Source organism: Dermacentor silvarum, chromosome 11 (genome assembly GCF_013339745.2).
Source record: "Dermacentor silvarum isolate Dsil-2018 chromosome 11, BIME_Dsil_1.4, whole genome shotgun sequence".
Taxonomy (NCBI): Eukaryota; Metazoa; Arthropoda; class Arachnida; order Ixodida; family Ixodidae; genus Dermacentor; species Dermacentor silvarum.
In genome coordinates, this window is record NC_051164.1 from 23,930,377 (window position 1) to 24,002,465 (window position 72,089).

General features: G+C 46.5%; 1 long non-coding RNA gene across 1 annotated transcript; it reads right to left on the reverse strand.

Annotated features, from left to right (window-relative positions):
- Window positions 1-1,197: 1,197 nt before the first annotated feature.
- LOC125941415 (uncharacterized) lies at window positions 1,198-57,175 on the reverse strand. The gene is made up of 4 exons (XR_007464252.1): window positions 57,119-57,175; window positions 48,414-48,503; window positions 32,379-32,425; window positions 1,198-1,337 (listed from the first exon to the last, which is right to left on the reverse strand). It is a non-coding gene; the product is annotated as an uncharacterized LOC125941415 (long non-coding RNA).
- Between the last annotated feature and the right edge of the window lie 14,914 nt (window positions 57,176-72,089).

The window sequence follows — 72,089 nt, forward strand, 5'->3', positions numbered from 1 at the left end:
ATTCCGGCATAATGTTGACCACCTGGAGTTTTGTAAAGTGCACCCGATGCACGGTACACGGGTGTTTTTGCATTTCGCCGCCATAGAAATGTGGCCGCCGCGGAGATTTTATCCCGCGCCTTGGAGCTTAGCAGCGCAACACCAATGCCACTACGCCACCACGGCTCCGGGTAATGCGTACATATGTCGCTCTTCAACAAACCTCTTTCATGCCTTTGGGCACTGGTTGTGTGTCACTCGGTATGTGCTGGTCTTCAATGAATCTCTCTGATGCAAACTTGGGTCACTGCGTATGTGCCAGTAGGTGCGTTCGGTTCTTGAATGAACGTCTTTGACTCCAAATTGGGTAACTAAGTGTGCCAATGGGGAATGACCCACTCTACAATGGCAAAAAAAAGATCCCTTCAATTTATTCGATGATGAGCCGAATCGAACCCACGTCACAAGTGTTTCTCAAGGACAGCAACCCGACGCTTTAGCGAGCTGCGCCATGAATGCACTGGGTATGTGCCGCTCTTCACGGAACCTCTCTCCACTTGGGTCACTGAGTCTGCGCCACTGAGTGTGGGGCAAGCGGAGAAACAATGCTTACCATTCGCAGGCAGCAGCTCGCCACGCTTCCTGTCTCGAAGGCCATGCGCGGACTTCTCGGCAGTGCCACTAGACGGCGCAGCGGGTCCACGAAGGAGAGAGCAGCCTGGTTGCTGCACGACGCGTTTCTCAGCGTTCGCACGCACTGGCGCGCCATGCATTTCGGAGGCCACGCTAAGACGTCGCGGCGGTGGCGCTGGAAGCCCGGAGATTGCTTAGGGGAGCACGAAAAGAATCACACTGCAGTACACACCTGACACATAGCACACATTGTGTCGCTATATTGATTCAATGCTACACGCATTACAGTCGACAATCATTGTGAGATGGGTTACGCTGAATTTTGTACTCTCTGCTTCACATATTATCACTACTTCCTCTAAACAGTGCAGGTTTCCAACCAAAAGTTGACGTGCGAAAGGATTCTTTCGTGAAAAGTGACGAACTAAGATTTCTGAGTTCAGTCCTAATGGTTGCAGTAGTTTTTTTATTTTTTTAGTTCCTGAGTTATAACGTACAGCTTTGTTAAATTTCATCCATGATGTTTAAGCAACCGTGACAAGTGCGACTTCTTAGAATTAGTATAAGAGCTTACTCACTTGATCAGGTGACCTGGCTTCTACGTTGTGGTGAAAATCAGCTCCGGCACTGCCGATCTTTACGGAAGTAAAGCAGCAGTGTTGCTTCACGCTTTCTGGCATTTGATTTCCGAAGACCAACACGAGAGGCTGGGTATCTCGAAGCATCTGCATGGAAATGGGTTTTTAGAGACCCGTTTGGGAGCCGGTAAAATTTTAAACGTGCTTCGTGCGCTCTATGACTGCATCGGCATTGATTTCTTGTCGTTGATATTATACTCATTACTGCATTACCACAATTACTATTATTTATTATGAAATTACGGTGCACTTCATTAATATGGCAGCTCCTCCTGCATTGCATCTTCATTCTCAAACGCAACATGGAAAGCTAATCTTCTTTAAAATTTTAATGTTATCCTCTTGCGGATACTGGTGTTCTTATTACATGCAGTGCGTTATGTTTATGGCTCTATAAATAAAATAGAAGAAGATAAGAACTAGTCCAATTTGTTTCTTCAGTGCTTGGCCACACAGGACGTGACCATGGGCATGAAAGAGCAGCGGGCATGCGAGCGCATCAACCTTTTCGGCTTTTCTTGGTACAGGTGCTGCCAGCCATCGTGGGATGTACGGCCGTGTCAGCCAGTGGTGCATCACAATTGTTCGAGATCTCTAGCACATGCACATGGCATCACCTATCCACCACTGCGTGGCTACAGTTTCACCTCGTCTTGCAATATTGCGTGTGACGATTCCGCTACAATATTGCCCTGGTCTAAAAAACCAAAGACTGTTTTTTTAGCGTTCTATTCTGCAAGCGCTCGCACAGCTTCCATTGACACTGCCATCAACCTTTTCGCCGAACAAAAGCATGGACCATCGGCGTTGTTCTACACTGCACTTAACAGAGCAGCAGCTATACGGAAGCATCCACTTTTTCTGTTCTTCATACAGCTTAGTCAACTCCCGCAAAGCAACTGATAGTTTCGTTTTCGAATTCCACAACGCCGTCCTGGCAGTGGACGGCTTGCTGTTGCCTTGTTATTACAAATACCGCCAATAATTAAACAAAACAAGTTTTTGCATGCGAGAAACTAAAGCGCTTTCCCTTTCCCTCACATCAGTTTGAATGTCTACCGGTTTCATCTGAAATGGCGAGACGGATCACGGCTGCTTAGCTCAGCTGGGTCAGCGCTCATGCGTGTTGTGAGTATTTTAGAGTATTCTGCGCATCCTGCTAAGCCTTGGCGACAATTTGCGCGTTCGCTGGAAAACCGACCATAGTAACTTCGGAACAATTCGAATGTTCGGGCTGCCAAGGAATGACCGGGGCGGACTAGCTCCGATTAAACAAAAGCTGCCAGGGGTAAAGAGGGTGGGGCGAAAGTAGAAAAGCTTGACGTCACCGCCGTTTTTGTTCTGTTTCTGATTTACTTTCAGGCCGTTCACCGCCAAGGAGGAATTGGCGCTGACTGTAGACCGTAATTGTGACGCGATTTGACCCGGCCAATGGGAGGCATACAGAACTTATCTGTCCTGGTTCAGTCGTATTCCGTCGATGCTCTGTAAACGAACGAGTAATGTGCGCCTGCTGCTTCTCCGATGATTGTATGTGTTCTTTGACATTAGGTGTGATTCTACGATGTTATTAAGTTACTCCCTTTAACTGGGCTGCCGAGAGATCGAAGGCCCGAGCAAGAGAGGCATTGACATAGTAGCATTACTCAAATTGCAAATTTTTCAAAATAAGCGAAACCACGCCGTTGTACCATCACAGCTCAGTGAAGTAAATAAATACAGGTAAATTAAATAAAAGAAAACCACAGACATTAATTATCGTTAATTGCTGTCGAACAAAATGGCTTCTTCGAATGGTGCTCATCCCGCGCTAACCAGGAAACAGGCGGTAGCCTGGCGCCTCCGGCAGACAAACATGTATCCTAATCCGGTGGCGTGCAGCAGATTCTATCCAGGGCAATACAACGATCAATGCAAATTATGTAGGGGTAGGGCGTATCTGCCACACATTCTATGGCATGCTCGAAGGCGGCTCCTTTCGAGAGCAGCAAAATTGAAAACCGGCAGGAGTGAGACCCTGCTGCTCAACTCAGACCAGTGAGACCAGGTCTGGGCCGCCCAGCTAATCGAGGCAGCCGCTGAGAACCCACGGGTTCTCGGCCGTCTGCTGGGCGGAGGGAGGCTGCGTCAGCCCCCGTGATTGCTGACATCAATAAAAGTTGAATCTCTCTCTCCCTCCGAATGGTTGTATTGATAACTGTACAGCATAATCTCGGATTGTGCAAGAGGGACGAAAGAGGAAGAAATACACAGGAGACGGGCAACTTTCAACTAGGATTTGTGTATAATTATGCAGAAGCTAGCCCCGGAAAAAGACGAGAAGAACATACTGTAAGTGCAAGACACACGAAATCGCCAGAGATTAAGCCCACACATGCGAACCCGAATTACATTTTCGTTCACGTGTATCATGTATCCGCGGCATGCGCAGAATGTAAGAACCACAGCTTCTTACTTGACAGCGAAATCAACGGCGCGCTAACCCCTTCAAAGTTCAATGTCGTCAGTCTTAATTTCCGTGGTCTCTACTGTCAGTCGTGTCCGAGTTGCGATGCAACACTATGGTGTTATTCACGTAATTCAAGTGTGGTTAGCAACCGCCCTCGTGGCAGTTGGCTGGCAAATGACCGTACGCACCTTTGATAACTTTCCTATAGTATTCCCTTGACAGGACTTCGATCAGTGCGACCTGCATAGGCTTGGCTACAAGAAAACGTAATTCTGCACTCCACGCTGTCTTAACAAACAAAACTTGTTGCGCTGGTTATTACCCAATTTCTTCTTTAGCCTTGGAACCGTGTCCTTGCGATACATAATATGGACAGCTTCTCTGGTTTTGAAGACAAGGTCTTTTGTGGCTTCCTCCCACGGCTTTGGGGTACGTGGGATCTGGACACCTGGACTCTAAGTAAAAAATGGCCCTTTGCGCCTTCAGAGCGTCGTAGCGACCAACAAAGGGCATCACATTCTACGTGTTGATCGGTTTATGGATTTTTAGAATTTTTATTGGCACAAGAGTATGGCCAAAGAGCGCCAGGCGAAAGATAATGAATATATTCTCGAAAGTAAAACGTGACAAATGTGAGAGTTGTGAATCTGAATGGCGCATGGCAAATGTAACCTTGCTATAGAGAGGCCAAAAAATTAGTCGCTTTAAAGTGCGTAGAATATACAGGTGTTAAAATGATGACAATGACTAGTGATGTATACTACGAGCATAAAAGTGCTATTACAAAGGGATGATGAATTGAACGTATGAGTAACAATAGCACTCATACCTCACCAGTGGGCCCTTGAACGCAAGGGCTGGACGTGCTTTAGAAAAGGCAATCACAGCAGCAGCCTCTAGTGAGAGAATGTGCTACGTATACCTAGGGATGGTAACATGCGGTGTTCTAATTTCTCGTAAAAACGTTAAAGCTAACTTATTGTCAAAAGTGGCTCAACGCCGAGAAACATTGCCGGTGGAAGGGAATGTGATGTCTATATGCAAGGGCAAAGTACTTTATTCTTTGAGCATCCATTCCCCGAAACTCTTAAAAGACGTGAAGGACCGTAAGCGTCTCGCCACATTTATTACAGACAGAAGGATCATGAGTGCCAAAAGTTTGGCCTATTCTGAGAAGGCAGAAAATGACCTCAGTTTGCGGTATTTTCGTTACTGGGGCCCAGTTTTCGACGCTTGGCTTTATAACGTAGAGTTGATTAAGTTCCTCAGTGTCGCACATACGTTGCCAATGTCCCCTCAGTTTCTTGCGAAGGAAGGGCTTTAAATCCACGACAGGGAGAGTTATGGAAGAATTACTTAGTCTTATATTTACTGATGTGGCTATACTGTCGGCAAGCATATTACCCTCGATGCCTCTGTGGCCAGGTACTCAGCATATTATGATATATTTATGAGATGCGTTCAAAGCGCAGACCATTGAACAAAGTTCAGTAAAGACAGAATTTTATTCCTTTGTAGAGAATTTAAGCTTTTGACATCGCTTAATGAATGTGTAAAAATTATTATTTTTGGAGCTTTATTTTCTTGACGTGTCTAACAGCCGACAATAGTGCGTAGGCTTCCGCTGTAAGGATGCTTGTTTCCGGATGCAACTATGGCCGGATTCCGAGAAGGATGAGCCGACTGCAGCATAAGAAACGCCAGCGTGCGACTTTGAAGCATCGGTGTAAAATTCTGTGCACGACTACCTGGACTGGAGTTCCAGGAAATAGAATAGAAAGCTTATTTCTCGTTCACGCAGTACAAAGCAGTACAGGGAAGAGGGGACACTGGGCAAAAGCTGCTGAAGGCAGCTTGAGGAGCACCCAGTGCCTCAGGCACACATTCATTCTAATATGTGCCTCTGGGCGTTTTTTGTAACCTCTGTCACATTTTATGAGCTGCCACAGCCACGGTGCTACTGGCATGGCTGGAGCCATTCGAGGGTTTTCAAAAAGTGGAACAGCCATTGCTTTGCCGAGGTTCCTTACACGCAGTGAAAAAGGCTCTCTAACTATTGGGCGATTGTGGAAAAGTGTGGCACAAGTCCTATCGTTTACGGATTTGTTACAAGGATGTTCACGATTAGAGTGTGCTTTCAGAAAATACATGAAACTGGACAACGACCTTTGTAAATTGAGTGACCACTCACTGGATTCTACATAGAGGATTTGTACTGGGTTGCTTCGGAAAGCTCCTGTGGCCAGGCGTATGCATAAACGATGAACAGGATGAAGAATTTTAAGAGCGAAGCTGTGTAAGCCAGCCGTAATTGTGGTGCGTATCAAGAAACTACCAAGAAAGAAAAGAAACTTTCTGTCGAGGCGGGATTCGAGCCCGCGTTCCCCCGGCCCTAAAGCGAGCCTCGTAACCACTAGGCTACACAGCCACGCTTGCAGAACATGCATTTATGCGAACCATATGATTCGTTCGAGCGTCGTCGTCTTCGTCCACAGCTGACGCGTTCGTACGTTCGTGCTCTGCGAGGTGAAGAGGTTTTGCGCGCTATGAGAGTGAGAGAGAGAGAGACACATTCACGGAGGGGGTCTCCTGGAACGCGGTGTCGGTGTTGCAAGCTGCGCTAAGCAACGCGCAGTGACGGCCGTAAGTCCGAGACGCGCGAAAACAAATTATCATCATCATGAGTATAAGATGAAAAGTTCGAGCGCACTTCCGAAAAATGCTGGGCTACGAACGCCCAGCTTTGCTGTTTCAAGCGTTGCGCGGCCAAGTGCAAGGTTAAACGTTTTTTAAGACACTTGGTGTAGCAGACTGATACACCGCAGCCCCGTAATCTAAACGTGATTGCATAAGACCTTTATAGAGATTAATTAAGCATCTTCTGTCACTAACCCAATTTGTGTGAGAGAAAATTTTCAGTATGTTCATTGTATTCAGGCACTTGGGCTTCATGTATTTGATGCGGGATAAAACTTCGGTTTTAAGTATAAGACGACGCCCAAGAATTTATGTTCTTTGTTTACAGGAATGTGCTGTCCTTGCAGTTCGATAGTAGGATCAGGGAGCAGTCCTCTTTTTGAAAAAACGACACAGAAGCTTTTATATGGATTGACCTTTAACCCATTTTCGTCTGCCCATTTGGATACTTTCTTCAGTCCAAGCTGAACTTGCCTCTCGTAGACTGCAAGGCTACGAGAGGCAATTTAAAACCTATTTGTAGATTGTCTACGTAGACAGAATAGAAAATGGCTGGAGGTAGCGAATAACGAAGCGTGTTAATCTTCACAATAAAAGTGGATGCCTCCCTGGGGCCTCCCTGGGGCACCCCAGTTTCCTTCGTAAATGGACGCGAGAGTGTGTTGCCTGTTTTTCGAGGAAAGTACGTTTTGAGGTAGCTCGCAATAACACACAGCATGCACCACCTGATACGCATTCGTGATAAGTCTCGGAGGATTCCATAGCGCCACGTGGTATGGCATGAAGGACTTTATTTGGGTCCTGTGGAATCAGTCTGGGAATGATGCGGGCCCCTGCCACGTCGGGTAAGAGAGGTCGAGCCCCTCTGCCACCATACGGCCCTCTGGATAGCCCTGAGTTGGTCCGCCAGCACTTCACTGTGCAGCATCCGCTGCCACCACCGTTCACCGTTCACCTCCGGTTCTTGAGAACCATCCCCGGCCAACGCCGAGCAGTGCCAGAGCATTTATTCTATATCGAGCAAACCCCAACACTTACTGCAATAGACTGAAACCCCGCAGTTCGGATTAATGTTATTTATGACTACCGTGTTAGGGTACGTCCGTGTCTGCAGAAGCCTTAATGTAACCGCCTTTGGCCTAGTTTAAATTAGAATGTGGCAGGGGGAATGCCCTGCGCTCTAAGTAATAGTGCTTGGTGATCTCGCTGTAGGTTAACATCTGGTCCCTGAACTCAGGAGCGGGAGATCCAGCCCCCTCAGGGAGGGCACGGCACACTAATCCTCCTGCCTCACTGTGCGCCAGCTCGTTGAGGTTACGCGGGCTCTCTCCACTGACCCCAATGTGCACCGGAAACCAAGTAACTGTATGCGGAGTGATATTCCTACCCTGCAGCAGTCTGTAAGCCGGTTCCGCAGTCCCACCGAGAAGGCTTTAATCGCATATCGCGAGTCACTAAACACCGAAACCCTTCCTGAATCAAGTAGTGCTAAAGCAATAGCCACCTGCTCAGCAACCCCCGGATCCTTTGTATAAATGGAAGCGGCATTTCGCACGCTCCCTTTTCCATCTACCACCACCACCGAATAACATCTTTCCCATTAATCCATGCCGCGTCAACGAACGCAGACTCCTCCTCCTGATCCTTGCTTCTCGCAACAAAGCCCTAGCTCTCGCCATCCGCCTCCCTACATTGTGCACAGGGCGCGCATTCCGCGGCAACGACGAACCATGATATTGGTCCGAAGGTTCACGTTCAACTCGAGTAGCCACGCCCCATCGCGCGACACAGCCACTGATTCTCCAATTGACTCTAAGATATACCTACCCGCTAGTGCACCTAGCAACCGCTCTCTGTGTGCCGTACGCTGAGCCTCGGCAATTTCATCTAAAGTATAATGCAAACCCAGTCGCAACAACATGTCGTTTGTCGTACTCACAGGCAGACCCAGCACCGCCTTCACGGCTTTTCTAATTAAAGCTTCCAACTTATCTTTCTCCCCCTATTCCAATTTAGCATAGCTGCCACACACGAGAAATGACACAGAATAAATGCGTGAACTAGCCGCATCGCACCCTTTTCGCCTGAACCCCTAGGCCTATTAGAGATCCTTCTGATAAGTCTTATGGCCGTCTCCGTCTTCTTGGTAATACGCTGAATGGTTCTGTTATTCGATCCATTCGCTTCAACTACCACACCAAGGACCCTGATAGCCTCAACTTTTGGTATCAACGACCCATCCCCAGTCTGTATTTAATGCAAGTATCAACTTCCGGTACCCAATCCTTCGGCCTACGACCCAGCTTCTTAGATTTGAAGATCAACCACTCCGACTTTTTAGTGGAGCACCTAAGCCCAATAAGGCCCAATACTCTTCCGTAAGTGTTACCACCTCCTGCAACCTAGCCTCAAGCTCTCCATCACTACCACCAACACTCCATATAGTAACGTCATCCGCGTAGATAGTACATCCAATACCCTGGACAGTGTCCAGTATATTAGCCAACTTTGACATCGCAAGATTGAAAACATAGGCGAGAGTACGGATCCCTGCGGCGTACCACGGCAACCCAATTTAAAGACTTACGACCTGATCTCCCCTAACCTAAGACATGTTCTCCTACTCATAAGGAAAGCTTTGACAAACTGGAAAAGCCACTGCCCCTGATTCAAGTCCGATAGCACCCGTAGAGTGAAAGAATGTCGGATATTATCGAAAGCTTTTTCTACATCAAGTCCAAATAGTACCTTAGTATCCCTTGTCCGCCGACCAAGTAGCTGATGTTTAATCCTGATTATAGCATCCTGAGTCGAGAAGCCGGGCCGAAATTCTATCGAGTGCGGAAAGACCCCATTGCCCTCAACATAGCACGTTAGCCTAAAAATGACATGCTCAGCGACTTTCCCCAAACACGATGTCAGCGAAATGGGTCTGACATGTTCAAGCCCTATAACTTTCCGCGGTATGGGTATCAGAACAGTAGTTGCCAGTTTCCACTCTTTGGGAAAGAGCTTTGCTTCCATCGGCTGTTTATCTCCCGCGTAATGAACTCAATGGACCCCTCATCTAAATTTTGTAACATTTTATTCATGATGCCATCCGGCCCTGATGCCGATCGACCATTAAGATTCTGCAGCGCTACCCTTATCATTTTCAGTAAATTCCTCCTCCATAACGCTATTCCCCATCCCCATGATATTCCAAAACCACGTCAGGTGTATCGTGCCAAGTCTCCAACGAAAGTTATCTGTCAGCTAGTAACCTTCAGCAACTCCTCCTCCGTGGAGTCCCGACACGCCTGAGGGACCAGCCTACCTATCACCGTCCTCTGATAGATTTAGTGTTTTTCTCATCTAGTAATGTCTAAGCAAACTTCAGCCGCCTCCCTTTTAATGCGACCATCATAGAATTACAACACTTCATCCCTTGCTGCTTGCACAGTAGCGACAACGGTCTTCAATTTCCAGATTAATCATTGCTATGCGCTTTCTGAGCCTTCTATTCAACCTCTGACCGTTCCATCTCATTAAATTGAGTGCTTCGCTTCCAACTAATGCGCCAGGTGACTATCCATTCGCTCTGTGTCAATATCGGTCTTAACCTCCCTAGTGGTCGCCTCAACGTCACTTTTAAGCTGACTAGTCCACTGTTCCAAGGTCACTCACTCCTCTTATCTTCGATTAGCGGTGTTCTTGGTTTCCTAAACGCATCCCAGTCAACCACCCTGAATGTGCGCTCCTTTTTATTAGCCACTGCCAAAGTAATCATAAGTAAGTAATGATCGCTACCAAAATATATTAGAATGGATCACGACGAATCCACCACCCCGCGAATAAAAGTGAGATCCGGTGTCGAATCTCTACATGTCGACGTTTCGCATCTAGTGGGATTCGAAGGGTCTGTAATTAGAGATAAATTCAAGTCTTGTGCCTGCCATAGTCTCTCCCCTTTAATAGTGCTATAAAAATACTTGCACACATGATAGGGTGCTATAAAGTCTGCTCCGATTAGCAACGGAGCATCCTTAGCCAGATTGACTGCTTTGGTAAAGAGGGATTTGAAACTCTGCTTCGTGTCCCCGGGGTTACCGTACAGATTAAGCAGGTAAACACTCTTCTGACATGCCCCTTGCCGATATAAAATTACCTCCACCATAATATATTCCATCCTGCAATTCGCCATGTGAAAATAATGCCTAACATACGCCAACCTCATATTAATGGGAGTGGCGAGACCTCTGCCCTGCTCATTACCTGTAACCTCTGCTTTGAAACTCGTTAAGGTCACGCTAGACGTCAGAGTTTCCTGTAACATGATAGCGAGGTTTCGCACCATGGCTTCTAACAAACTGCTGCAGGGACGCCTTCTTATGATTGAACCCCTACAGCTGCACTGCCAAATACTAAATGGACTATTTATTAGAGCCATCTTGGTCATGTAAATTCGGTTTACTTAATTTGAGCTTCATTCCACTCGATGACTTACCCTGCTGGGCCAGCGTCCGAGAGCACTCCGCTCCATAACAGAGACCACCGTCTCGTTTAGATGTACTTCAATTTTGCCTAATCACTGATCCGTGATATTCTACCTCTCTTCTATCCGCTCCAATCTACTAATGACCTGATTTACAGTTTCTTGCAATGTCGTCATCATTTCTTTAAGCTCGGAACGGACCTTGCCCTGAGGCTGCACCGTCGAGGAGAGGGCCCTGTTTTTTCGAAGCCTGCGTCTCCTCGTCAGCCATGTTGCCTTCTGCAACCTCCACAGACCCCGTACCTCAACCCGGTCATCATATTTGCTAGCCTATCCTTAGCTACCGCTGTTACCGGATGGTAAGCCCCTCCTAATTTCAGCTATCTGTTTTATAAGCCCATCAACGGCTGCTTCTAAGCTATGATTCTCTTTTTCCAATTGCGCAATCCTCTCCTTATCCCAATTACCATACACATGCTCCTGGGGCTGCTTACGCGCTCGGCCGTTGCTGATGCCGCCCTTAGCCTCGTAGCCCAGGTTGTCTGGCCTCCAGCTGCGCCGCCACCTGCACCAGCTGCAGGAAAGCGCACCTGCGTGTCCCTAGACACGGAGCGACTCCTGGTCCCAGACAAGGGCCGCTGCTGCGACTTTGAACGGCTCTGAGAGCGCGAGCACCTCTTGGGGCTTCGTTGGGGGCGCTCGTCAGCTGCGCCGCCTAAGAAGTCTACATGCAACAGCGTTGCATGTAGGCTCTCTAGCGCCGCCTCAGCTGCCGCCGTCGCTAGCTCCGTCCTGGCACTCTCCTGTTGTCGAACACGCACCACGTACGGAAGCTGGTACCGTTGTCTGCATTTTTATCCGCCGTCAGGTGTCGGCCACCACAAAGCTTGCAACAAGGCACACAGAACTTATGATCCTCTTCGGGATTCCGAGCCTCACATCCTCGGCACTCAGACACTCGGTGCCGGACAGACATCCGCCCGATGTGCAAGCTTGCCGCACACATAGCATATATCACCTGCTTTCAATACAGGAAACACCGGGCTAGGGTTGGCCCATATCTGACCAAATGGGGCACTCTTAACCCGTCGAAAACAATAATAGATCATGTATCTTGATTATTGACCGCCATAGCCAGCGGATTGCGATCGTTAACAATGTTCCACTCAAGTGCCGCAGGGCCATCCATAATGTCCACATTGCGAATGACTCCTTTACACGTAGTGTGTGGGGCCGTCTCGTACGCACTCACTTCAAAATCCTTGCCCGCCACTCTGATTGACCTGAGTCTCACATATCGTTCAGCATCGCTCCTTTCTGGCGTACTAGCCACCAAGATGTTTGGCATAAAGTTAGGGCAGATAACATCTTCCTTAATCTGCTCAGTAGTCCGGCCTGCCGCCTCTACGATAGTCCTGCCCATCGTTGGAGGGCTAACTTTCTCCAAATTCAATCCACCCCGTGGGCGAATGACTATTTCGATGTGTTCTTCTGGCATCGGTGCGATGCCTTCACAATGCGATTCTTGATTATCAAGCCTCCGCGCCATTCACTTGCGCCCATTCGTTCAGGCATCTCGCTTCGTGTACCGCCATCACCCAATCCAGGCTTCGTGGTAACTCTAGATTATCGGCTGGACACTGTCCGCCATCCCAGGTCTTCAGTAAAGTCCTTCGCCAGGAGCGTTTCCCCTTAGACTTGCATTGCTGCTATTCCGGACGCGCGCGTCCGCCGCGCTAGGTCTACCAGACGCTAGCTCTCGGCCAGCGTGCCGTGAGCACAAAAGTTCCAATAAAGTCCAAAAAAGGGGTGGCCCACCTCAAAATCCGCTATCCGCTGAATCCTCTCGTCTTCACCGATCCGATTATATTAAATTTGCGCTACAAAATGACCAAATACCCGGGGAAACATTCGGAAAAGGCGGAGCCGATGCGAGTGCGTCCGCTCACTTCGACGCTGCACCGGCGCTCAGCACCACTTGGTGTCCTAGGCCTTTCCATGGCAAGAAATATCAATAAAAAGACTGTTTATGGACAGAGGCATCACGTATGTTAGCCTCGACAAACACAAGATGACGTGTGGTCGGCAGTTGACCGGCATTCCCAAATCTGCATTGGTACGGATCAAGCATTTTGTTTTTAATCAGGGTGATGCAGAAGGCAAGATTATCATTTTGCAAGCGAAAGCTTCATTACACTACCTCGGCAGCCGTCGGCGACTCAACAGTTTTCCACCTTGAAAGCTAGTGGTCAACCACCAAGAGAGCATGAAGGCGCGTTTATAGTCGACGTTATCCGTTCGTGTGTGTGTGTGTGTGTGTGGTGTGTTGTGTGTGTTGCGGTGTGTGCGTGTGCGTGAGCGTGTGCGTGTGTGGTGTGTGTTGTGGTGTGTGTGTGTGTGTGGTGTGTGTGTGTGTGTGTGTGTGTGTGTGTGTGGTGTGCGTGTGTGTGTGTGTGTGTGTGCGTGCGTGTGTGTGTGTCATCAGACGCCGGGCATTGGCCGCGTGGTCCGGTTATGTTGGCGGCGCCAGTACTCGAACCATCGGTCGAAACTATAGCCGCTGTTGTATCGCCAACGTAACATAACATGTGTGTGCGCGTTCACGCTACATCGGACTATATTTAGGCCTTTACGGAGCCCTGAAAGCCGACATTGCCGCCGTTGCCCGAATAGAGTTGGGCCCGGCTGCGAGTTGCAGCCAAGTCTCACTACTTTACTGATCACCACAGTGTTTTCATAGGCATAAAAAAATTATGAATAAACACTGTATTCATTGCAAACATGTCTGTATGCCATTGCGAAACCACACCTCACCCACAGCTCGACAATGGACCTAGCCAGGGCAGATGAAGCTTTCAACTATTAACCAGAGAGAGAGAGAGAAACGAGAAGGGAAAGGTAGGGAGGTTAACCAAGGACGTGCCCCGGTTGGCTACCCTACCCGCTTGGGGAGAGGGAAAGGGGAAGAATAGATAAGGAGCGAGAATACGAAAAAAAAACACTAAAGAGTCAGTTATTCACACAGTCCAGTCGCAGAGGAAGTGTCCACTGTCACAAGCGCTCATATAGTCCAGTCCCTCCTTCAAGAACTGAAGAGCTTTTGTGGCCTTTTGCATGCAGGAATGCGTAGGCCATGGTCCTAGAATCTTTTCCTCTGACAGCACTCTGCTATCTAACATGCTGAGTTGAGGTTGAGGGGTTAACCAAAGCTAAACCACAGCCAATTTTTATGCGTAGGGCGATTGTATGCAGAAGAGTAGCCTGCGCCTCAGCAGCATCGCCACCGGCATGAGCTCGTGGTTGGTGTCCTTGGCCGAAACGCTTGTGACTGCTGCCCGTTCGCATGCGTCCATTGCTAATAAACCTCTTAACACTATGCTAAAAAAGCTATTTTGTTATGGAATTGAAGGTATTGCAGCTGCTTATTAAGTAGCTACTTATCAGGAAGGTATCAATCAGTTTGTGTTGACCGAGAACTATCAAAGCCCGTGAAATTAAATGCGGTGTTCTCCAAGGAATTATCCTAGGGCCACTGTTGTTCGTTATATATACATATAATGATCTTGTAAACATTGAAACATCAGCGAACTATATACTGTATGCAGACGACACAAGTATCTTTCGAGCTGGAAGAGATGCGAATGACCTAGTAAAAGCGTGTAAATCTAATTCTGCATACACTAAGTGCATGGGTCTGTGGAAATCTCATTATTAATAAAACTGTTCTAAAACAAAAGCTGTTTTATTGCACCCAAAATCCGTGCCATGTAACCTCGGGGAAATCTTACACTTACAGGACTCCGTCGTTGAAATATCTTCTGCAGCTACATACCTTGGAGTAATATTTAATGAACTTATTCTTGGGGCCACACCAACTGCCTACGCACTAAACTTTCGAAGGCTTTAGGCAGGCTAAGGAAGTGTATGTATTTTCTCCCGGTCCATCAGAACCGTTTAGTTTACACTGCTTTGTTTGAATCACATTTGCGTTGTATACTGCCAATCGTATGGGGAAATGGCACTAAGACATCTCTGTATAAGCTAATGATAATGCAAACAAATGCTGTCTGAGCGATTGCCAAGCAGCCATATGATGCACACACAACTCCGTTGTATAAACTCAGAATTTTGAAATTACACAACTTGTACGGTTTTAACCTGCTATCCAGCCTTAAATGTGAAATACGTAAGAACACACATAATCTGAGAGCATAGTCAAACTTGCAAAACAACGCTTCTTTACGCTCATTGAGGCGCACAGAACTTTGGCATGTACCAAGATCTCGCACCAACTATGGATTTCAGATGATGGAGTCAAGCGTCCCACAGCTTTAAATAAATTCCACCTCACGATAGAGGATCTGCGTGTGCTTTCGAGAAATGACTTGTATGCGCTTTTTGCATAATGCTTGTTATCATTCTCTTTTTAGTTCATTTGGTTACATAATGCAGTAGTTTCCATCTTGTATCTATTGTTTAACATATTGCAGCTTAAACAGTATTTTGTTCATGTATTATTTACATCTGCGAAAGTGTCCGCTATTGTTTAGCAAACTGGCATCGCAGCTGAAACAGTTTTTGCGTGCATGTCTTACCTCTGCCAAAGTGCCCGCTGCCGGGTACTGGAAGGTGGGGCCCGTCAAGCTACATGTTGTAGCTTTTTTCCAGTTTCCCAACCACATCTCATGTGCAATTTTCTTTTGTAGTTTGTGTGGTAAATAAACCCACTTCAACTTCCACAATATTTGAATTTTGCTCTCCTAGAGTTTACTTGTTGTCTATGATTCATGAGTGTTAGACCGGTGTCACACGACCACTTTTGATCGCGATCAAGCCCGATCCAGATCGAAATTCTCGATTGCGATTGGCTCCCTCAAACAGCTTGCGCAAAGGAGCCAATCACGACCGAGAAATGCGATCCGGATCGGGCTTGATAGCGATCAAAAGTGCACCGTGTGACACCCGCATTACTGTACTTCCCTATAGGCCAAATTTGGCAGGGCTTTTAGGGTAAATGATGAAATCGCCGCACTCTCCTGGTTAATGCTGCTTATATAATTTTTCTAATCCCTTCTTGTGTTCATATTCTTTGTTCATATTATCTAGATTCCTGTATAATATTGTTGTTTAGTGCATTTACAAGGACTGCTCACATGGTTGTCTGCAAGATGATGAAAAAGGCACTAAGGGATGGAACTGAGAACAAATCATGACCATTTGGTTACAGACGTGTGGTCCCCCCAACCACATTAAGGGCCCCCCCAAAGTAGGCACCTGGATCCGCTGTTCACATTGGTTGTTTCGTAAAAATGTTTATTAAGTGTCCTGCGGATTGATGACCCGGGCTCAGGTCTCCCACCTCGGGACGTCCTGGCCTTGCCTAGTCGCCGCTTCGCGGGCCTGCTGGACGGTCCAGATTTCGTCGGCGAGCTTGGAGCTGTGCAGGGCATCGGCCCGCCTCGCCGAGAGAACATAGGTATTAATGCCTTTCGTCTTTGCCTTCCATTCCCAGAGCTTGTGCTTTATTGTAGCAGGTTCTATGCCGCAGACATTGCAGGTGCTGTCGGAATAGATCTCAGGGTAGAATATATGATACGCTAGCGGGTTTGGATAAGTGTCCGTCTGTAGCTGCCGCCGGGTGGTAGCTTGGGCTCTGCATAACTTGTCGTGCCAGATCGCCATTAAAATTTATGAACGTGTCATAATAAAAGGTCTAGCATATTGTTGCGTGAATTGAAGCAATCAATAATTGATTCGTTGTTAGGGCGACAGAAGTCAGAAATATGATACGAGCTACTCTGCGACTCAGTTAGCAAAAAGCAGCTCGGCCGTGTAACGCAGTTAGTTTCGCGTCTTCTGAATCTTACTAGGACAAGTTCGTGACGCTTTCTTTGACCCCCAACAAAATTGTAATTATTTCTTCACTTTTTCACGCTCGCAGCACCTGGTATGTGACGTAGTTAGCGAAAACCAGCTCGGCCGTGGTAACAAAGTTTGGCGTGTACTGAATCTGAGTGGGAAAAACTTGTTACGCTATTTATGGCCCCGCAACAACATACACCTTCTTTCGGTACTCAGGGTTCTCGAAAACTCGATGAGCCATTGCCAAGAGTGATAACATGGGAGTGTGTTTCTTGCGCTGGCAGAACGCGCAAAAGCTAACGCCGAGGAGCTCGAAAACCAGGAACTTGTAAATCGAAAATTCCGTCCTCTCAACGACTGAAAACAGGCTTTGCACCCACGTATTTGTCTTGTGGACGAGCATAAAGCATTTTGCGAGCATCTAGCATGGTTTGGCTTGGGAGCCTCTATTGTGGCCCTCTGTATATACGTAGCGTACCATCGCGTCGGCTGCTGCCAAGTTATTTTGAAAACACGCAGTCACCCGTGTACTTGTGCTGTTAAGGTGCAGGAAATAATGCCCCGGAATACCGGAATGCTTGGAAATCAGATGGTTCTTCATATCTTATGGTACTGTTTAGGATGAGTCGGGTATTTTCTACGCCATATGTATGTAAAAGCGAATTGCTTTTGTTTGTAATGCCACCCATTCACCACTTTCACACGTTTCGCCTCTATGCATTCTTGCATAGAGGCGAAACAGAGGCGGTGCATTGTGGATCACACTGTAGTCGCAGTGATATGTCACAATTACGTTGTTGTGCGTGCCGCCTTTAACTAGAAGAAGGACGCTCCCAGCCGATTTGCTCAGACTGTAAATTCGCATTCCACTTAGATGCATGCTCAGGCGTTTCGTAAGAAGCGTACAAAAGCGAGGGATAAAGCCATGGAAGTGTGATAAGTGCAAGAGCGGTGTCCAGAAATCAGGGACCGAAACGTAAGGGGCGTTGACCGACAGAGTTGTAGCGCAGCAGCTCCACTCGCTCGAACGCAAAATCGACGCACTCGTCGCTTTACCAAGCAAAATTGAAGCCATGGAAACATCTGTGCAGCTTCTGTCAAATAAATTTGACGAATTCCGCGAACGGTTGCACGCCCAAGAAGCAGCTATGAAAGATTTGAAGAAAATGGTCGATAAGCTAGAGGAAACCAAGGTAAATAAAGATCTAGCGCTGATGGCGCAGGATCTAGATAAGCTAGAATACCGCAGCCGGCGTTTGAATCTAGAAGTACACGGGATTCCAGAAACTGAAAATGAGGATCTCATGACAAAAGTGAACGAAATTGCGAAATGAATGTCACTTCCTCCTGTGTCCCGAAATGAGCTTGAAAACGTCCATCGGCTACCCGCTAAACCAGGCAGGGCACGCGGTGTTATTGCGCAATTTGCTAACCAGGAATTAAGAGACTTAAGAGACAAATGGCTCTCAAAGAGGCGACTGCTCAGAAGCGAAAGCAGCAGTACATACATATGCGAGAACATGACTCGACAGGCACGCGAGCTGCTCTCAATGGCCAAGGAATGGGCGACGAAATCGGGTTTTGCATTCGTATGGCATACAAACGGTAAAATGTTAGTGGCGAGCAAGTGGAGAAAGGGCGACGGTCATTGGATGTAGCGAGGACCTGTCACGTATGACATGAAATTGGGTGTCGTCATGCATGTACGTCACTGGTGACCTTGACCTTGATGTCGTACTCCACTACCGAATTCCTACGCCATATCCCTGTTTTAAGAAATGGCTCTAGACTTTCTGTTTTTCATTTAAATGCGAGAAGCATACGGTACAAATTTGATGAAATTAATATTTTATTATCTGAATTCAATTATCTGTTTGATTTAGTTTGCTTTAGCGAAACATGGTTCTTATCAGATGATGATAGTATCATGCTTGACGATTACGACTGCGTCTCTGCATGCCTATTAGGAAAGCGTGGTGGTGGCGTCTGTATGTATATCCGCACAACCTGCCATATAGGTTAATTCCAGAATTTAATATCGTAGATGATAGCTATGAGTGCATAACGATAGAGTGTTTCGATATGTTATTTTCTGTTATTTATCGCCCTCTTTCTGGATCAATAGAAAGTTTTCTGAATTTCACTGAGAAACTGCTGGAAAGATCTTTTGAATCTCGCTTGCAAACTGTCTTAGTTGGTGATTTCAATATTAATGTGTCACTAGATAACCCCTGCTATGTACGCCTAAATGAATTAATCGAAACATACGGCTGTACAAATGTAATAAACACCAACAAGAATAACCGCTACATCTGAAACAACGTTAGATCTATGTATCACAAGCTTCGATCCTGATGATGTGAAAGCAGGCGCCATTATGTCCGACATTAGTGACCATTTCCCAATATATTGCTTCCTACCAGGCAACCGTATAATCCAAAATAATGATGAAGTATTATTTAGGAATTACTCAGAGCATAATATAGACATTTTCAAGAACCTTGTCACTGGTGTTAATTGGAGCATTATTACCGAAGAAACCGATCCCAATAAGTCCTACAACCTATTATTAGACTACTTTACATCCATCTATGAAAAGTGTTTCCCTCCTAAGTCCCTCAAAAAACACAGAAAATGCCGGAAGCCGTGGATAACAGCTGAATTTTACAGCAGAATTAAATTCAGAAATAGCCTTTTTCAAGTATTTTTGCCCTCCAGAGATGGAAATGATTTACGTAATTACAAAAAATGTCGTAATAAACTAAATAAAGACCTGAAAATAGCTAACTCAGAATACTACATTAGCAAACTTGCTGCTCATTCAGCAGATCCACGCCTCTTGTGGGACACAATTAACGAGCTAATCAACAAAAAGGCAGTCACAAGAAGAGCCAAGTTTCAAAAGCCGGGCATGAGGGATGCAGAAATCGTCGATACTTTCAATAAACACTTTCTAACTGTAGGAGGGTTTACAAATGACAGCATACAAACGCCTTGTGGTAAATATAGCCACAGACTGTCCGTCCAGTGTTTTCCTGTTTCCTACTGATCAGAACGAAGTGGAACATTTAATTTTGTATTTAAAGGATAACTGTGCATGCGGCTCTGATGACGTCAAGCCGAAGCCATTAAAAGCTATAAGTCACATTGTCACTGTACCTCTGACACACATTTATAATTAATACTAACTTCAGGCGTTTTTCCCGATTAAATGAAACTTGCTAGAGTGTCTGCGATTTTTAAGGGTGGGTCGTTTGACGAACTCAACAACTACAGGCCGATATCTGTCCTTTCTGTATTTGCAAAAATTGCTGAACACATTAAAAAATAAGAGGATTACAGGTTTTTTTAACGAGAAACAGTATTATCGCGAAAGAGCAGTATGGATTATACAAAAACAAGTCTACAGAGACCGCATTACTTAGCATCAAAGATATTCTCGACAACATTGAAAATAATATATATGCACTTGGGGATATTCTGGTTTTCCGAAAGGCATTTGACTGCATACAGCACGACCGGCTTTTGCGGAAAATTCCCTTCTATGGTATTCGCGGTACCTCGTTGCAACTGATACAAAGTTATCTAGCATTCAGAAAGCAATACACTACAGTAAATATATACAGTCTCAAGTTGAACTCATTAAGTATGGTGTCCCCCAAGGATCCATCCTTGGATCTGTCCTGTTCTTGCTGTTCATTAATGATATAGTAAATATTGAGGTATATTACAAAATAATAATGTATGCTGATGACACAAACGTATTTTTCTCAGGTCTAAACGTATGCGAACTGTATAAAGAAGCTAGCATGTGGATGAACAAGTTAAATATGTGGTTAAATGCAAACAAACTTCAGTTAAACATAGCTAAAACAAAGTACCTGCTTTTCAAACCTAAAGGAGTAACAAACATTCCATACAGACCAATCTATTTCCAAGGTAGCGAGATTCAGGAATCGACAACAATAAAATTCTTAGGAGTGCATTGCCGCGAACATCTCTCTTGGTCCCCCAAATTGACACGATAAAAAAAGATCTTTCCAGGATAATCGGCATTTTAAATAGACTAAGGCATTACGTTCCATCGAATGTTAAGCTTCAAATTTACTATGCCCTAGTTCATTCCCGCCTAACATACTGTTCCTTGGTGTGACTAACAACGACTGACACAGACCTTAATTCCCTCCTAATTCTTCAAAAGCGTGCAATACGTGCAATTTCAAACATTTCACTCCGCGAAAGCACACGACCATATTTTAAACCTATAAAATATTACCTATCAAGCAGTTAAACAGACACAATCTATGTTTGGAGATACTACGTCAGTATCGGTTAAATTCATCACTTTTATTGGATACATATCATGTGAAGCAAACCCCGTATGAACTACGCCAGAGCTTAATACACAAACCTCGATCACGCGCCAACTACGGAGACCAATGATTAACTTATCAAATACCAGACATGCTGAATCAATAACCAACTGGAGTGTGGAACTCATCTAAAGCATTTCAAGGAATAACAAGAGAACTACTAGCTGAAGAATACGAACGTTCTCACGATGTTTAAAAAACGTGACGTACCTTACACTTTGACAGTTTACCTTATAGCTGTGTAATATGCTAATAGTGCATTTCACAATTTGTTTAGTACTGCAATTTCTCTCATGCGATACCGATTACTTGTATGCACAATCAACTCGCTTTTCTGTTTTGACCTGTACAGCATAAGCATGCATTTATACGTGTTTTTTTTCTCCACTGTATCATGCCGCTGCTTTGCTGCCAGGGTGGCACGGCCAAGCCAGGCATTTCCTCAGCCTTTAGCCGTGTCTCCCAAGGCAATCTTGTGCCGAATTTGCCTTTAATAAATCCAAACAAAGAAAGAAAGAAAGAAAAAAAAAATATTACGCAGTATTCCTATAATGTCTAAATACCAAAATGACACATTCTTGAAATTCACTTCTTTCAGGCTGATGCCGTCTGGCAGAGCTCATACGGAATTACTGCTGCTTACTTGGTGCCACAATGTTGGATGAATGCACAGAAAGCGCGGAACGAGCATTTCACAAGGCGTATGTGGCAATTGCATGTGGCACAGGTTTTTTTACCCTTGTAAGAATCGTTCGCAATCATTTTTACTAAATAATGAAACAAATCCGCACCAAGACTGCACCCGCGACTGAGCAGTAGAAGTAAGAAAACTCCGTGCCGAAAGGCGCGGTATTTGAACGCTAGCTGGCGTACCGCGTGCCAGGTTGTGTTCAAAGCGCGCGCGCTCAATACCAAAACCGAAACTGGAAGTTTGGTTCAGGTATTAATGCCGACGGCTTGGTGCGCTGCAGTTAATTCGGCTGCTGGGCTCTAGGGGAGTGTCCATTCCTGTTGAACTTTTTCATGATGTAACGTTAAAATCCGCCGTGTTTTGCGACTTCATAGTGCACAGTATCGCTCTAAAATTAACCGCCCTTTAAATGTGGGAGTCAACATTCGTCACATCAATACCCCTTGCACTGCAACAGCCCCCATTGGGTTTCGCTACCCTTCACAGAAGCAACAGCATAACCATACACTCATAGGATACACAAGGCGACAGCTATGGCTTTGAAATTTGATTAAATTTTGGGACACATTTACACAGGCAATCAACTTTTACCTTCGGCCGTAAATCGCAAACTCATGCTACGTCACAATCGGCTCATTACCTTCCACTGTGTCTTCCCCAATTGTGATAACGCTATAAGCGTGAGATACACCACCAACCACCACAAAACCGTGACTCAGAGGGCAGTGGCCGTAGCCAGAAATTTGTTCGGGGGGGGGGGGGCTCAAGTTGCAAACGCGGCCTCCTCCTTATAAAGGTTGTCGAGGGCATCAAATACATGAATAATAACTGCATTGCCATTGGCCAATGCCATTGTATATGAGGTCCTGAAAACGAATTATTTAACGCTACGCACAGTCAAGAGAAGCAAATTATGTGTTTGTTCATAAAGGAAAGCTTCGTATGTCCAAAAATTGCGGCAGTAATAGCTGATATGAATGCTACCGCGTTTTTTTTTTTTTTGGTCTAATAAGTAAAGAAAATAGCACGCGAACTTTAGAACTATATCAGTTCGCAACCAGCAAAGCAGTGCATGCAGCTGGTATGAAAAACGTAAAGGCCATAAAATGAACAAATTGACAAATATTTGATGAATCTTTGTCATTTAACAACCTTGTTTACATTTTGTATGTATGCAACGGCCAGGGAAAAACCTCAATGACGCTGTCCTTCGTTTGCAATGAATTGCGCAGGAGCAGATGTTACCGGTCGTATATTGTAATTGCACCGAAATTATAGTTGCAACAACGAGTACATATAAAAAGCAGAAGTTCCGCAAAATATAGATTAGAAATGCGAAGATAGAATGGAACATACAAATGCCAAGATAAACAGCAAGAAAGTGTCGCGTGAACCAAGTTCTTTGCTTGTATACACAAAACCTCGCAACAAGATATTTAAATATACGTATAAGTCTGCAGTAAATCTACGTATCTAAGGAAACGTCACTGTATATAATGCGTCAAACAAGACAAATAAACATGTTGCGTAGTCACAGATAGTAACTTCACGCATACAAGTATAAAGACAGACGATCCTGGCAAGAACAAAAACTATGATCTCATAAATCGTGATATGCATTTGGGCCATGCTGCGATCGCGACAGCACCATGTGGCTAGAATCATAGGAAAATAATGCAGAAATCAATACGAACATGTGTATTTTAACTGCCTCCACAGCGGGCAACAATTATCTGCACCCAAAATTAAAGAAGCTATTGCTTCGTTTCAAAAAAGAAGTAAAAACATGTAGCTAAAAAGGAAGAAGAAAAGGGACAACGAAAGCCACAGATGATGCAGCAAGTTGATTTACCTAACATCCGAGTGCGCTTTTGGGAAACGCCGCGTGTGCCGGGCTTTCAATGAGCAAGGTTTGTCAAATTGGTTATTGATGTCTCCGTAATTTTTTGTATTCCAGGATATTTTGATCATCATTCTAACTGTTACAACAAACGGTGAAAATTTCTGTGGTTATAAAAGCTAATGAACAGTCATAGTTTTTCATAATTACTAGCTTATATAGGAACGTGAAGGAACAGATATTTTTACAGGCATGATTTTTGCTGCTTCGCTATCTTTACTATAAACTTCACTCGGCGGGGAGGTTTAGCGAAGCGTTCAATAACTTCGGACACGTTGATGGAGACGTCTCTGTGGGCGTATAGAAGCGCCAGCATAACCTCAGACATTGTAAAGCGCAAGTGGTTTTTTTAGCAATCTCATGTTTGAAAATCTGTCTGCGCTGGCAGTGGCACTGGAAGGGTGACTAGAATCTGCAGCAGTTTGTACACATGTACAGAGGGGTCCACTGTTCAAGGGAACACCGGAGCGCGTGGCGTCTGCTGTGCGCCACCGCCGGGCCGGCGGCTAGAACTAGTTTCGCGCAGGCGCGGTGAGCGATGTGGGCGGTGCTATTTCGTTGTCTGCTACCATCTGCAGCCGCGCTTCGGATCGTCGCAAAGCAACCCGTTCATGTGTTCTGAAAGTTTGCCGGAGGCTGCATGGTCACACTCGGATAGCTAGCCGTTGCAAGGCTGAACGAGAATTAGACGGGGCAAATATTACTTCGCAGATATTTCTGCCGTTTGAACTCGCAAGGAAAGCATGACAATTTTTGGCGGACTGTCTATTTGGGGCACAACAATTATTATTGTTGGCCCCAGTATTTCTGCGTGTATAGTGGTCATCTCATGCGCGCTAATGCATATTGGAATCACTGCTCTAGGTATATATGCTAACAAAAAATCCACAAGCGCCGTTAAAGATCATTCAGTAGAATTCACAGCGGTAAGTTCGATGGAGAAATGTATTGGTATGCGTAACGTGTTGAACTCCCGCAGTTGCAGATATTTTAGTTACGAGTGGATGCTGAGGATTAGCAGCACGCCAATTGTTCTACAGCTTTAGGTTGTTTACGTTTACAAATCGCGTCTTTCTGATTACGGTAGGCATTTTTGGGTACGCCTTCAAAACACTGAGCGCTATAACCGTTTTATTAGAACTTGACGTAAAATGTGCTCCTACAAACTGCCGTCATCTTCTTGGGCTTCAAGAAAACCATGAGTCAAAACAAATAAAAACCCGTGCGTCGCTCAATATCTGGTTGCGTCGCCGTTTGCCTCCAGCACTGCCTTCATTCTAGAAGGAAGACTTGCATACAAGGCTTCACAGAATGAGGCATTTTGCTTCAAACGCTCCCATTCGGCCTTGACCGCGCTCCAAAGGCTGTCCGCGGAGAGCCCGTGCCGGCATTGACTTGCTAAAGCCTTCTTCATGGTAGCCCAAACGTTTTCTATGGGGTTCACGTCGACAGACTGCGGTGGCCAGCCCAGAACTTCCACGTGGTGACGCTGCAGAAGTGATAGAGCTTTTTTTTTTCTGGTGTGGAAATGTAGGGGAGTTGTCATGCTGGAACAGAAAGTCGTGCGGCTGGAAAGCACCATTTGCAGCATGAGGGAGGGCAACTTCTTCGATGACGTCGCAGTATTTGTCGGCCATGAATTTTCCTTCTAAGCTGACCAGAGGTCCGAGGCCATCCTTTGTGATGCAGCCCCACACGCTGACGACTGTCTATTAACTGTTTTGAGCGGCCTCTGCGTTAATTTTGCAATAGCGCGTTGTCTGTAATTCCCTTGCCACAGTTCAACAATACGCTGCCTTTCATCGTATGGCGCTCGAGCCATCATGGAGTAGTGGCGAACGAAGTGCACACTTAACCTTTTCTGAAGCGGGCAGTTCTTTATTTATGTATAAAGAAGGCGAACAAAAGACAGGAGCGTCATTGCTTCTGGTGTGCAGGGTGACAGTTGTTTGATTATAGATCAATCCCGTGACTTTCCTTCCAGCTGGAAGGAAAGTGGCTGCTTTCAAGTACGAACCGCGTGAGCTGCTTTTGCGAGACGATCCGAAGAGCGGCAGCAGACGGTAGCAGACGACGAAAGAGCACCGCCCACTACGCTCACTGCGCTTGCGCGAAACTCGTTGCAGCCGCCGGCCTGCGGTGGCGCAGAGCAGACGCCACGCGCTCCGGTGTTCCCTTTAACAGTGGACCCCTCTGTACATATAACCTGCAGTCTCCATGAGAGAGGGCATCTATTCCTGTGCTAAAACCTAAAAACACTTCGATATCGTTTCCTCAGCACCACGCTCGACAAGGTAGACAGCCGTCCTCTTACGGAAGCCACAATTCTTGGTCCCTGGTCCCAGCCGACGTCGGAACGAACTGCTTTAAAAGCGCTAGTACGCTTTTTAAAAGAAACAGGACTTAGTGAAAAACTATAGAATGTGCGGACTGATACGTTTCTTTTTCTTTTCTTTTAAATCTTCTATTGTTTTCTAATCTTTTCTGCCCTTACCCCATCCCCCTGTGCAGAGTAGCCAACCGGACACTTAACCTGGTTAACCTCCTTGCCTTTCACCTCTTATTTTCCTTCCTTCCTTCTTTAGATATCGTTGACATCCTTGTTTACGTACCTTGCACAAACAGTAAGCTGTTCGATTCCAGCAATATCCGTCGTTTCGTCAGCAAGTACGGAGAAGCAGGCTGCAGCGTTCACTTTTGCATCTTAGGATTTCTTTGATAATTTCACCACAAATTTATATAACTTGGTTTTGCACGTCTGGTTTAAATACGAGGCATTACTGGGGCAACTTTCCAAATGGTTCTTCAGATATGTATCACCACAATCAGCTCGCGTGTGAAGAAGCGCTCTGGAAATACCAGTATTTTCAGCGGGGGCTTTGCTTAAATTCATAGGACCAGTGTCGCTATCGCCACGGAGAGCCAGACCTTGCCGCCCGCAATAGAGAACTGTCTCAAATTAAATAGGCCGTTGACTTTCTTCTGTTTTCTCTTATTTTACTTTGCCTGCCCTGGTCCAGCTTATCGATCACATTGGGCGCGCTTCCTGAGAATGTTTGGAGAAAAATATCAGATGCCAGCTGACAGTCACGGTGATATTTAATATTTTCGTGTGTGTGGAAGATTGCGAGCGCGTGCTTCCACTTCTGGAACGGCTTGGACACGCGCGTTCGAGTGCGTGCATGTTGGCCCAAGGTTATAAAAACATTAAACCCAGAAAGTTCCTGAATTAAAAATCAGAAGCACGCCTTTGGAAATGTCAGCGCATTTTTCGCGTCAAAAGTGTATGAGAACTTTATACCCATCAAGTTTAGGAATTGAAATCAATGCGCTCCGTAGATTCCGGTGCCGCGGCGAGATGCCGCGACGCGCCCGCTCGCTATCGAAAAGCCCTTGAAACTTTGTGCTCGGCTGGGGCTCCTTACGTTATGTGACTCCAGGTGCATGGGCGTTGCCACAAAATCCAGCCCGAGTTCGCAATTTTCGCGCCAAAATGTCTTTTCGAGTGTCAAAAAGACATTGTAGACAAAATCCAGAATGATTCCCGGCGCCGGTGGTTGTTTTGGTCGGCGGTGCATGAAAGCACGAAAAATTTCGGGGGGGGGGGGGGGGGAGGGGCTGAAGCCCCATCAGCCCCCACCCCTCCCCCCCACTGGCTACGCGCCTGCTCAGAGGCTAATAGAGCTATTCAATTTAAAGCTTTTGCATTCAGAATTAAACATTCGCATGGAATAAAACATCATGATCCATTCCACTCTGTGAAGATGGATGACCAGCGAAGCTGTTTAGCACACGACACAGAGGTGGCACAGAATTTTGAACAAAGTTACGAACACATATGTTGTCTTGATCGGTTGCCATCATGACGATAAGTACGCCCACACACTGTCGTATCACCTCTGCTATTATTGTATTAATTCCATCATATCCACGTATAGCTTGGACTCTCGAGGAACAACGCGCCTACGAAGAGCGACGGCAGGAACAGAGACGACAATGCAATATTTGCCGGCGAGCGGCAAACACCACCGATGAAGATCGTGCAAAAAAGGCTAACCGAACGGAAACTTGTATTTCTGGTTCTTTATATACATTCATGTAGACGACGGGATCGCCCGCGCCGCCGAGGAGCCGGAGGAAACTAGACACGCGTGACGTTTCGGCGGCACCGTCACCACGAGAGAGTGGAAGGAAAGCAAACTACATACGCAAGCGCTTGGAACGCTGACAAAGAGAGGGCGGTGTGAACATAGACTGGCCGACGCGGGTCGGCCTTTTGGGTGAAGAACCGCTTCTCGGCCTTTTGGGCTCCGAAGCAGATCGTAGTTCTGTTCTTTAAGCAGAAGCTATTCTTTACCCTTGTACTTGGGACCTCTACTGGTCCCAGGTGTTATAGGGGCGTTGAAGGCGCGTTTTCAGGTCCATTCTTCCGTAGCCGATCTTCCGGTGGTACGACTCACTGCGTACGGGGTTACGAGCCACTGCCCCTGCACAACCGCCTGGATCGGCCCACCTTCCTGGCCCTGTCATCGGGCCCTCGACCATCTCCTGACCTGGCCTGGACCAAGGACTTTCCCGGTGCTTGGTGAGCCTAGGTTGGTGATATCGTTGAACGATTAATTGATTAATTAATTAAAAGTATCCCACAACACGATTAATCTTCATCGATGTCCACCTTTCAATTAATCGACTTAATCGATTAGACACGTTCGATTAATCGTTTTCGAGAGTTTGACAGGAGTGGCGCGAAAGTTTTGAAATCGTACTGGAATGGCGGAGCACGAGCAGTGACTGTGCGGCTGTGGTAGAGCGACTGTCGACTGTTTTTTCGAGTTCCGAGTGATGCCGAGCCGAATGCTTCCCCTTTCTTTACCCACACCATGCACGCCACCCAAATCCTGAGGCTGAAATGCCCTCGCAATTCAAGGCATACTATAGCAACCCAGTCGTTGATCGCCGTGCCACTCCCAGTTCACCAAAGACGTGGCACAGCATGTGCACCGGTTTGGAGCACGTATTTCATATAGCGATGAAGTTCATGTTGATTCCAGCAAATCTGCAGCTTCAGAGCGTCTATTCTCGCATGCTGGTTGTTGAAGGTGTTGGTTCCACCCGAACATCCCTGCCAATTAAGATTCTTGAGCTCTGTAGAAAAGAGCACGTGGCTTAGAGTCTTAAACCACCGTTTTCAGGGTGGTGTTGATGTTGGTGGTGGTGTTGCAGGAGGCGGGATAGCCGGCAATTGTCACGCCCGACCCTCCTATGAGTTTAGATCAGGGGTGTGTCACCAGGTGTCGATGAGCCCCGTGTCTCACGGGAAGGCAATCAGCACTCGTTGCACTCTTTCCTGATTTCCGCGGGCCCTCCGGGGAAAACGACGTCTTCAAAGGTCCTGTGCGAAAGACCACTTTTTTTGCAGGATGTCGACCATCGCGTTTCTTTCGGTGTCGAACTGTGGGCATAGCCAAATGATATGTTCAATGTCGCCGATATCACCACAGAAGGCATAGAGCGGGGAAGCGCAACGTCCAGTCTTAAATGAATGACCAAGCCGGAGTCTGTTCTGATGCGGTACAACAGCGTCGCTTCCTCGCGACTAGGTCCATGGATCACACAGGTTTGGTGCGGAGTCTTGTGAATCGCCCTAAAGTGATTACGGATTGCATCCTTAGAGTTCTGAGAAATGCTTGGCGCTCTCACTTTTGGGACCTATGTCAGCACTAGGCGTGCAAGAACGTCAGCTTTTTAATTTGCTTAAATTCCTACGTGGGATGGGATACAATGGAATTTTACGTTAAATTCCTTGCTCATTAGATCTTTGATCAGTATCAGAGATTGCCTTGTAAACTTCTCTATAATCGTTGTAATGCTGACTTTGAGTCCGTTAGCAACACGATATCTCGTGCAAGGCTGCGGTAATTGCGGCGCTTTGTACTGTTGTAGACGAAATTACGCTATCCAGGCGGTCAGACCATGATACATCAGGAGACGGTATGCAGAATGCCGCTGCGCAGCTATATGTTTGTGCACACACCGACCCGTCTTTGTGCGCGTGTAGATGTCTTTGATACACTGTGCTCAAGTGGTCCAGTACGAGGAACTTAGTTTCGGCAGTTGGAATGGTCCGTTTCGCCGGTAGCCGGGGTACATTGAGGCTGCAGGTAACGTCTGAAAAAGACCATGGCGGGTGGAGACGACTCCGTTTAGGCCATTCCAATCCTGAGAATCTGAAGGTGTTCAGCGCCGCGTGAAATGGGAGCGAGTTTTTGCTCCGCCGGAGAAGCGCCGTGCTTGCGGGGGACTCGCCGAGCCTTAATAGCTGCATTAACAAGGCCTAAGATGCAAAGAGGCGGAGTGGAAGAGACTCTGCTTCATTATAATCTTCTTGTTTCAAGGTTATATGAAGGTTTGAAACCCCGAAAATGTTAGGCGGAACGTTCACAGAAAGCGGTGTGGATCTGAGAGCAAACGGGTATAGCGGATATTCTAGTTGACATTATAAAATGAAATGGAGCTGGGCTGGCCATGTAATGCGTAGGGTAAATAACCGGTGGACCATTAGAGTTACAGAATGACTTCCAAGAGCAGGGAAGCGCAGTCGAGGACGGCAGAAAACTAGGTGGGTTGATGAAGTTAGGAAATTTGCAGGTGGAAATTGGAATCAGCTTTATTCCGATACAAGTCAAGAGAAATGCGGCTTTTCCCCATCAGAGGACCCCCTTCCAGCCAATGGTGCTGCTGCGTCAACGTGACCTCGCGGCCGACCGCCTTACACTTACAAGTGGCGCCGTTGGAGCCCGGTTTCTCTGAGTGCATCCGCACGCACAAGTAGTTACGAAGGACGCCTTTATTTTGAGCGAAAATAAAACCTTAGCCCAAGTTCTTTATCTGCCCGTTACAATAGAAGAGGTGAAAGGGCTTATTTCTGATTTGGAGTAGTGAGTTGAATTCCAATAAACTGCAGCGGCGGCTGTTTCCCGACGGCGCCGAGCGATCACGCAGTAGACGAAACGCCAGAGCGATCGCCGTTACCAAGCGTGTTAAATACACTGCACGCAACACACAAACAAGGCTTTCACGAAATTCACCGTCGGATATGACTGAACGGTACTAAAGTCAGCTTGAGAGAGCACAATCTCACTGACAACGGCAGTGGGTAGATGCGAATGGTGGAGGCGGCCATTTTGATAAAAGTCCGTAAGCGCGGAAGAACACTTTTCTTTTCGCCACCGCGGCGCGATAGAAACGGGACTTCGGCCACGACGTCACGTTGACAGAGCGACACTGTAGCGTACTCGCCCCAAGCGGGAGCGAGAAGAAGACGACTATACTCCTTGAAGTTTGGGACAAGAACTAGTTTATTTGCCAAGAAAAACATGCTTCGAAAGCGATAACACAAAGGGGCGTGTTTGCTGCGTATATCCCGCGGCGCGCCAGAGATAACGTGATGCATGTTGGCAGCGTATGCGCCGTGCGCCGCCGGCGTACGAATTGGTATGCGCACACAAATAAAAATTATCATGATCACCGCTATCAACGCCCGCCACAACACCATTGGCTGGAAGGGGGTCCTTTGACGGGGAAAAGCTGCATTTCTCTTGACTTGTACCGGACTATAGCGCAAGACAGGGGTGAATGAAAAAAGGTTAATGAGAAAATTGTACAGCAACATGAAAAACTCCCGATACAGCTTCCTGTTTCTCAATACGTGCTACATAAAAGTGTTTTTCCGAACGTGAAATAAGCCCGCGAATACATGCAAAATTGCCGCGCGACTATCCGCTCGAGGCACTTTGCGTGTGTTCGCGGGCGTCTACAATTTTCTCATTGACACTTTTCATCTAAATATAATATTTGACAAGTTGAATAATCAGTTAAAACTAATTGTGTAATTAGGCGGAATGAAAAAAAAATATTCTGAGCATCTCCATGCGAGGGCGAACATTACCTTGGTTCTGTCCAGCTACGTGGCATTTGCGTATTTTTAAACCTTGCTGCGTGATAGTTGGGCCACCCTGTAAATCGTATGAGTAGCACTCATCTCTTCATACCTGTTCCTTGCCAGTCTATATATTAAACATCACTTTCGTCCTCAGTATGTCGTTGCATCGAAGTCTCACACTATGCCTCCACCTGGTTTGGCGTTTGCACTTTGGTAGTGCTTGTGAACAGTGTAGTGTCAAACAAAAAAATTGTACGAGATTAACGAACGTTCTGATTTCTGTAGCCCAGAAATATGTATTGCATTTTAATCGAGGTTGCATGATGAAAATAAACTTGCTTCTACGCATCGAATTCGTTGAACAGAAATTTAATAAACGTTTCTATAACGGCTCACTTCGCATAGATCTCAACATGAGCATTGGATATGCATAACGTTTGACGCAAATATGAACCATTGATTGCACGCGGGAAATTCTCACGTACTGACCAAACGCCCTTTTTTTTAGTATTGTAATTCTCGATTCTAAGGTACCTTATTTTTATTCATTTCTTCCTTGATCAATCATAATTTCCCTTTCCGTATAATAATTCTTCCTTCTCTCCAAACAAGCTGGCAAAAATAATCTACCTGTTACGCCTTATTTTCACAAAAAAAAACGTACTTTTGTTATTAATGTTACAATGTGCGCGTAAACTAGCACATCAAAAATTGCGGAACATGCTGAACGTTTCCCATACCTTGCCAACCATTGCATCAGGGCTTTGTGCAGCAACTTGTTCCGAACCTGAAATTTTTTTCGAATACGATTAATGCAGAAGTTAGAAGAAGGATACTCAAAGTGTATTAAGAAAGACATAGTTGAAACAGCATGGACGCAGCACGAAATATGTGAGAAAAACACATGACATAGGACAAGGGAAGATGTTTGCACTGAAGCTTAAGCAGGGTAATATCATCAACAATTTCGATCATGTAGTTAAAGCAGCGGAAGAATTCTATACTGACCTTGCACAGTTCCCAGAGCAGCCAAGCTACATTCATTTGAAGTAGTGAGGAACAGGATACAAAGGCTCCTTCTATAACCAGCAATGAAATTAGAAGGTCCTTGCAAGGCATGACATGGCGAAAGGCTGCTGGAGAAGATGGAATAACAGTCGATTTACCCAAAGGTGGGGGATATATCGTGCTTGAAAAGCTTGTGGCCCTTTATACGCAATGCCTCACGACTTCAAGTGTACCAGAGAGCTGGAAGAACGCCAACATTATACTAATCCATAGGAAGGGAGACGTTAAATAATTAAAGAATTATAGACCCATTAGCTTGCTTTCAGTATTGTATAAAATATTCACCAAGATAATTTCCAATAGAATCAGGCCAACACATGACTTCAGTCAACCAAGAGAACAGGATCGCTTCAGGAAGGGATATTCTACGATGGATCATATCCATGTCATCAATCAGGTAATCGAGAAATCTGCGGAGTACAATCAACCTCTCTATATGGCTTTCATAGATTATGAAAAAGCATTTGATTCAGTATAGATACCAGCAGTCATAGAGACATTGCGTAATCAAGGAGTACAGAAGGCATACGTGAATATCTTAGCAAATATCTACAAGGATTCCACAGCTACCTTGGTTCTCCACAAGAAAAGAAGAAGGTTACCTACCAAGAAAGGGGTCAGGCAAGGAGACACAATCTCTCCGATGTTATTCACTGCATGCCTAGAAGAAGTATTCAAGCTCTTAGACTGGGAAAGCTTAGGAGTGAGGATCAACGGCGAATATCTCAGTTCGCAGATATTGTTCCAGTCAGCAACAATGGGGACGAATTACAACAAATGATTGAGGACCTTAACCGAGAAAGTGTAAGAGTGGGCTTGAAGTATAATATGCAGGAGACAAAGATAATGTTCAATAGCCTTCCAAGGAAACAAGAATTCCAGATCGCTAGTCAGCCTAAAGAGTCTGCAAAGGAGTACGTTTATCCAGGTCAATTACTCACAGGGGAATATGATCATGAGAAAGAAATTCACAGAAGAATAAAACTGGGTTGGAGTGCATACGGCAAGCAGTGCCAAATCCTGACTGGGAGCTTACCATTGTCGTTGAAAAGAAAAGTGTGCAATCATTGCATTCTACCGCTGCTAACAAATGGGGCAGAGACTTGGAGGTTAACAAAGAAGCTCGAGAACAAGTTAAGGACTGCTCAAAGAGCGATGGAACGAAAAATGTTAGGCCTAACGTTAAGGGACACGAAGAGAGCGGTGTAGATCGGAGTACAAACGGCGATAGCCAATATTCTAGTTGACGTTAAGCGGTAAAAATGGAGGATGGATAATGGGTGGGCCATCAGAGTTACAGAATGGATACCAAGAGAAAGGAAGCGCAGTCGAGGACGGCAGAAAACTAGGTGGGGTGATGAAGTTAGGAAATTTGCAGACGCAAGTTGGAATCAGCTATCGCAAGACAGGAGTAATTGGAGATCTCAGGGAGAGGCCTTCGTCCTGCAGTGGACATAAAGATAGGCTGATGATTATGATGATGATGATAGGTGAAACAAAATACCACAGCCGTGATTTGCGAAGGCAAAGTAACGCACTTGGTATTTTTCTATTCAAGGTGAAACAGATTTTTGTATTCTGCTTTCAAATGTACCGCCCATGATACTGGCGTTAAATACTGCCCCCCCCCCCCCCTCCTATTTCGTGAAATTGTAGCTAACATTGAGTAACTAGGAGTTTTTGAATGCTTTGTGACAATTGCTATTATTATCCAGCAAGAAACTTTTGTATCTTAACCTGGTTTTTATATTCACTCCGTTTTGTTGCTTACTGTGACCATGTTTGGTGCCACTTGCCTCTATGATGCCTCTAGCCATGAGAGTTAGACAAATAAATAAATAAGGAAATAAATAAATAAATAAATAAATAAATAAATAAATAAATAAATAATAAATAAATAAATAAATAAATAAATAAATAAATAAATAAATAAATAAATAAATAAATAAATAAAGTGGTTGCACATTCACGAATTAGGTGCGCTTTTGGTGCATACTATATTTATTTAACCATTACACAACGAATGTACGCACACTCCATCACCGATCCTCTTCAACGTATTTTAGTGGATCATATTACCGTAGCGCATGACTTCTGTCACACGCTATTATAATCTGTCATATCCTCCTGAGACCGGCAGATAACTCAAGGACAAAATTGCTTGTAAAATTCGTTTTTAGTATTGCTGATACGGTATGTTCCGAGCGTGAAAATTCAACTTTTTGCTATTTTACCTCTGATAAACGCGAGAAGCAGCATATCCTTGTATGTTGATTTTATAGTAACCGTCTTCTCACACATTATATGGAAATAAGGTATTTTCTGGCCTAACCAAAGAGATGAAGATATAACGTGATGTCATCATGCTGTATTCGAAACGCACTTCATGGCGCAGAAGTGCCCGACATCAAATTAGTGCCAATTAGTTTGAATGCTGTAGGCAAGAGTATAGTTAAACCACCTTCATAGAGTTACACATGCATCTGTCATAATATCGTTGGCGAATTCGTTACTTATTGACTTCCGAATTAATGTTCAGAAGCATTGAAAGCAATGTACAAGCCGCCGCGGTTGCTTAGCGGCTATGATGTTCCGCTGCTAAGCACGAGGTCGCGGGATCAAATCCCAGCACCTGTGGCCGCATTTCGATGAGGGTGAAATGCAGAAACAACCACGTACCGTGCTTTGGGTTCACGTTAAAGATCCCCTGTTGGTCACAAATAATCCGGCGTCCCCCATTACGGCGTGCCTGATAATCAAATCGTGGTTCCGGCACATAAAAGCCCAACATTTTTTAAATCAATGTAGTACATTATAGCTTTCAAGTGGTTTCAAAGGGGATATCACTTTAGCGTTGGCAGATTGTCTCCATGCGCATTTACCCACGTTAACTTCTAGCCTGAGGAGCCGGTGTTCGCTCGTATGAGCTGCACCTTTACCTTGCGCAGGGATTCACGACAGACATCACGCAATTACACTGGCAGCACCAAAAATGTTCACATTACACAAAAAGACACTTTCCGCCAATGACATCTTTGCGTGAGTCCATTATTGCTGTGTATGTGCTTCTTTAGAAACCCCGCTCCTATATTAATCCCTCCAAGGGGTTCACAATATGAAGAAATAAAGAAATATAGCAGGAAACACGCGTAATTGCTATCACCTTACGATAATCTACTTTATACAGTGCAAGGCGACATTGGTCTCCACCACAGAGCCGCGATCAGAAATGATTGCACAGCCATGTGCAGCTGCCGCTGCCGACTGCGAATCTGTTAGCTCTCCTGACACTTCGTGCCCCGTATTGACGCGGCGTGACGCGGCGGAACCTGCTATGACATACCATAGCCGAGACACAGTGTCTTGCTAATGAAAAAAAATGCCTGGCTGTAAAAACAACTAACTTCAGCCGAGCCTCTAGCTCTAAACTCATTCACTGCGACAGCAAAATCCCGAAAAGTTGATACTACCCTCCTCTCAACAACAATGTACGCAACATCATCTTCATCGTCTATACAATTTTTCCTGCTGGAGGCGTCGAAATGCCTCCATATCACACCGCCACTCTCAAAGCCTGCATGGCGGCCAATAAAGCACGCAACTTAGAGGGATTGTTTTATAAGCAGAGTACAATAAGAGCAATACTCCACCTTGCGTTGTACTGGCATCCCGGTCACTAGAGTCATCTAACTACGGGTCTCCTGTTTCTAAAGCACCATAACGCAAAGCTCACCACTATGCCATAGCAGTAAATATCTAGTAGTAAATATCTAACAGTAAATATCATAGCATTAAATATCTGCTATTTATAAAGTTCTCTTGCGCTGCTTTAGAGCTTGGTAATATAGGGCGTCATAGATCCTATCATGGTACATGACAATCTGGTGCCCGCCATATTGTATACAGCTCCTGTACATAATTGATGTTTACCCATTGTAGAAATATAACTTAAAAATTTGGAGGACGCTTAAGCTTCGCCTTTAAGAGTGGAATGCGATAGCGTTATCGGGCCCCGTTCGCATCGCACATTTATTTATGAGTAGGCTTCACTGCAATGTACAACGTGGGAAAGCCAGCTTACAAAGATCAAGCTTACACCGATCCCCTTATAGTCGGCTTCACTTTTAAACATAAGCGCATTGCTGGGAAGGTATCCTACAGAGGCAATATCAGCCGTCTTATATCAACATGTGAAGGCCCTAGGACCTTTCTTTTATTAGGAGCGAAGCTCCTTAGGCTCTCATATGTCCGTTGTCGCCGTCGTCGTCGTAGCTTCCCGTCGCGCACGCAGCGCGCATACCGACCGCGGGCAGGTGTTGCGCCGGCGCCGCACCGCTATCGCTACACTTAGCACTGCAGTATGGAGGAGCGCGAACGTAAGCGCAAACGTCGTGACTCTGATCCTACACTTCGAGAACGAGACGCGGCAGCCCAACGGCAACGCCGCGAAGCTAACCCCGAGATAAGAGCATGAGAAGCAGCAGCACGCCGGCAACGGCAGCAAGACCCCGAAGCGAAAGCTCGAGCAGCAGCCGTAATCGTCCAAGGATCTTCGCTCCACCATCAGCATTCACTTCGTGGATCGACAGCAATTTTAAATGCGAAGCATTTGTTGGCAAACATTTGCTACTTTGACAGTATCTATCTATCTATCTATCTATCTATCTATCTATCTATCTATCTATCTATCTATCTATCTATCTATCTATCTATCTATCTATCTATCTATCTAGCCGCCTACGACTTTGTGCTCTCATGGTCGTTTCGTTAACTTGGCAAGTACCAAAATTGGCATACTATGACAAGAGTATATGACGAACATAAATGATATGTCATGACATGAATGTCATCACATGCGTGTCATGTAGCTCACGAAACAGCCGCCTACGTCTTGGTGCTCTCATGGTCGTTTCATTAACTTGGTAGGTACCAAAATTGATATAGTATGACAGGAGTGTATGAAGAACATAAGTGATAGGTCATGACATAATTGTCATGACATGCGTGTCATGTAGGTCATGGCAATGACCCTGCGAAAAAGATTAACACTCAAAAACCACTGAAATGGGTTCCGACGTGGGTACTAAGTCAAGTAAACACTACAGGAGGCTGATAGAAGTTATAGTCATATGCATGACTCAGCAAAAATGACAATGACTCAGCGAAAAAAAAGATTAACACTGAAAAATCACTGGAATGGGTTCGGACGTGGGCACTAAGTGAAAGAAACACTCAATGATGATGGTAACAATCATAGTCATGAGCATGACTAAGCAAAACTGACAATGACCCGGCGAAAAATATTTATACTCAGAAACCACTGAAATAGGTTCGGACATGGGCACTAAGTGAAGGAAACACTAAAGGATTGTGATAGAAGTCATAATCATGACCATGACTTCGGAAAAATGAGAACGACTTAGCGAAAAAAGATTAACCCTAAAAAAACAATGTAATAGGTTTGGATGGGGCACCAAGTGAAGAAAAACGCTAAAGGTTGATGGTCGAAGTCATAATCATGAGCATGACAAGGGCTCTTGCCTTAAGGTCTCTTAGGTGTAGCTGAAGGGACTCCGGAGGACTCATGACATGAATTTCATGACATGCGTGTCATGTAGGTCATGAAAAAGGCGCCTACGTCTTGGTGCTCTCATGGTCTTTTTGTTAACTTGGTAGGCTCCTCGCACTCTGCTTCGCATAACATCGATTCCCACAAGGCGTGGTATCTGCCGGGTTTTTTATTTTATTAATCGTTTGCGGTTGCCCCGAGGCGCGCGCGTGTCCACAATTATTCCGTGAGCGTTGCTTGCTTGAGCCGAGCACCATCAAAATTGGAGTGCACTTAATCTTCACCTTTAAGAGTGGAACGCGATAGCATTCAAAGATCCCGGTCTGCTAATCAGGCTTTTTTCTCGTATATTCAAAAAACAATCCGACCATATCATGTCTGTAGGTTGTAGTGAAGTCGTACTTTACGATTTTTCTGACGGATTATGCTTTGAGAAATTAAATTTTTGTTCACTAACCTCTTGGTGGTGGTGGTGGAAATCTTCTATTGAGAAGGCCCGAAGTAAAGAATATCTTGCGCCAGGCGGAGGCCCTGTGTGGTCGGGGTGGTTCGGGATGAATTTCTCCGCCACAGATGTCACGAAGGCCGATGATTATGCCGACACCAATGTCGACACAGGATTTTCGGCGACACGGGTTCTTTAACGCTATCGCGTTAAAATAACCCCAGGACGCCTAAGGACTTTTTATGAGTTGTGTATGCGAAAGTATTATTGTCCCATTGAACGACGCTAATTGGTCCTTCGAGTTAAAAAATTACTCCATCTTCCGCTAAAGGGAACCCTGTGTGGATGCGAAGCAGCGGTGAGATGGTTAGCTTGAGCGGGAGATGGTTTCGCGGCAGCGGCCCGAGCGCTCATTGCGGCGCTGCACAGGAGAGAGAATGAGGCGCGTGCGTTTCGTCATTTTCATACCGCGGAACTACCGTGGCGCCTCCAGCGGAGTATGCAGCTGTCGCACCACCTGTCGTGTGCGCCGCTCCGGATTGCTAGATGAGAGAAAGGGGGGGAGCGTAGGAGAGGAGAGAGAGGGGGAGGGGACGCTCAAGCGTTGTGGGGGTGTGGGACGCGGGCGCCGCTCCGTAGAGGATTCCTAGAGGAGAGAAAGGGGGAGCGTAGGAGAGGAGAGAGAGAGGGAGGGGACCCTCAAGCGCTGTGGGGGTGTGGGACGCGGGCGCCGCTCCGTACAGTATTCCTAGAGAAGAGAAAGGGGGAGCGTAGGAGAGGAGAGAGAGTGTGATGGGACGCTCATGCGCTGTGGGGGTGTGGTACGCGGGAGCGACGGACAGAGCCGCGGGCAACAAATGCTTCGCATTTAAAACTCCTCGCGGGCAACCAAGCGCGTTTTAACGCGGCAGCGTTAAGGGCCCCGTGTCGCAGAAAATCCACCTTCAGCGTCGCGTGTCGGAGTATGTGCGGCGGCCTTGGTGGCGGAGAAAGTCATCCCGAACCGTGGATGATTTTGGCTCTCCAATGAAACAGGCCCTTCGCGTGGCTCTAGGCGTTAGTGCACAAAATTTCATTTCTGAAAGTAAAATCCATCAGAAAAATTGTAAAGTACGACTTAACCACAACCTACAAACATGATAGCGTTGGAGTGGAATTTGAATGTACGAGAAAACATAACTCTGTAAAGAGGAAACTCAAACACAAACCCCTTTTCCAGCCTTTTCTACCATACGAACAGTGGCGCGCAGAGTCGAAGGTGGAGAGAAAAGAAAGCTGCAGTTGCCGGGAAGCCTGACAAGCATTCAGGGATCTTTGAATGCTATCGCGTTCCACTCTTAAAGGCGAAGCTTAGGCGTCCTCCAATTTTTATTTGGCCTTACCGAGGCGCAGTTCGAACGCAGGTGAGCGCTTGCGCGGGCATGGAGGTTGTGGATAGGAAATATGCAAGGAAAACGCGGGTAACACAGGCTTCCGACAGAGAAAGCAAGGGTGAGAGAGAAGTAGTTCTTCATGAAGGGAAAGGTTGGCGCTATCTTCAAGGGCTGTGTAATCGCCTCGACCATCTCTCTTTCTTTCTTCTTTACATCCCCCGCCCCTTCCCCAAGGCGCTGAGTCATGCTCCCTAAAGGGCCGCAGAAAATAGCGCCTCTTCCTCTTCACAACCACAATCTCTTCTGCAGCTCTTGAGGGAGCACGGAGCAGTGCCAGAGAGCGAGGGTAATTTTGAATCGCTGCGATACCCTCTCCCCTCAACTGCAACCTTCACGAGCTACTGGAGGGAAGTCTGCTGGTCTACACAGATGGTTCAGTCGTGGCGAACGGATCGACCGCTGCAGCCTGCACCATCCCGGCTAGGGCGGTGAACAGACAATGCGGGATCCCGTTCGCTGCGAGCTCCACTGTGGCAGAACTAGCGGGGCTCCACCTAGCTGCCGACCTCCAGGCTGAGGACCGTCCTGGGCAACCAGTGGCAGTGCTCTGCGACTCGAAGCCAGCGCTTCAGAGCCTCATCAACCACCGCCGATCAGGGCTAACAGATCAGGGCTCAGCTCCAAGCTCTCGGCACTGGTTGCCGCGGGGGTCACCATGCACTCTCACTGGCTGCCTTCCCATGTGGGAATAGCCGGTAATGAAGAAGCGGACACACTCGCCAAAAACCGCCCACCATCCTGAAGTGCCGCTCACACGAGCGGCAAATCAGAGGCGCTGCCTCTGATTTTTTGAAGCAGTGCCCGAAAAAGCTGCTCACAACCGTGCACCCGGACGCGGGTGGCCTTACCAGGAGGGAACGCTCAACGCTCTATCGACTCCGCACGGGCTGCGTCTGGACGGCGGCGCGGCTGCACGCCAAGGGACGCTCCATCTCGCTGGTTTACGGTATTTGCAACGACCCCCAGACCCTTGAGCCCCATTTCTGCTCCTGTACAAGTCGTTCTTGTGTCGTTTTGTTGTTCCTGTGCCAGCGCTTGCCCAGCACTGGCATACTAACGCTCAAGGGTTATCTATCACTGTCTACAGGCAACAGGGTCTACCTGCTGCAACACCCAGCGATCTCCTGTTCCCGTCACCTCCTCACCTCCGAGCTCTCCAAAGCCTCGTGCAGTTTGTGGAGGTGAACGGGATCACCGCCTGATGATGACGATGATTTATTGGCATCCCCTTTGAAACGGGGCGGCGACAAATAGTCACCTAGCCTGCTTGATGTAATCAGGTATACTATGCATGCGCTTTATCTAGCATTTTTGTATACCTCTCATTATTCTTTTTCTTTTTCAAAAATTTACCTTGTACCGCTACTTATGATTTTAAGATATCAGGTCGTATCCATCTTTTCCCTGCTTTTTTTTCAGCAGTACTCTAATCGTCTCTTGCTTATCTCTACGGCTGATCTGTTGATGTTTCCTTCCACTTTAAACCCAAGCGCTTCTGGGAGTTGCACGTTACCTACGGTTCTCGCTTGGTGGATCGCGTCGCATTCCATTGGGATGTGCTGAGTGGTCTCTGAATATTTACTGCAGCATACACATGCCTCATCTAGTTCCGAATATTTGTTTCGGTATGTTTTGGTCCTTAGGCCACCGGCTCGAGCCTCAAATAGCAAGGCACTGCCCTTTGTGTTATCGTACAGATTTTCCCTTCTAATTTCTTTTTTCTCATTCTTGTAAATCTCCATTGTCCCTTTTGTTTCCATTCTTTGCATCCAATTCACGGTCTCTATTTCTCTCACTTTCTTTCTGATCACTCCTGGTTGTCTATTTACAGTTTCGATTATCCTGTACTTGGTTGCCAACTTCCTTGACCTCTTCCTGCATTCTGTGTCCACGCTTTTCATGTAGAAATACTTGTGCACTTTAGCCACCCATTTATTTTCATCCAGGTTCCTGAGCCTTTATTCAAAACTAATTTTGCTCTGTGCTTCTCTGACTTCAAAAGAGGCCCAACCCATGTCACCCTGCACTGCCTCATTTGTGGTATTATCGTGGGCTCCCAAAGCCAACCGGCTTACTGATCTTTGGTTAACTTCCAAACCCGACAAGATATCCGATTTCAAGCGTAGAATGGCATTTGCGAATGTTAGCGCTGGCACCATTACTCCTTTCCAGATTCCACGCACCACCTCATACTTATTGTGGCCCCACAGTGCTCTGTGTTTCATTATTGCTGCATTCCGCTTCCCCTTTATTTTCAGATTATCTTGGTGGTTGCTTGAGTAATTTTTTTCTTCGTTTATGTGTACGCCGAGGTACTTATATTGCTTCACTATGGGTATTATTTGCTGTTGAATTGACACCACGAAGTTACTCGTCTCTTCATTAAAGATCATAATTCCTGATTTCTCTGTGCTAAAACTTAAGGCCTCGATTTCTCGCTGCATTCCAACAGATATTCGCAAGTATCTGTCAATCTTTTTTATTGTCCGCTAGTAGCACAATGTCGTCCGCGTACATAAGTCCAGGGACCTTCTGTTGCACCATTGGTCCATACCGACAATTGTGCCCGCACCCTGCCGGCCACTGCCATCATGATTAGCCTCCTCCATGAACGGATGATGGTGGTGGTAGAAACTTTTATTGCCATTGATGGTGGGGGCGAAGCCCCCTACATGGCACTTGGGTGCTTCCTTACTGTGAGGACGCACCCTTACAAAGCGAAGGAGAGCCCTTGGAGCACAATCCTTCTCATAGCACTGGAGATGATCCGGCACTGGTCTTGAGGGGAAGTGCAGGTCAAGAGATGATGATGATGATGATGTATGGTGTTTAATGGCGCAAGGGCCAAGTATGGCCAAAGAGCGCCATGCCAGTGTTTGCAGGTCAAGAGAGTCTCCTAGTAAAACTCAGCCACGGTCTTTGATGGGGGGTGAGGGAAGGTGGGGCATGTGAGGAGCGAGTGTAAGAAGTCGTTTACCGCAAAGTCTGCATGAGGAGAGAAATTGGTCTGGGTATCGTGCATGTAGCAGTATGGTGTATGGGGCAGTTCAAGTTTGTAGTCGTCGCCAGTGTGCGGCCTGCGCTATGGTGAGGGATGGGACTGGGGGTGTGCATTCCCTTCGTTCGTCCCGGTAGTACGAAATGATATCACTGAAAGAAAGCAGGCGCTCCCCGGCCCGTAGAGGGGGCTCGACTCCTCCTGCCCGGTATGTGAGACCTCGGGCTAGGGAATAGGCCTCCTCATTGCCAGGAAGGCCGGTATTCACTGTCATTGATGTCACGTGCTTGTGAGAAGAGAGGGGCGTATCCCATGCTTGTTTCAATGGCTCTGTCCAGGCTTGCTTGTGTTGGCTGGGCTGGGTGGGTCCGGATGACAATTGGGGAAAACTGTTCCTGGGTGGGACCGATTCCTGCTGCTGCGTTTCTGGGTGGCTTGGTCGTTTCCGTGGCTGGTGAAGGTTTTGTCCCTTGCACGATCCCGTGCCGGTAAGGTGAGGGCCCTCACACAGAATGCACTTGGGCGTACAATGAGGGTCGTGTTGCGAATGCTGTGTTACACAGCCGGGGCAAAGATTGGTCTTGGGGCTTGGGCATACGTCGTGACGGTGACCCGGCTGTCTGCAATTGGCACAGGCATCCGGACTGCCGCGGTATAGGATACAGCGGTGGATGGCTCCCATGTACAGTACTTATGGAGTGTGGGACTGCGCTTGCGTCGAAGGTTATTAGGATGGAGAGCGTTGGTCGGGTAGGTGCGCAGGCAGAAGTCGTTCGGTAGAGTGATTCGGACCTGGGTCTGTACTGACTTCCGCAGTCGAGGTGTTGGGACGTCTAGAAATCGTAGTTCACCTCGCGGGCGAACGACCACTGGAATAGCGTTGGGTGGGAGTGGTGGCAGCTGCTTGCTACACTGCACTGTGATGTGCGTCTCCTTGGTCGCACGTGGTAGGCGGGCTGGCGTCTTGCCGCCGCGGGTGGCGGCTGCTGTGTCCTGCGCCGCGTTCCTGGCGTTCGGATTAGCTGCCTCGCAGGTAGCGTTGCCGCAGTGGTGAGGTGGTTTGGGTGAACGGGCTGGTTGGGAGGCATAGGCTTTATACAGTACTCGTGTCCAATCGTCTGACTGGAGCTCTTTTGCGGTTATGGTGTGGCCTTCAACCATTACTTCCATCATAATGGATGGCGTCGCCGGCGGTGTCGGCGGAGAGGTAGAGTCCGGGTGAGGCTTAACCGGGCAGCTGAGCGTCTCGGTCCGATAATCGTTCTCAGCACAAAAAAGGTCGGATTTCGCCCGGAATGGGCGGTTTCCCTTTCTTCCGTAGGCACTTATGTCGCTTCTCGAGCAGATTAGTGGCCGTAGGAAAGATTGGGTAGGAGCCGCACGTACCGTTTGCCGGAGCCGACGTTGCAGACATCCGCTCGCGTTGGCCCCTACGCGGCGTCCCATGAACGGACGAGGCTCCTGCTGCTTCTACTTCGTTTCCCTTCCTCTCATCTTTGTTTCCCAGTTCCCCGTCTCCTGACGCTGCGCCGTGCTTCCTGTTGGGCTGCAGAAATAAGCGTCATTTACCACATTAAACCACTACTACTCTCCCCACCTGGCACGCTACTGCGGCAGCAGGTTCCCCTTTGACCCGCTCTGCTCCGTCAAAGCGCGCTCGTGCCGTGGACTCGCAGCCAATGGGAATTTGCCTGCCGTTTCCCTGCTACAAATGACAGACGCCGGCTTTTTCGCTCAATGAGCCATTTGACATTTTCTCATCAAAATGTAGCAGATGCTATCCCACGATGAATGTCGAAGAGAACGCGATTAGCAACGAAGCAAGGTAACAACAAACCCTGTTGCCACTACAAAGACGCGTCAAGTAAGAGGCCTACGTACGTACTCTGTCGCGATCACTTTCGGCAATGTTATCGCCTCGGCCGTGAGACGCGCCCTGATTGGCGCGTTGAGCAAAACTGAATGAGCTGGTTCAGCGCTACATCACGCGAAGGCGATTGCTATAGCCGAAAGTGATCGTCGCAGAATACGGCTCCTGTATGCAGCCGGTCTCCTCCCTCCCGCTTCCCCCTTGACACGCCGGGTAAACACCGACTGGGATTAGACCCGGACGTCGGACTCGTTCGTCACCTGGTAGCAACTGAGCGAGCAGCACCCGTGGCCGCTGCATGTGCTCGGCGCCTTATGAACCCTTAACGGCCGGTATCAACCTTATCGCATTGATCCGATCCTTATCAACACTTAGCTGTCCTTATCAAGATTATTGGACATGATCCAATCTTTATCAATTCTTATGAGACTTGATTCATCCTTATCAACACTTATCGGATCTTATTAACCTTATAAGTATTACTCCGACCATTACAAGTCCTTCACGCTCTTTAGCGCATTAACCAACCGCGTCGAACCATTATCAGCCGTGATGGGAGCCATATAACCCGTAATCACTCCTTATCATCCTTATCAACTCATTCACTGCTTACCTGTCTGCGCTGCGCCACGTGAAGCGCACTAGCCCGTAGAGTTCGGTGGCATTTCGATTGGTGAAGGAACGCCACAATAGAAGGCGCATCCCACGACCACCGAAACGTATTGGGGCTGTGTTGTTTTTGGTATTGAATTTTCACAAAATCGGAATTTTGCTTATGTTTACAATGCTCAAGTTGGCTCTACATGTGATCCCACAGATGGCTGTTATTCCAACATCACCAAATCTTCCAACAAAAGCCTTCATAGAAATCGTTCTTATTTGACATTTGCAGAGCCGGTAGAACTCGTGCACATGGCTCAAATCTATTCACATTCTGCAAGCCTTGGTGTCTAGCCCAGTGCAGCTCTTGCTGGGCTGGTATGGTTATAGAATGTATTTCAGCCGTGCATTGATTAAAGGCAATAAAGAAAGAAAAAAGCTGTCGCAGTTTCACCCGAAAGGCGAAGCATCAATTGCGATAGCAAACTTGTAGAGAGCTATACGGAGTAATGATAGTAGCTTTATCAGCTGTATAAACTTGGACATGCAGCAGCACCGGCAACACGCAGAACTGTTGACGCCGTCGGCGTTTTGCCCGCGTTCGCACGAAACGCGTGCGGCGTTGGTGACTGTTGTCGGAGCCTCTGGGGGCGGCTCGGAGGTTTTCGACCACATCAGAACGGGACACTAGTCGAGCAGCGTCGGAAGTCTTTACCACCTTCTCGCCTCACAACGTTTTTATATAAATAGGCACTTAGTGCCACAGCCACGGAGCAAGAAACCATAATCTTCCTCCGTGGCCGCAGCTAAACGTCGCCTCACTTCCCTCCCCCACGGCCTTTCGCGCGTCGGAAGAAGGCGCTTTTGCTCTACATATATGCTGATTGTAAAGGAGGAAAGAGACGCCTATTTCTGCAGCCCTTAAGGGAGCACGGCGCAGAACGCAAGTTTGTTCTCCGCCGTGGGTTCACTCCCCTTGAAAGCGCGCGTCGTTCGCGCCCTTTCACTCGCACATACAGCGTTCGGCGCGGCGATGATTTCATCTCCATTGACGTCATACGGAACCTCACGACGACGGAGACGGTGACGGAGACGGCGACGCCGACGGCAGCAATCTGCTTTGGAGTGTCCATATAATTTCTATCGCAATAAAATCACCACCCCTTCCATTCCGTGAAGATTGTCGAACAGCGAAGCTGTGTTAGTTACACCGAGTGTTACGAGTGTTACATGTGCATGTGATGCAATAGCGTAAAACACAAGTAAACACAGATCTATAACAGGAAGTTACATTATATTGAAACGTTGCGAGGCGAGAAGACGCAGTGACTACCGACGCTACTCGGCGTGTGTCCAGTTCTCTGATCGAAACCTGCCGAGCCGCCGTCAGAGGCATAAACTGCAATCAGGGACACCGTGCGCGTTCGGCGCGAACGCGGGGAAACGCGGACGGCGTCGGAAGCAGCTCTGCGTGTTGAGTATTATCCGAAAAGGTGCACCGCACAGAAACACCTTCTGTTATCGCCTCTCCTCCTCGCGCCAAACGCGGCCTCTCATTGGTCGCCTCCTCCCCAGCACGCCTCTGATCTTCTGCTGGTCACGTCACCTGCCCTCCCCTGGCGCGGCTCTCGTCTTCTCCTGGTTACGTGACCTGCGTGACGCCGGACAGACGGCGAAGGGTCGAATACCAACAGCTTCGCTGTTAAAAAAGAGTGTTGGGCCCAGTGTGTAAGACACTCGGCTTCTGAGCGTTGCGAAGTCAGAAGACCCGAGCGCCTTCGCCAACGCAGAGCAGCACCTGCGGCGCTCCCACCCTCTGGCGGCAAACCAAGGCAGGGCCCGCGATATACGCCGCCTACGGAGAGTTCAACAACTGAACCTAGTCTAGTAACGTTGCTCTGACCCTCCCCCCCCCCCCCCCCCGATATCGGGGGGGGGGGGGGGTTGTTTTCTTGTTGCTGCAAGAAAACAGCAGCGGTACCGCCAAAATCGAAGGAAAAGGCAAAGGAAGCGTTCCTTTAATAGTAAACTACGTCCTAGAATACATTAGGTGGCCAATTAAACAATATAAATGAGGAGGACAAATGTCAAATGAATTTGTGTGAGGGATAAGAAAGAAAACATGGGAAGGGGGTGAGATATACCATCATTGCCATCAAAGGGAACGAGTAGCGCGGGATTTATTAAACTTTGAAATTGAATACATGTAACAAAATACAATAGGTAGTGAGTCTTGAGTTTGTCTTGTTTAACATTGTTTCTTCTGTCGTTATCCTAATTTATCAGAGATTCTGTCCTGAACTTTGAGGCATACATGAATGGTACCGGATTGGGTGGCATCTTCATCCTTGTGTAACATCTATTGAGACGGGGTTCTTGTCTTGAACCTTGATGAATTTTTAATCAGTACTATGCTTGATGGCTATCTTTATTCTTGTGTTCTTTGCTGCTGATTGAATTTCCCAAATTTCCCTACCAATTTCCACAGCGTGCACAGGATCTTACAAAATAATGCCTTATGCCGAAATAATGCCTTAATGACCAGTACGGTAGGAAGGCAAATACAAAATCAGTAATGATGAGAAACGCACATTACCAATCCTGTATTCGTCCTTCTGCACAGGTAATTGAAATATCTGGTCTGCTTCAGAAATAATAACAGGCTTTTTTTTTTCATACTCTGCACTTCACTACCACGATTGCATCTGGAATGAGACGGCACTTCGTGGCAAAGTCGGCTTCGACAGGAATGATTTCTCTTTATATAGAATAACAAGCAGAACCACACTTACCGGCTACAGAAGAGCACCATGTCAAAAATACGAAGGCAGTGTAGCTTATAAGCGCCATATTCAAGCTGAGCCGATCTCAGGAACTCGATCCTGCAACAGCAGTTGCATGACATATATATTTATGTGATGACATGGAAGAAGATTGTGCTTAGCTGAATAATTTATGCTTAATTTCTAAATCAAAGAAAAAGTTGTGAGAGATTTACAGAGCGTTTTTCTTTTCATTTCAGACATTCTTGAACATCTCCCTTATCTTTGCCGCCGTGGTTTTTCCTCCCTCTGCGTAAAGTAGCCAGTCAGACGCTTTTCTCGTGAATTCGCTGCCATAATTTCTCTTTCTCTATTCAACGCGTTGTGAGTGAATCTGTAGGCAGCGAACATGGCACATTTGGTAACGGTAGCCCCATTAGAGGTTTTTTCAATTGTTACTGTGATTAAAAAAATACCGTCACAATGAGCTCAGGTGGTGCGTGTAATTGGCAATCATACTAACAGCCGTAATTTAAGTATTTCGTGTCTTAAGCAGAACATGCGGCCATCTGTTAGACAAAGGGCTTCGAATACGCTTGCCCCGTTTACGACATTCGTTGTAGGTACGGCTTAGCAGTCACAAATTACTCTTTTTGTAGATATCAAAGATTGAGGAGGAGGAGGGAAATGTTTATTTTCGTCAGATGCAGAGTTATTTAAATTACTGGGTTTCTTCTGCTAGGCGGCGTCAGGTGGCCGTAAGCCCTTGTCTTTCGGCGACCTCCAAAGCCCAGTTGACGGTCCGCAGCTGGACCGCGGGATCCGAGCTGGACACCGCTACCTCCCAGTCTGAAGTGTTATTAGTTTCGAGTTCTGCCCTAGGTTTGAGCCCGGGGCAGTCGCTCCATATATGTGTCAGGTCCGCTTTAGAGGCGTCGCAGTTCTTGCATTTAGGTGAGAAGCAGCCGGGATATATTAGTGAATACTTGTAAGGGTTGGCAAATGAGCGAGTCTGCAACTGTCTTCAGGTCACCTGTTGCAGTTTATCCAGTCATTTATGCGGAGGGGGGCATTTTTGTCTACCTTCGCGGTAGTGCATAGTAATTTCATGGAAAGTCACGGTGGTGATTCGCTAAACTAGGTGACTCGCTAAACCCAGGTCGAGGCCTCCCACCGCACGGCTGACTAAACCTCGGGCATAATTGTGGGCAGCCTCATTTCCTGGGTGCGAGGAATGTGCCGGGACCCAGATGATTTGAATCTGGTGATCAGGTGGTGGATATTTGTGAAAAAAATATTTTGTTGGGCCAAGCGAGTAGTGAAGTTATAATGAAACATCGAATAATTAATTCAACGCATTTCACTGAGACAAAACTTTTATTTACTTAGGCATCTATTTTTATTTTCATACCGCAGCCCTTTAGCAGAGTTATCATGGAAATGGTTAAGTGGTAACCTAGAAACAATGCCGATCTAATAAGCATGCTACCAACCAGTGCAGTTCGAAGTACGAATAAAGTTCATCAGTCTTAGACATTCCGAAAAATTTGACAGAGTAAGGGCACAATATTCCCAGTTATTCTTTCATTATCAATTTCGTCATCACCGTTATCAGCCTATACTATGTGTAATCCAGGACGAATGCCTCTGCCATCGATCTTCAATCAGCTAACGAAATCTTACGCCTAATGCAGTTACGGCAGAACTCATCTCACGATGACCGTCGGTGGTGATACGTTTAGCATTCGAGCAATGTTGCGAAACACTGCACTTCTGAAGTCACATCTATTTAACATCTGTAGTGCTCATTCTGAGACTTCCGTTGCTTCGGCTACATGCGATATACTCCCGTATGGCCCCAGTTATAGCCCTCACTTACGAAGGTCGACCATGAGCGTGGTGGCATGACGATGAATGTGCGAAGCCGAAGCGGAGAGGACGATGGACTGACAAAGAAGGAATGACTTCGATGGAACGACAAAGGCGGTATGTCGATGACGCCGTGACGACTATGGAATGGCAATTCATACATTACGACAATGGTATAACGGCGACAGCGCGATGACGACAACATAAGGAAAATGGGATGACGACGATGACGTGACGATGAGGGTAACACGACAGCCCGATAACGTAGCTGGGATGACGACGATGGCACGACGACCAAGGTATCACAACGGATCTGCAGGATCGATTTCATGATGATAGATGTATGATGACGTCACTGAAATGATGACGATGGTAAAACAACCACGCGACGACGACGGCATGACGAGAATCGCCTTCAGAATGACAACGTTGTGATAACACTGGGACGACGGCGAGTGTACAACAACGACGACATAACGAGAGTCGGAGGGGAAAGCTAGAATGACAACTATGCAACAACCATGAAAGCATCACAACCACGAGCACAAACATCAGCTCTCTGTAGCCAATTTCTTCAACTTTTCTTCGTGGTTCATGCTGCTGTCACAAACTGGAGCTGAGTGCTTTGAAGACCCACAAAAGAGACAGTCCTTGTCTCACTTTCGAAGAATATTGCAGGACAGCTGCTGGTGGTAAGGTGGAGTGCAAGTTTCTTCTTTCTTAGGTGGTTTAGCGCATTTCTTTCCTTTAAAATCATGAACTCCACTTCTTTCTCGGCTTTCAACTTCCACGCGAATATAAGGCAAGAGTTCTTGCAACTCCTCATCGGCTGTCGCTGTCGTTGAGTCTTGCTGTTGTACAGAGCCTAAACTGTCGATAGCAGACGGTGATGACTTTGAACTGGCTTCTTTTCGGTAATAGCCAATGACGATGTCTGCTGGCAATGCCTTCAAAAGAATGTCCATCATCATAGTTGCATAGCTGGCAGGACTGACGTTTAATTAGACCTTTCAGGCCTCTGATATGGCACTGCACACAATCCAATAGTCTTCGAAGATTGTATGCATCTTCTGAGGAAGCAACTGCTGGTAGTGTGCGCAGACGACGTAAATGCTCCTGCACGATGCGACGCTTATCGTCAAAACGACTCTTTAGAATATCGATGGCGTCGTCGTAGCACTCGCCTGTCGCTTGTAGACCAGAAATTGAAGCTGCTGCTGTACCGCTCAGAAGAATCTTCAAATATTGAAATCGTTCTCCTTTCGTCAGCTTTTCGTTCTCATGCACAGATGCCTTGAATTGCTCCCAAAAAGCAGGCCAGTGACAAAGCTGTCCGTCGAATGTCTGCAACTGTAGAATTGGAAGCTTGATTAATTTGCGCGGGGCGTGATCATCGAGTGCATTTTATGAACCTGCAGCTGCGGAAAGGGCAATCGTAGAAGACTGATTTTGACGGAGTAGCCACTCCCGAGCCTTCAGCTCCCCCAACATTCCTTGCGCAGCATCTTGATAAGTCAACACAGCTTCAAATTATGTCGCGAACTCGTCCTCAGGGATAGCTTCTTCTAGGCCGGCGTTAAGCTTGACCAAGTCCTCATTATTTGCGTGTAGTCGTTCAATCAAAGATGAAATCTTTGCACTGTCAGCGCTTTCGCTTTCAATCCCGGCTTTTGCTTCATTGATGAGACGCGTATTCATCTGGCGTCGCGCCGTTCGCTTTTCTTTAAGGATTTTGAAGCGGTTCATCTTGTGTTTCAACAATGTTTGACCTCGCTCACCTTCTCAGATGGACGCTGAGTAGGTGCCTTATCACGGCGAAGGGTAACGGCGGATGGTCCAATCAGGTCGTACCGACTGGCTTTCGGAAGAGGCTTCCGCTATCCTTACGGCGTGCTGTCTTCGCTTTCAAAGTTCCCGATGAGCACTCCAGGCGTGTAGAGTCCCAGCGAGCACTACTCCCGGGTGGTTTCGGCACCAGAATTTAGAATAAATGGTCACAGCACATGCTGAAACCCAACTGTATTTACATTATGTACAGTAACTGGATGGAATGCTCTCCATGGCGGACGCTGTCTTTTTTTCTACTTTCTCGTCTTCTTGCGTCCGTGATCCCGCGTGCCATGCAGTTGGCTTCTTTTTTTCTCTAGCTATTCAAAGAAGGGTACATATTAAATAGATGCAACGACTGCAATCTGCACCTTACAAACAATTTTACATGACTCAATGATTTCTACGTCAGTGAATGAGGGCCAAACGACCATCGAAGAAGGCGACTATGGTCATGAGTCGCTCGGGGTTGCAGCGAGTGCACCGAGCATTGTAATGAATAGAAAAACAAACCAAATCACCAATCAGCAAGTACCATGGTATCCCAGAGATGAGAGAAAGAAAAGAAAGAAAAGAACCCAAGAGCCATGTCGACAATTTGATAGCTGGGCGTAAGGGCCTATTTCTAAACGAAATGGCGGATTCATACGCGACTTAAATTAACGCAAGAAATTGAGGACACAAGGAAAACCAGACAGGACGAGCGCTGAGATTTGTTGGCGAAAGATTTCACGAAGCGACGTTGCAAAGCTGCCCGAAAAGCCTCAGCAAACGTGCAATGTGAAGCTCACAGCATCACCGAACGTTCCGCACTACAAGTACGCTCCGGTAACTTCAGTGAACGTTGAGCGTTTTCTTTTTTTTTTTTTTTTTTGCATACAAATACTGACTGAAGGCACAACTTTAAGCCCGAAAGCCTTGAGATGGTTCTGGTTTGTTATTGCTTTCATAGCCTTTCTCACGGTGTCGATTCACCCTAGCTTTACCGTTAATCTGTACAAAAGGTGATTCTTCTCCAACATCTTTTCATGAAGAAAATAAAACGAACTTTCTCAAAGCACAGGATCTCTCTGCTGTGTTCAATAGAAGTCGAAGGTTTGTCCTGAAATACGCTGATGAAGTATATATAAGTTTAGCCTATATATGCTTAAACGATAACATTTAACGTCTATATATGCCTAAATGACAATTTTCAGGGCCTAGCTATTATAGGCGCCTAAAACCTGGTTTTTCGTTCGTTTCGTTCACTTCCGGTCATTATTCATGAGTATTGGTGAGCTTGGACCAAGTCAAAGTGTTCGACCGCTTAGACTACCAGTATTTATTTGAGGTGCTACGATGCTATAACTTCCCCGATGAGTTTGTAAGCATCCTACGTATGTTGTACTCGGGAACAACAGCTGAGCTGCTATTTAACAGCCCTTTTATGCCTAGTTTTGATGTGACAAGGGGTGCGCAGCAGGGCTCTCCATTGACACCTGTATTGTTTGTGCTTGCGATTGACCCGTTGGTAAAGTGCTTCAGTGATAGCCTACTTGTAAAGGACTTCCTATGCCGGGAACAGGGTGCATAAATGTATCACCGTATGCCGACGACATTGCTTTGTTCTTACAGGATGGGGACAGTCTCTTGCAGAGGTATTTGGTATTTATAATCCGTATGCACCAAGGTCGGGGGATAAAATACAGATGAGGAAATGTGAAGTATTAAATTTAGGACGCACTGCAATGACATTACCTGGAGGCGTCAGACAGACCGAGCATATGCAAATACTAGGCATCAAATTTTGAACAAATAGCGTTTCACCGCACAGGTGGCGAGGCATTCTTAGCTTCATTAGAGAGCAATCGGAAGCAGTGACTGCGTTCCCACTACCGCTAGCAGAAAGGGCTTTAATGATTAAGCGCGTATTGTGCAGTAAGCTGTGATTTGCTGCAAGGGTACCTCTTCTACCGTCACCAACAGTACATGTAGTAAACACACTTATAATTTCATGGTTCTGACGAAACAAGTCGCGATAGGTAGCACAGCCTTTTTTGCGTCTGCCGAACGCCAACGAAGGATGGAGCTAGCCGTGCATAGTTACAATTGGTACACTGCTGCGCACTGACAGTACATGTGACCTACTTGATGATGATGAGTACCCAGGTAGGCCGCTGCTCCTTTATTGGCTGGGCTATTACCGTCGAACTCTTAAGCCGCGCAGTCCAGGCAACTTGCTTAAGACAGTAGTACGGCCGGCACCATAGTATGCGCCGGCTGCTCGCTTACAAAGCCAGCTTTCAATCAATAATGATCTTGAATTCGAGGCTGACAATAGTGTTTTTGCATGTGGACTGTCATGGTGCTTTTGAAGTCGAAGTGGCGCAAGCCAGTGTTAAGCAGAAATAATTTACTGCTTTGTTTGCTCCTTTGTTTTGCTTATTTCAAGTTCGATGTATTGCATGCGCGAAACGTTATATTGCACTCAATGTTCGCACTACAGCTGTACGCATGCATACGCGTGCAAAAATGTTTTTGTGAACTGCAGTGGAAATTCCTTGGCCCTTCTGGCGCACACCACCATAGTATGCGGCATAATAGAGGAGCAGCAACCAAGGATCGAATTCATGAAGCTTCTCATTCATAAATGTTCCTGGCCATTGGCTGGCCGCTTTCGCTAATAATAATCGAAGTGCCACTTCGGGCGCCGACAGATTACAGTGCTCGGCCATCTCGTCGATGCTTCCGGTGTACAACCCGACCCGGAGAAGGTTCGAGCAGTAACGGCTTTCCCTGTACCTCAGTCTGTCAAAGACGTCCGGAGTTTTGTGGGGCTCTGTTCTTATTTCAGACGGTTCATGAAAGATTTCGCAGCAACCGCTCAACCTCTCACAGAACTTATGAAGAAAGACGTGCATTTTACGTGGGGTTCCCCGCAGGCTGCCGCATTTTCACGCCTTATCACGATTCTGACTAATCCACCGATCTTGGCCCACTTTGACCCGTCCGCACCAACAGAGGTCCGAACCGATGCCAGTGGTTATGGGATCGGCGCCGTCTTAGCGCAACGCCAACACGGACACGACCGCGTTATAGCCTCGCTAGCCGACTCCTGACAACTGCAGAGCGCAACTATTCGATTACCGAGCGCGAATTTCTTGCTCTCGTCTGGGCTGTTTCAAAGTTCTGCCCACATTTATATGGCAAGCCCTTCTCAGTAATCACAGACCATCATGCGCTGTGTTGGCTTTCGTCGCTCAAGGATCCTACTGGCCGGCTCGGTCGTTGGGCTCTCCGACTACAAGAATATCCCTACACAGTGACGTACAAGTCGGGACACCAACACCAGGACGCAGATTGCCTCTCTCGCTACCCAGTCGAAGACCCGACCTCTACGTCTGAGCCTGACACCGACGCCTGCGTTCTCTCTGTTTTTCCTCTGGTCCATGTCGCCGACGAGCAGCGCCGTGACCCGTCCTTGCGTGCCATCATTGACCGCCTGGAATCTCCACTTGCCGACAGTTCCCTTCGCTTATTCACACTTCAAGATGGCGTACTCTACCGCCACAACGTTCACCCCGATGGCCCAGCATTACTCCTTGTGATCCCTAAACACCTTCGCTCGGCTGCTCTCCACGAACTTCACGACCTCCCCATTGCCGGTCACCTCGGTGTGTCACGTACCTACGACCGGATTCGCCGACGCTTCTTTTGGCCTGGGCTTGCTCGCTCCGTTCGAAGATACGTAGCTGCGTGTGATAAATGCCAGCGAGGCAAGACACCATCGACGCTACCTGCTGGGTACCTACAACCAATCGGCATTCCCGCGGAGCCATTCTTTCGGGTTGGTTTAGATTTACTTGGTCCCTTTCCTCTTTCTACCTCTGGGAACAGGTGGATCGCTGTGGCCACAGATTACGCCACGCGCTACGCCATCACCCGAGCGCTCCCTACAAGCTGCGCCACAGATGTTGCCGATTTTCTTTTACGCGACGTGATTTTATTACATGGAGCTCCGCGACAACTTCTCACAGAACGTGGCCGGACATTCCTATCAAAAGTTATCGCGGACATCCTGCAGTCATGTGTCACGAGGCACAAGCTATCCACGCCATACCATCCGCAAACTAATGGCCTCACGGAGCGTCTTAATCGCACTCTCACAGACATGCTCGCGAAGTATGTCTCTTCCGACCACACTGACTGGGACCTCACTCTGCCGTTTGTCACCTTTGCCTATAATTCCTCGCGCCACGACACACCCGGCTATTCCCCATTTTTCCTCCTGTTCGGCCGAGATCCAGCACTGCCCCTCGACACAACTCTCCCTGTTCACGCGGCACCCACCAGTGAATATGCACTTGATGCCGTCGCCCGCGCTGCTCACGCAAGGGAAATTGCCCGTGACCGCCTTTTGAACTCCCAAGAGAGTCAAAGGCGTTTGTACGACCAGCGACACCGAGACGTGCACTTCCCGCCTGGTTCTTTGGTGCTTCTATGGTCTCCGTCGCGTCAGGTCGGCCTGTCAGAAAAACTGCTGTCGCGTTACACAGGCCCCTACCGAGTGCTTCGTGCCGTGACTCCCGTCACATACGAGATCGCCCCTGACGCCCCATCTGCTTCCCAGTTCAGCGATATCGTGCACGTTACACGACTGAAGCAGTATCACCCTCCCAATGATGACATTTAGACGCTCCGGGACGTCGCTTCTGCCGCCGGGGGATTATGCTACACGCGTGTGGTATTTGATTGTTTGACCGAGGCGCGCGGGCGCCATCACTCGAGAAAAGAAGAGGAAGAACGAGCTGGGCTCGCGCTGTGAACCTAACCGGTCAGCGCTGCAACCGCTGTTGTAAATACAACCTGTAAATAGTTGCCCGTCTTACTGACTCGTTCTTCGCGTAACAATATGTCCAGCAACACTATTGGCTAGAATTCTCTCTCAATGAGAATTGTAAGCGCAAGTGCATTTTTCAATAGAGACTTAGCTTTCCTACAGCGTGAGCAGCAGTGGCAAATAGCATTAACGACCACTCCTAAGCAACAGAGGTACTTACTGCAATTACTTTCTCCCACTCTGAAGGGACCTTAGAAAAGATGTGGACAACGTGTTTATTCGAGGCGAACGCACCACGGTTCATCTCTGCTACTTTTATACTAACATAACTTGTTTCCCATGTTTATGCTGTTAAAGGTACAAAGTCTTAACTTATCTAAGAACATATGTATGAGTGCGAAAGCAATTAGAGAAAATACGGACACTTGAATATTACTCATCAGTCTGCCAGACGTAGTAAGTGTGCTTAATATTTTAATGTCACATTTGAATGCATTCCCGATCCAAAAATATGCAGCGGATAGTTAAGAACATTGACGTGTGCTCACATCCCAAATATGATGCTGCTTATTTTTTTAAACTTTAATGTGTCAACGTTTCTCCAATGTTCACGGAAGCGTTCATTATAATAGCAGAACATAAAAAAGATGATTCGCTAAAGCAAGCGTTGGAAAAAAGAAAAAAAATCCGGCAGATCCAACGCCCTGTGGGAATCGATTTTATGCGAATCAGTGTGCGGGGAGCCTGCCAAGTTAACGAAACGACCATGAGAGCACCAAGACGTAGGCGGCTGTTTGATGGCCTTCATTATTTTTCGAATAAATTAAGCATGCAAGTGCTCCGGAGCGTTAAGAGTGTGTTTCACGAATGACGCACAATTTATCCCGCTGGCCTCGCGTAACTACAAACTCCACCACGATCACATTTAGTGAACGTTGGAGAAAATTAGGGATAAATTCGTGTGCGAAGTTATACGCATGTGGAACAGCTACAGCTTTTGTGAAAATTTGCTTTACCATGTGCTCGAAAGGGCTTGACTCGGAAACTCGAAAATTGTTTTCCAGTGTCCAGAGGGAACATTACGATGCAGCTAAATTAAATTTTGTGAAAATAAGGGGCACTCTAAAAGTTATATAGGTTGTGTTTCTAGGATATAAGTTTATAACTTGTGCTTCAATAATCCGCCCGAAGCTCGAATCCACATCAGCAATACGGGATCAAGGTCAGGCATACATCGTCAACGACAATGAATCTGTGCAAAATCGGGTCGCTCGCTTCATCTTTTCCGACTATTCATTTTGCACTAGCATTTCATCATTACGAGCACGTGCCGATTTACAAACGCTATCTCTTCGCCACGAAGCAGAGCGTCTTTGCCTGCTTCACAAACTTTATCATCATACTTCCCTTCATGACGATTTTTTTGTAATGCTTTATTTAGACAATTCATTGTCTATGATGTAGGGGCTAAAGGCAGATGCAACTGCCTGACAAAGGCCCCCCTACCCATACATTACTCAGCGGGTGGGACATTATGAAGGATAGTGCAACAATGTAGAAACAATAGAAAGAAGAACAAAGTGTATGGGCAGGCAATCAAATATTAAAAAAGTAAGATTCTTACACTTTATACGTAGTATAGCATCACTAATGCGAGAGAACAAGGAAATATTTAAACAAGCTGTGACGAAGAAGACGTACGACATGCTCTGCAGATGATCCACACCACCAACAGCAGCAACATCGTGATCGCTCCACAAAAGACGACGCTGAAGTTACGGCTAAGAGCGCTGCCCGACGTAACTGTTTAGCCGCCCATTCTGTGCCAGTATATCCGAAGGATCTACATCTACGCCTGTATCAATAAACCTCATTTCAATTGGTGGAGGTGCTGGGCAGGGGCGTAGCCAGGGAGGGGGGGGGGCATGAAATGCCCCCCCTGCCCCCCCCCCCACCTGCTGCATGCCACCCCCCTGCTGCATGCCCCCCCCCCCCCCCCCCCCTGCCGGCACGAAATTTTTTCGTGCCGGCATGCAAAACTACCACCGACGCCGGGAATCATTCGGGATTCTGTCTACAATGTCTTTTTCACGCTCGAAAAGACACTTCGGCACGAACATTGCGAACTCGGGCTGGATTTCGTGACAACGCCCTTGCACCTGGAGTCACGTAACGCAAGGAGCCCCATCCAAGCACAGACTTTCAACGGCTTTTCGATAGCGAGCGGGCGCGTTGCGGCATCTCGCAGCGGCCGCGGAATCTACGGAGCGCGTGGATTTCAATTACGAAACTTTATCGGTATAAAGTTCTCAGAAACTTTTTACACGCAAGGTGCACTGACATTTCGAAAGGCGTGCTTTAAAAGATTTTCAATTCTGGAACTTTATGGGGTTAATGCTTTTATAAACTTGGGCCAACATGCGTGCACTGGAGCCCTCGTGTCCAAGACGTTCCAGAAATGAAAGCACGCGCTCGCAATCTTCCACACACACCAAAATACTAAATATCACCGTGACTGTGGGCAAGCAGCTGATAACTTTCTCCAAAAATTTTCAGGAAGCGTGCCTAATGTGATCGATCAGGGCAGGCAAAGCAAAATATGAGAAAACAAAAGAAAGCAAACGGCCTATTATTGACGAAATTCTTTTTGCCGGCGACAAGGTCTGGCTCTCCGTGGCCACAGGGACAGTGGCACTATGAATTTAAGCATAGCCCCCGCTGAAATTCCAAGTATTTTCAGAGCGCTTTTTTGCATGCGAGCTGATTGTGGAGATACATATCTGAAGAACCATTTGGAAAGTTGCCCCAGTAATGCCTCATATTTAAGCCCAGATGCACAAAACCAAATTATAGAAATTTGTGGTTAAATTATCAAAGAAAGCCTAGTTGCAAAAGCAGGCTGCTTCTCCATAGTTCCTGACGAAACGACGGACATCACTGGAGTAGAACAGCCGACTGTTTGTGCAAGTTACCTAAACAAGGATGCCATCGACACCGAGGGAGTGTTTTAGGTTTTAGCACCGGAATAGATGCCCTCTCTAATTGCGACTGCAGGTTCTTGGTAAATGTGTACAAGCTGCTGCAGATCCTAGTCATCCTTCCAGTGACCATTGCCAGCGCAGAGAGAATATTTTTTAACAAGAGTTTACTAAAAAACAACTTGCGCTCTACAATGTCTGTCGAGCGCATGGTTAGGCTGGCGCTTCTATACACACACAGAGACGTCGGCATCAACGTGTCCGAAGTCATTGACCGCTTCGCTCAACTTCCCCGCCGAGAGAAGTTTGTCCTTCAGATAGCGAAGCTGCAAAAATGAATGCAAGTAAAAAGCTCTGTTCCTTCAGGTCCATAAGCTCGTAATTATGAAAACGTATCACTGTTCATTAGCTTTTAAAACCACAGAAATTTTAGCTGTTTATTCTAGCAGTTAGCATCATGATCAAAATTATCATGCGAATACGAAAATTACGAGGACATCAATAACCAATTTTGACCGACCTTGCTCATTGAAAGCCCGGCCCACGCGACGTTTGCCAAAAACACACTCGGATATTGGGTAGTTCAACATGCCGCAACATCTGTGGATTTCGTTTGTCCTTTTCTTTCCTTTTTATCTACCTGCTTTTATTTCTTTTTTGAAACGAAGGAATACCATCCTTTAATTTTGGGTGTAGAATAATTGTTGCCGCTGTGCAGGCAGTTAAATTGCGCATTTTCGTACTGATTTCTGCATTATTCCTCTATTATTCCACCCACATGGCACTGTCGCGACCGCCGCATGGCCCAAGTACATATCACGATTTCTGCGATCATAGTTTTGTTCTTGCCTAGATCATCTGTTTTTCTGTGCGCAAAGTTTACTATCTGTGACTGCGCAACATGTTTATTTGTTGTCTTGCTTAACGCATGACATACAGTGATGTTTGCTTAACCCTGTAATGTCCAAACACAGTTCCACATCAAGGAAACTTTCAACAAATTGTTTACATTTATTTCTGGACATGGTGTGTACATTAGTGGAAGAAAAGGAAATTGGTTTCAGTTACAACTTAATCACAGTACTCATTAATTATTTAGTAAATGGTTTGTTACACTGCCCACTGCTGCAACTTCATTCCAATATATTAAAAACAGCCCTATAACCTTTGTATTCGGATTGCCCCACTTCAGTCAGCATTTTGAGGCATCAAACTCAGCCTAGCATATATGATAATTGGGAATTACAGGGTTAAATACGTAGATTTATTGTACACTCAGACGTATATTTAAATATCTTGTTGCGAGGTTTTGTGTATACAAGCAGTGAACTTTGTTTCTAGCGACTCTTTTTTGCCCTTTAGCGAGTTGTATCTTCGCATTTGTATATTCCATCTATCTTCGCATTTCTAATGTATATTTTGCAGAACTCCTACTTTTATTTGTACTCACTGTTGCTAGTATAATGTCGGTGTAATTACAATACACGACCGGTAACAGCTCCTCCTGCGCAATCTATTGCAACCAGGGACAGCATCATTGAGGTTTTTTCCTGGCCGTTGCATATGTGTAAAAATGTAAACAAGGTTCTTGAATGACAAAGATTCATCAAAATATTTGTCCTCAACTTATTCATTTCATGGCCTTTACGTTTTTCATATCAGCTGCATGCACTGCTTTGCTGGTTTCGAACTGATATAGTTCTAAAGTTCGTGATATTTTCTTTACTTATTAAATAGACAAAAAAAAACGTGGCAGCATTGATATCAGCATTTCTGCCACAATTTTTGGGACATACGAATATGTTCTTTTATGAAAAAAATACATATTTTACTTGACAGTGCGTAGCGTTCAATAATTCGTTTGCAGCAGTGGTAATGGCAATGCAGTTATTATTCATGTATTTGATCCCTCGACAAATTCTATAAGGAGGCGGCCACGCTGCAACCTGAGCCCCCCCCCCCCCCCCCTCCCCCGAACGAATTTTCTGGCTACGCCACTGATAATGGCCCACCGTTCAGCAGCCGGCTTTTCAAAGATTTCCTGCAGCAGCTAGGCGTTGCCCATGTTACGTCAAGTCCGTATCATCCCGGCTCTAATGGTATGACAGAAAGAACAGTACAAGAGGCCAAAAAGCTCCTAAAGAAATGTTCACGTAACCGAGTTGACTTTCATATGGCGTTGTTCGAATGGCGCAACACCCCCAGTGATGATGTTCTAAAGTCGCCTGTGCAGACTTTAATGGGACGTCAAACCAGGACCTTGCTGCCTGTGCCCACCAGCCACCGAATACCAGAGGCAGTACTAAGCAAAGCCATTCACAGCAGGCTCCAGGAGATCCATCAACGCCGCATGGTCTGCTATAACCGTGGAACGAGGCACCTGCCACCACTCTCTTAGGTCACCAGGTCAGTCACTACATACGACAGCTTCCAGCGTGCCTGATCGCCTGCTATTCTTCTGAGGCCAGCCCCGTTCAGCGATCCTGACAACGGAAAATGGCCGAGAAATCACACGCACAAGAGAACACCTGCGGGACTTATAAACAGTTCACTCAAGGCCCCCGAAGCAGGCTCCAGAGAAATCCACCCCTCTCAAGAGCTACGCAGAAGCACAAGTGCTCGCCACAAGCCCTATGTTTCCCACAACCTGAAAGGTATAATTAATTTGTTTCCCAATAAAGGGGAGATTCAGCACGGCTGAATCTGCAGTCATCACCGAGTGCCCGTAATCACGTGATCTGTTACGTCGCGTTTGCTTCTCTATATATGCAACTTGCTCAACCGCAATAAACTCGTTGTTCGCCAAACTGCTGGCTTTGCTACAGAGCCATTGTAGCTCTGCAAGAGTGCGGCGCGTGCGCCACTGCGTCACGCGTCACACGAGATATTTGTCTCTTTTGCTGGATCGAACACCGACAGCAACGGTTGGCTACTTAAACGGTGACATATCCGAAGCCATTCGTCCGCATGGTTTGGCGTCCATTCAAACACCGCGTCTTCCTGGATTATGCTGCGCAAAAGCTTCGTCCTTTCTGCCAGTGTTGGAATAAACTTACCGAAAGAATGTACAGCACCGAGCATTCTCAGCGCGACTTGTTTATCGTGTGACTCTGGAGTCTGCAGCATAGACTGAACGATGGAAGGACTCAGCCTGATGCCTCCTGCAGAAATTACGTTCCGTATAAAGTCTGTTTCGTTCACTTCAACAACGCATTCGTCAGGGTTGAATGTTAGCCCTGCTTCTTCTGCCGTCTTTAGCACCAAACTCAGTCGTTGATCATGCGCTTGCTTTGATGAGCCCCACACTAATTTATCATCGACATATTCTTTGGTTTCTGGCAGACGCTGAAAAATATTGTTTAGGGCTATTTGGAACACTTCCGATGCTGACGATATGCCGAAAGGCAATCGGAGAAAACGGTGGCGGCCGAAAGGCGTCGCGAAAGTGCAGATTCTCGAAGTTTTGTCGTGCAGCGGAATCTGGTAGAACCCTGAATTGGCATCTAGGCGCGTGAACACTTTAGCTCCTGTGAGTTCGGGTTCAATGCCCTCTCGTCTTGGCATTTCGAAGTGCTCCCGTTTAACGGCCTCGTTCATCTTACGCGGGTCCGTGCACACCCGTAGTTTACCGTTTTTCTTGCCCACAATGACAAGAGGGCTAACCCATTACGTAGGCTGCAGTCAATTTCGTGATTATGCCTTCCCGCTCCATGCGCTCCAGCTCATCTCGAAGATGTTCCTTCAAGGCCAGTGGTACTCGACGCGCCGACTGGACGACTAGGACTGCCCCGTCGTGTAGGAGCATGCGATAGTGGCGCTAGATACAGCCTATGCCAGAAAAAAAGGTGGCGAAATTCGTTCACAACTTTTTCTGAACTGCACAGGTTGATTATTTTCTGATAAGGCTGATACCGATAGATAAGTGTTATAAGGCTCGGATCTAGTCCGATAAGGGTGATAACTACCAATAATGGTTGATAAGAAATGGTCGGATCTAGTCCGATAAGGCTCCAGGTAACGACTGATGAGGCTTCATAAGCGTTTATACTGGTCAGATCAAGTTTCATAAAATTGATAATGACACCGGGCTGCGAGGAGATGAGCAAACAATTACTACTTTGTTAAAATTAAATTAATTTATGGGGTTTTACGTGCCAAAACCACGATTTGATTATGAGGCACGCCGTAGTGGGGGACTCCGGAAATTTAAACCACATGGAGTTCTTTAACGTACCCCTAAATCTAAGTACACGGGTGTTTTCGCATTTCGCCCCCATCGGAATGCAGCCGCCGTGGCTGGGATTCGATCCCGCGACTTCGTTTTCAGCAGTCCAACACCATAGCCACTGAGCAACCACGGCGGGTTACTACTTTGTAATAAATTTTATGTTTGTATTGCCTATTATGTAATACCTTCCACTGAGGGCTTTTAAAAGTACTGTACATGAATGAATGCAGGAATGAATAAATAAATAAACACGTACGCAATATTGAAAGTGTATATGTGAATCACGGTGTTTGAAATAAAGTACGCATTCAAGCACTCGGGAGCGTTATCAGTGAGCCTTGCAAGCGGCGCAAGACTAGGACATAGCCCTGGCGTAATACAAATTGTCGCAAGATGAACCTTAGCAATGAGTTGGGGCCCACTGTGGGAAATCTCAAGTGTAATTTCTAGCGAAGTTTTAATGTTTCGAGCCTTATTACGAGAGTCACAATAAATATTCAACCCTTCCCTTTTTCGGGATTTTCACGAGTAATACAAGCTTTCTTCTACGTTTGCCGGGTAACCTCGTTTAAATACACGAAGCGACTTGTTTATATCTGGTGAGAGAGAGAGGCTGTTTATTAGAAAAACAGATTTTTGCGGACGCGTATACAACCGCTGGCATGCTACTCTGTAATAGGGATGGGAAATGCGATTAAAAGTTTTCAGAAGGGAGAGAAAAAAAAGAGAGAAAGAATAAATATGAAATGCGCAAGTGGACCTGATACTAATATTTACAGGTGTGGTAGCGGATAAATTTAGCCTTTTCTATATGAAATGGAAAGCTTAGGAGTGAGGATCAACGGCGAATATCTCAGCAACCTTCGGTTCGCCGATGACGTTGTCCTATTCAGCAACAATGGCAACGAATTACAACAAATGATTGAGGACCTTACCCATGAAAGTGTAAAAGTGTGGTTGAAGATTAATATGCAGAAGGCAAAGATAATGCTTAATAGCCTGACCAGGGAACAAGGATTCAGGATCGCCAGTCAGCCGCAAGAGTCTGTAAAGGAGTATGTTTATCTAGGTCAATTACTCACAAGGGACCCTGATCACGAGAAGGAAATTTACAGAAGAATAAAATTGGGTTGGAGTGCATACCGCAGGCATTGCCAAATCCTGACTGGGAGCTTACCACTGTCACTGAAAAGAAAATTCTACGGTTGCTAAAATATGGGGCAGAAACGTGGAGGTTAACAAAGAATCTCGGGAACAAGTTAAGGACCACACAAAGAGGGATGGAACGAAGTTAGGCCTAACATTAAGAGATGGGAAGAGAGTGGTGTGGAACAGAGAGAAAACAGGGATAGCCGATATTCTAGTTGACATTAAGCAGGAAAAATGGAGCTGGGCAGGCCATGTAGTGCGTAGGATGGTTAACCGGTGGACCATTAGAGCTATAGAATGGATACAAAAAGAAGGGAAGTGCAGTCGAGGTCGGCAGAAAACCAGGTGGCATGATGAAGTTAGAAAATTTGCCGGTGCAAGGTGGAATCGGCTAGCGCAAGACAGGGGTAATTGAAGATCGCAGGGAGAGGCCTTTGTCCTGCAGTGGACATAAATATAGGTTGACGATGATGATATGAAATGGTGAATCTTTAAAGCTTTCCGATTATACCAATTTCTGACAGGTATATTAACAATAAGTCCTGAACCCGCCGTGGTTTTGGAGGGCCGGGCATTGGACCTAAGAGGCTGGGTAATGTTAACGGATTATGGCAAATTATGTCCATTTGTTGCTCAAAAATTGTCTGTCGTCGCGGTACACCGGGCATTCAAGTAGTATGTGCGCCACTTTCCCTAAGCTGCCACAGTTATCACAGTAGGGATTAGTGGTACGCCCTATGCGGAACAGATAATTGTTCGTTTATGCCACGTTCAGTCGAAGACGATGATACAATGTCTCTAAGTGTCTAGGAAGTGGTCGTGGAATTTTTTATCTCACTTCTGGGTCAATATATGGCAGAAAGTTATCTTGGGGAAGCGGCAGATTGCAGAGACGATTTTTTTTTCTTGGTAGGAATATTTTTTGGCATGTTTAAAGCGTCGGCTTTGGTAAAGAATATTCTTTTGAAATTTTGGTATTGGAGTCCATTTCGGGCAGCTTCATCTGCTTTTACGTTTCCCGAAATACCGGCATGGCCAGGTATCCACTGGAACCTGATGCAATGCTCAGCAATCTTAGCCTTAGGAGATAGGCAATGTCGAATGCTGCAGGTTGGTTATTACATAGCTTGTGCCTGTTTCACACACTTTGTAGGGCTGCTTTTGAATCGGTGAATATCATCCATGTCTTTGGCACCTGCTATCGAAGTACATAGAGAAGAGCCTCCTTAAGGCCACATAGCTCTGCTGATGTAGACGATGTATCTCGTTCAAGACGAAACGAGAGTCGTTGACCTGTAGAGTTCACAAAAGGTCCACATGATAAACGACGTGGAGTTGTAGAGCCATCGGGAAAAATGTGCGTTGCGGCTGCGTATTCATTGTAAATATATTCCAAAGCTGTCTGATGGGTCGCTGCTTAGACATTTTCTTTTGCGCACTGAATCCAGGGATGTATCCCACAATTTCCAGTGGTGACAGTGTCCATGGTGATGTGTTTCGTGGCATAATAAATATCTTTTAAAATGTGGTTCTTTATATAAATGACGTGTCTGAGGTAAATCCGAAGTGTCTCTTGCGAAGGTAGCACTTCAAGAGGCAAGCATTTAGCTTCTGCTACAGTACCTGAGCGGGACGACCCCTTCGGAAGGCCAAGACATACTCGAAGGCAGTTGTTTCGTGCTGCCTCAATTTTTCTTTTGCTTGTGGGAGACATTTGGTGGCACGATCGGGAGGTATTACCGTAGAGTTCCTTCGACGTAGGCCTCATGGAGGAGCACCATTGATCGACAGTTGCTACCCCACTGTGATCCAGCTAAAAATCGGAATACGTGGGACACCAAGGAAATCTTCTCATTCAGTTTTTTCACTTGGGCGATTATGTGAGGTTCCTGTCGATCGTCACTCCAATAAACCTTTGTGTCTTGACGCGTGGAAGGGTGCGACTTCCAACACTAGCAGGTATTTTTCCATACGCCTCCGCGTGAAAGCCATAGCAATGCTTTTTTCGGGGGACAATTTGAGACCCCTTGAATTTGTGTAGGCTGATATGTTTGACAGCGCTCTCTGGAGACGTTGTTGGGTAGTACTGCAGGAACGCGCCGCGCGACAAATACACATGGCGTCCGCATACAGTGTGATTGTTACGCCATGGGGCAGGTTTCTTCTCAGATAGATGAAGTCTAAATGAAATACCGGGCTTTACACTGCTCCTTGTGGCACCTTCTTCTCGACGGCATAAGGCGCTGTGGGGCCATCCGGAGTACACATGAAAAGTTGGCGTCCTTGAAGATTGTCTGCAATCCATGCGTAAACCCGTCCTCCAAGAGCAAGGCTTTCCAAAGCGTCAAGTATCGCTTTATGATCATCATCATCATCATGATCAGCCTACATTTATGTCCACTGCAGGACGAAGGCCTCTCCCTGTGATCTCCAATTACCCCTGTCTTGCGCTAGCTGATTCCAACTTGCGCCTGCAAATTTCTTAACTTCATCACCCCGCCTAGTTTTCTGCCGTCCTCGACTGCGCTTCCCATCTCTTGGTATCCATTCTGTAACTCTAATGGTCCACCGGTTATCCATCCTAAGCATTACATGGCCTACCCAGTTCCATTTTCTCCGCCTAATCTCAACTAGAATATCGGCTATCCCTGTTTGTTCTCTGATTCACACCGCTCTCTTCCTGTCTCTTAACGTTATGCCTAACATTATTCGTTCCATCGCTCTTTGTGTGGTCATTAACTTGTTCTCGACCTTCTTTGTTAACCTCCAAGTTTCTGCCCCATATGTTAGCACCGGGAGAATGCAATGATAGTACTCGTTTCTTTTCAACGACAGTGGTAAGCGTCCAGTCAGGATTTGACAGTGCCTGCCGTATGCACTACAACCTAATTTTATTCTTCTGTATATTTCTTTCTCATGATCGCTTTATGATAGACGGAGTCATATGCTGCCCTAATGTCTAAAGATAATACAGTAGGTGTGTTTCCACAAACCAATTCCTCTTGAGTTGATGAGACTAAGGCAATGACATTATCGATTGCGCACCTATTTTGACGGAAGCCATTCATTTCCTCCGGGCAAACTTTTCAAGGCGCAGGCTCCTTTCCCAAACGTATCACCTCTGAAGGAAGCCGAATGCCAGGCCGGGGTACGCTTGTGCCCATTTGAACCAGTGGGTGCCCGGCGGCAGTGGGAATCGCACCCACAACCTCCCGCATTTCATTGCTCTGCGCGATTTCCCGTCTAAAACAACATTGGGGCTACGAAAGACCCCGTATGCATGGTTCTAGAATAATGGTGACCACTTGAGGTTATTTGCGTGAAAATAAAGTGAGAACGAACCACACGTAGGCGCCGCGTCAGCTCGCGTCTGATTATGGAAATAGTGGCGATTACTAGTGGCTGTTGGAAGAAAGAGACTTTCATCATTGCAATGTCATTTCCTCTTTAAAAATATTTGCCTCAACAACTCATGCCATAGACTAACCACTGTTCCGTTGAGAGACGCATATTCTTTCAATTATTAATCATGTCCGTGTCTATAGCCAACTTAATTGTCAAGTTACCAAAACTCAGCGCATAATTAGAGTTCAATTTTTCGATCAGTGCGAAGTCCTGATTTCAACCAGAATTTGGTTATGTTCATTAGCAGATTTTGGAGACATATCTCGAAAACAATGGTGTATACGTCCTATTTTAACATTGAAGCTAAGGTTTTGTCGAAACGCTAGAGAGATGGTTTTCTGAAGCGGATAACTGGAGCTTTCACATATCTCATTGCCCCTTATAAGGGTTGATGTCTCAAAAGTGGTGCTAGTCTTGAGGTTTCTGCTAAAGAGACATAAGTTCACTACTGGTGCGTTTCAATTTCACAGTTGTAATACATGCGTGAAATTGGGTAAAATGAATCAAGGAGAACCGCTCTCACATGACTGTCGACATTCAATCCCAGGATTTCGGCACATATACACGTCGCGCCACTTTTCGGCGGTGACCGCGCGCTCCACCGTAACGGAATGGGGAAAGGAAGAAAAAAATCATATCTGACGAACAAGATTAGTTATGGAAAACGGCTCGCGGTTATTCATTCCGGAGGCCCACTGGGATATTGTGGTGAAATTACAGTGGCTTGTCACAAAGCATGTGGGTTTCCAGCCCATTTTAATATTTCACAATAAAACCTATGGGACTTTCTGCCGAGTCAACACCACCTAGATAGCACAAGGCCTATTCACTACGAATTATGACGCCATGCTATCTGGCCCGACTGCCATAGAATCTAATAGGGATGCTTCCGAGTAAGCAGCGGTTATTTCGACGTCACAACTTTTCTCACGCCAGGCTTAGCAATGTCAATTTCGGGCCAGGTAGTATGACGTCACCAATCGGAGCGAACAGGCCTTGTTTTATCTAGGTGGTCTTGGCTCCGGTGTAAGCCGTCGATGGGGAGGCGAGCAGAATTCTCTTCCTTCCAACAGCCACTATAGTAATCGCCACTATTTCCATAATCAGACGTGAGCTGACGCCGGCGCCTACGTGTGGTTCGTTCCCACTTTATTTTCACGTAAATAACCTCAAGTGGTCACAATTAGTCTTGAGCCATGCATACGGAGGCCTTCGTAGCCCCAGTGCTGTTTTATACGGGAAATCGCGCAAAGCAATAAACCTCACAATTAGGATCCAGATTCCACTAATGCAGAGTTCAAGACGGAGTCTTTGGCGATCGGTGAATTTCATAATAAGAACATTAGAGAATGGCCTGGATTTAGACTCTGCGTGTGCCCCTCTATTGTTCAGTGAGAATGATTCATCTGCGGAAGTATATGCCTAAGCATCCTCCTCGTGGCTTCGAGCAGCCTTGTTTTTTTATTTAATTTCCTTCTTTTTCTCGCAGGTCGTTTCTCATTGCAGATGTATTCTAAGCCGCGAAATTGTCTCGTTCGCCCTTTAGCTTTACTAAGTCGATGGCTTAACACTACCAATGAAACTAGTCGTTTAGAATGTCAAACTAATTACTCGTGGCAAACGGTATCTACCAACTAGGTTTCGCGACACGCATAATCAAAAGTGTCGCTATCGAAGTATGCCGGAAAAAGCTGTGATGATATTAACTGCGTACGCCATGCACTTAACAACCCCGAGGAAACGTCTCAGGCTAGCATCCAATCACATTGATGTATATATAAAAAAACACAAAAAAAACACGGTGTATAATTTTGAACATAATGGAAGTAAGACGTGCCATAGTCGCCATAGTAGAGCTTTCGGAAGGATGTTCACCAACTATGTTTTCTAACTTGCATATAGAGAACGGTACATGACCGTATTTTCATTCCGCTACTATAGGAAAGCCGCAATCATGGATGTAAATCGAGCCCACGACTTCGGTTTCTGCAGAACAACTCCCCAGTCACTAATCCACCATGGTGGGTGTTTCAAAGGTGTAAAGCTGATTACACCTTTTTCCATCATGAATTTTCAATAAAAAACAAGCAAAAGAAACTATTTTCCTTCTCTCATTAAGAGCGAGTTCAATCCTTGCCCCGGCGGTCACATTGAAATGGGGGCGAAATGCCAAAAACGATCGGGTACTTGGATTAGGGTGCCCGTTACGGAACCCCAGCTGGTCAAAATAAATCTGAAGCCTGCCCTAAGGTGTGCTTAATACTTAGATCGTTGTTTTTTCGTGTAGTTTTATTTTTTGTCATGTGGAACAGTCTATTAAAGACTACACAGTGATTCCACAGAACAACATATACATGAGGAGTGGCTGCATTGTTTATGCAAATAAGCTGTCTCCCAATCCGTTTTAAGAACTTAGAGCTTCTGATTAGAATATGTATGTGAATCGCACTATACTTAATTGTCGTTGTAGTTTAAGAACAATGTAATATATAAAATATAACTTACAGCATTACGCGAAGGCACTTCTATTTACTCAGGAACAAACGGTATGCAGCCCTTCGCAAAACACTGCTTTGGTATGAAATGAAAGCGATAGCGCAGCGTATATTGAACAGTGATAGCCACCCTTTGTTTAAACAGAACTAGCAAAGCTAAATTAAGTGACTGGTGGCTTGTGAGCCCATTATGACGCGAGTTACGAGCACTGCAGAGTGAGAATGCTGTACGCTTTCTGAGGAATACATTGCGGCGCTAACAGGAAACAAAGACTTAAAAAGAAAAGCATACGAAACGATAGTGACGAGAGGTCGAGCGCTGAACTTCAACAGTTCTATTCTTACAGCAGCGCAGGAGAGATTCAACAAATGCGCATGCGTGCGTCAGTGTCGTTTCAAGCGATTACAGTGACGTTTCTAACAGCTGCATCTCGTTGTCAAACAGAAAATCGGACGTATCACTAATGTAACTCGTGCCTCTCTCTGTTATGTGATAAGCCTCCAAAAGTTATCTAGCTAACGTATCACCACTCCTGCCAATTATCTCAGTCTAACGCCATAGTGGCTCACATCTGCCGGCCAAGCAAACCGTGCAATGCGCACGTAAGTGCGCATTACCTTTGTTCGTGATAGACAATTCATGCTCCCGTGCCCGGTCATTGACACATCTCCCCGTTTGGCCCACGTAGGACTTCCCACATTTCAGCGGTATCTCGTATATAACGCCCGTCTCACATTCCACGTACAGTCAACCACAAAAGCTTGCGGACCACGCGAGCGCGTGGCCAAGAGCCTCTTCGAGACACTTCCGCTACGTCAGCAGCGATCGACAGCAGCGCTACGTTGAAGACGCATCCCTCCTTAAATCTATGGCCTGTCTATTTTCGCACTGTGCGCAAATATTTTCTACCTATATCTCTTTCAACGTGACGCGCT